Consider the following 72089-nt stretch of genomic DNA (forward strand, 5'->3'; position numbering starts at 1 on the left):
GAGTTCAACAAAACCATAGATCTCTTAGACCTAACAGACATCTACAGAACTTTCCATCCCAAATCCATAGACTACACATTCTTTTCAGCAGCTCATGGAACATTCTCCAAAATAGACCATATACAGGGTCACAAAGACTGCCTCCACATATTTAGGAAAATTGACATAATTCCCTGCATGATATCAGATCACAATGCTATATTGCTAGAAATCAACAAAAAAAGCACCACCAATAATCCCAATGGCACCTTGAAACTGAACAGCAAACTTTGAAACAATAAATGGATAGTTGATGAAATACAAAATGAAATTGCAAAATTCCTGGAATTGAATGACAATGAGAACACATCATACCAAAACTTATGGGACACAATGAAGGCAGTCCTCAGGGGAAAATTCATAGCACTCAATGCCTTCATAAAAAAGACAGAAAGATCCCAAATCAATAACCTTACCATCCACCTAAAGGCACTGGAAAAACAGGAAAAATCCAACCCAAAGAGCTCCAGAAGGAGAGAAATAATTAAAATCAGAGCAGAAACTAATGAATTGGAAACCAAGGAAACAATCAAGACAACTGAAAAAACAAAAAGCTGGTTCTTTGAAAAAATAAACAAGATTGACAAACCCCTGGCAAATTTGATCAAGCAAAAAAAGGAGAAGCTTCAAATTAACAAAATTCAAAATGAAAAAGGAGAGATCACAACAGACATAAGTGAAATTGGGAGAATCATCAGGTCTTATTTCAAAAACCTCTATTCCACAAAACTGGATAATGTGGAGGAGATAGATAAATTACTGGACACATACCATCTATCAAAGCTAAACTCAGAGCAGATTAATCACCTTAATGAACACATCACACTCATGGAGATTGAAAAAGTAATAATAATTAAAAAAAACACCTCCCCAAAAAGAAGAGACCAGGACCAGATGGTTTCTCAGCCAAATTCTATCAAACCTTCATGGAGGAATTCAAACCAATCTTCCTAAAACTGTACCACACAATTGAAGAACAGGGAAAGCTTCCCAACTCCTTTTATGAACCTAGTATCACCCTTATCCCAAAACCAAGCAGAGATGCCACAAGAAAAGAAAACTATCGGCCTGTTTCCCTAATGAACTTAGATGCAAAGATCCTGAAAAAAAATACTTGAAAATCGAATCAAACAACACATCAAAAGCATTATCCACTTTGACCAAGTGGGATTCATCTCAGGAACATAAGAGTGGTTCAACATAAGGAAATCTGTCAATGTAATACACCACATAAACAAGCTTAAACATAAAAACCACATGATCATTTCAGTAGATGCAGTAAAGGCCTTTGACAAGATACAACATCACTTCATGATCAAAATATTGGAGATAATTGGCATAATTGGTACAGATCTTAACATAATAAAGGCAATATACAAAGCTCCAAAGGCCCAAATAGTACTTAATGGAGAGAGATTGGAGGAATTCCCATTAAGATCAGGAACAAGACAGGGATGTCCTCTCTCACCTCTGCTTTTCAATATAGTTCTGGAAGTCCTAGCTCAAGCAATAAGACAGGAGAAGGAAATAAAAAGGATACAATTTGGAAAGGAAGAAGTTAAGTTAGCTCTATTCACTGATGACATGATTGTATATGTAAGAGACCCGAGAAACTCCATCCCAAAACTCCTGAAGGTGATTAACTCCTATAGCAAAGTAGCAGGATACAAAATCAATACACAAAAATCGGTAGCATTTCTATATGCAAATGACAAAGGTACAGAGAAAAAAATAAGAGACATAGTCCCATTTTCAATTGTAACAACAAAAAAAAACCTTGGAATAATATTAACCAAGGAAGTGAAAGATCTATACAATGAAAACATAAAAGCACTCAAAAAAGAAATTGAGAAGGACTTGGGAAAATGGAATGACCTCCCATGCTCCTGGATAGGCAGAATTAACATTGTGAAGATGACAATCCTACAAAAGGCAATGTGTAGATTCAACGCAATTCCAATTAAAATCCCTACAGCGTTCATCACAGGGATAGAAAAAAATGATCTCACATTTCATATGGAAGGGCAGAAGGCCTCGCATATCCAAACATATCCTCAGCAAAAGAAATTCCTCTGGTGGCATCACCATACCTGATCTAAAGCTATATTACAAAGCCATAGTAATAAAAACAGCATGGTACTGGCATAAAAACAGGAATATAGACCAATGGAATAGACTGGAGGACCCAGACTTTGGGTCAAGCAACTATAGCTACTTGATATTCGACAAAGGCCCTAACAATATAGGCTGGAATAAAGACAGCATCTTCAACAAATGGTGCTGGACAAACTGGATAACCACATGCAGGAAACGAAACCTTGATCCACACATTTCCCTATACACTACACTCAAATCCAAATGGACAAAAGACCTCAATGTAAGACCAGAAACTCAAATACGACTGGAAGAAAATTTAGGAAGTACTTTCCATGATATAGGAATGGAAAAAGACTTCCTGAACAAAACCCCAGTAGCTCAAGATCTAAACAGTCACTCAACCAATGGGATCACATGAAGCTGAAGAGTTTCTTTACAGACAAGCACACAATAAGCAAAGCCAAAGGATTACCCACAGAATGGGAAAAAAGTATTTGCGGGTTATCCAACTGACAGAGGCCTAATCTCTAGAATCTACAAAGAACTCAAAAATCTAAACAGTAAGAAGTCAAACACCCCACTCACAAAATGGGGCAAAGAGCTAAACAGGCAATTCACAGAGGAAGAAACACAAATGGCAAACACACACTTAAGAAAATGTTCATCATCCCTAGTCATCAGAGAAATGCAAATTAAAACAACTATGAGATTCCACCTTACCCCAATAAAGATAGCAAACATCCAAAAATCAAACAAAAATAAATGCTGGTGAGGATGTGGAGAAGTAGTAACACTCATCCAATGTTGGTGGGCATGTAGGATGGTACAACCACTTTGGAAAGCAATATGGAGACTCCTGAAAAACCTGACTATAGAGATACCAACAGACCCAGTTATTCCCTTACTGGGCATCTACCTTAAAACCTTCAAACCACAGGCCAGAGAGATTTGCTCAACCATGTTTGTAGCGGGCCAATTCATAATAGCTAAGACCTGGAATCAACCCAGATGTCCATCACTAGAAGAATGGATAACTAAGATGTGGTATATATACACAATGGAATTCTTTAGAGCAGTAAGCAAAAATGACACAAAGAAATTTGAGGAACAATGGTTGAACCTGGAACAGATCATTCTCAGTTAACTTACCCAATCACAGAAAAAAAAAAAATCGCCACATAGTCTCACTCACCTACAGCGCCTAACCTGAATCTACCCAAGATACCTTACATACCCAGCAAGCATCTCATGAACTAGACACTAGGATGGAGGGGGAGAGAGGGAAGGGCTTCAAAGGGGTGGGGAACACTAATCTAGACACAAAAGGCAATGTTACCATAAAATTCTACTTCCTAAAAGGCAGAACAAATGGCTGAACCTTCACCAGGCCCTACAGGAAACACCTGAACCACAAGACACTGGAGAGGGTAGGATCAAGTCTAACCTAAAACTTCTACATATTCCCTCCCTCCCCCCTCTCTCCTCTCTAACTCTTGTATATTAGTTACCTTTTTCCTCATTTTCTTAGTGGGCACTAACCTGTATCTCCCAGTACCAGCATGGGGCTGTCATCCACAATGAGCTTTTGATCAGAGAAACCTACAAGGTTTCCTAAAAGAATGACAGATTTCTGTCAGAGTACTTGATGACCCACCAAAGGTTAGTGGTAAGACCCTATTGCTGAAGACTCCATATGCAGCTGACATGTAAAATGGAACAGCATGGCTGGAGGCCAGGAGAGAATCAGTCCCCAGACAGTCAGCACGTCTAGTGCCAGAAGCTGCTACATGGGCAACTGGGGGGAAATGACCAATATCTGTCCAAGCAACTCATAGTCTAACCTACTTAGCAACAAATAACCTGTTGTGATGCCCACACAAGTGCAATCGTGGCACACAGCCATGGTGGGGAACCAACTGCTCTTGATTTGGCTAACTGATCCCCTCAGTGGTGCAGAACCCATAGCTGGAGCTGGGAAACAAGTCAGAACCATATCCAAACATAAACCCAATATCAAGCTACCATCAATCATGGGGTCCAAGAGGGCCTACACCTATTAAACTCTCTACTAAAAAAGTAAGGTTTATCTCATTTGTCCTGGTGCTAACTCACTCCCCATTGGAGATTCTGCTTCTCTTTTTCAGATAGATGCACATCCTATGGAGAGAGCCACCCCATCATACCTCAAAAAGGCCCGACTGAAACTAAGGAAAATTGGCAAAACAAACAGGGTGCTGTTTTCCTGATGATCTGGATACCAGCACAAGGGGGAAGGAGACCAACAAAGAGAAAAATCAACTCCTACCAAATCAGAGAGCCAGAGCCTCAGAGGCCCCCAAAACCTCATCACTGAAGCAGACCAAAAATGAACCCAACATAGCTCAGGGAAATTTTGCGGAAGGGGGTGGAAAGAATGTCAGAGTCACATGTTGGGTCATGATATGCAGAGACATTTATAGTACCAATAACTGTGGGCTAACTCCACAATGCACGACCCATTTACATCAACAAAGAGGGTCCAATGGGGAGGTGTAGGTCATGGATGAGACTAATAACGGCACCAAATTGCCTGTATTTGCTGAATAGAAAACTAATAAAAAATTTAAAAAATATAATGATGCCCTTAAGAAAAATTTAAATTAATCCCACTACTTATGCATGACGAGGGTCTATGTTTTGATTTGCCATAGTTGAGTATAGTTTGTTCTTTTCAAAATGTACATTGGAATTTCATTTCCAGTGTAAGTGTTGAGAGGTAATAGGTACTTTAAGAGATTGATAGGTGATGGAGAGATTAATTCAGTTCTCCCAGAGCTGGATCAGTTACTAGGACAGCAGATCCTTATAAAAGGAGGCTGTTTTTCATGTTGTACTCTTTTGTTGCATGTGTTTACTTGCCCTTAAAGTTTTCTATGACATTATCATGCAGCACAAAACCCTCAGCAGCTATGACCTTGGATTTGATGAGGTTTTGCCTTGGACTTACAACCTTCTTAACTTTGAGCAAAAATAAATTTCTTTCCTTTATAAAGTACTTAGTCTCATGCATTTCATTTTAGCAACAGAAAACAGATAAACTATTAATTAGCCAGTAAAAAGATTTTATCTATTTCAATAATATAATTATGATTGTTATTAAAACCCATATTTTTTTGTCTAGTTAAGTAATAAAGAGTCTTGTCTTTTAGTAATTACTCATGCATAGCCTCATAACTTGACCAAATGATGGAAATAACTATAATATATTTTCTCCTCAAGCACACTGTATATACTCAGAAGTTCTAGCACTGAGAGCTTTAGAATGAAAATACCTTCAACTGTGGTTTGAAGCATGAAGTAGTCACTGTAATAGAGAATAGAGTACAGCATCAACTTGGGATAAGAGTAAAGAGAAGCATAGGGGACCACTGTTGTCTAGGTCTTGAACGTGGAAACGGCTCTCTAGAAAGCAAACATAGCTTATACTTATCCCTGATTTGGGTAAAGAAATAAAATGATGGTCCCAAATTTAAAAAAAAAAAAAAACATAGGTTCAGAAATCCCTTTCCACATCCTTATTATACATCATATTAAGAAACACCTGGTTAAAGAAGAATACATTGGTCTGACACTTGTTCACTTGGCCTTCCCATTCAGATATTTGTAGGGATACATGAAGCACCAAGGGAATAAATCACACTTGTGGGGTTATAATTGAACGATCCCCACAGCCTCATGTTTTAAATGCTTAGCCCCCACCTGGTGTCAATTTTGGAAGTAGAGTCTTGCTGGAGAGGTGTGTTGCTGGAGGTAGGCTTACGGGTATTAGAAGTCCTTTGTCTGAGTTAGCTCAGTTCATTCTATTTCTTCCCACTTCTGTGGCAAGAAGTGATATCCAGATTCTTCTCTACCCTGCTTTCCTGCCATGATGAAGCTTCCCCTCAAAGGTATAAAATAAGCTCATTCCTTTCATAAGCTGCTTTTGGAATAATGTTTGATCCTGGCAACAAGAAGGTAACTACAATCCTAATTATTTAGAATTTATTCTGAAATATTATCTGCTTTAACAAGCATATTCCACAGTTAATTTAATGTTTTGAATTAAACATTGCTTTGCATTGCTTTCTTAGTATGTTAACTGTATTGCTTGAATACTTAGTATATTTACATGTATTAGTATGTTTTCTCCAAATTGTTTTCAAGAATTATTCTGAAGCATTATAACTTTAAATATGAAACCCATAACAAATGCACTTTGCCAATTTAAACTAGTTGCCTTGGAAATGTGCCTTTATATTTTGCTCTTGTGTCCTATCAAAGTTTAAGATAGCAGAAAAATATGTTATGGGAGCAGGCAGAGCTATCCAGTGACCAACGTGTTATAAGACTTGCTCATTAAAAATTTTATTTCATATGAGAACTATTATATGATGTCTTTCCTTATTTATTAAAGCATAAAAATGAACAGTATTTCCTCTAGGAAATCTATCTAAGCCTTAGGAAGAGCTGTATGTTGGTGCTATGCAGACATAATGATCTTGGCTCATGCTGACTCCAGTATGGTATGATGTAAACATTCTCCACTGCCCCCTCAGCTAAATATGGAAGGAAGACATGAGCTGGCTAAATATCTCTGTGTCAAGCTGAATCAAGCCATCAGAAGTGATAATGTTCCATAGTGTACACCTGACAGTGATGGAGTGCTCCTATTTCTTAGACACAGTCCTTGACATGGGAAGTAATTGGATGATCATAGCACTGAATAGTGTGACCTTGGAACCTTGCCCTTAATCTTTCCAATTATAATGAAATTGGTGTGAATCAATATCAATATGAAAATAGAAAAAGTATTTTAGGTATCAAAAAACAGAATATTTCATAGACAACATGGTGTTGATACCAAAGCAATATACTCCCCCTGGTATATTAGCTGTATAAACTCCAGCTTTGATATAGGGACAAAAATAATGAAATCTTCCCAAAAGAGTAAGCCAGAATTATTCATATACTCTAAAGAGCGAAATATAACCTTGCTGTTGTACTGTGGCTCATAATGATAGCAATAAAAATTTATGGTCATTTAATTTTTAATAAATTAAGCAATAAAGCAAGAACTCTGGGCCTTAGCAAAGACTTCAGTGTAGTGACATTATTTCAGTGGTTAAATAGCCCATGGTTTCTGTAACATATTCTGCCAAATGGTTCCCAGAGTCCATTTTCTTACTGCACAAATGAAAATGACTTTATAAGAACTGTGAGTACCTTGCAAACCATGTAGACAGAGTCATACGACTGCTGACTTTTAAGTGAGTTATGGGGCTAGCTAGTCATGTGGTACAAAACACCATGCTCTTATCACTGTGACTGGGCTTCAAGGGAATGAGTGTTTCCAGCACACATCTGATGCTCCTGGTATCTATAGATCTGGACTCAATTATGGAGCTGACATATCTAGTTTGTCTAAAGTGTGTTGAGAACAAGACTAGTAACGTCTGGCTTACCTCTAAACTTGCCCTATGGGAGTCTTGCATTCTTGGTATTCATGGAGAAGTTATCAGTGAGATGCAAAAGATGTTGGACAATTATCAAGTACTATTGTCTCTCAGAGGGTAGCAACAATCCCTTCTGGATGACTCGTTGGCTCATCAGTCCTATTCATGTGTCAGTATCTTGTTCAGTAAATAGAATTCTTCCATTCTATTGCTTAGGTTTGTTTCAAGTGACTAACAAAACTATGGTTCCTTTCATGTTGAAGATCTTAATCTTATACTTTCTAAAATGTCCTTTGCTTATAGCATTGTAATTTCAAACATCTTTGATGTTTCACTTATTGTTTCTTCTGGAAGAATTTAATATTATAGATTCTTTGCCATAAGGTATTACCTGTGAAGTGGGAGATTATTATTTGAAAGTGGACTTAGGTTATAAATGTAAACTACAAACTCTAGGAAAAATATTGAAAGTCACATGAAAATGAAGTAAAACCAATATGCCATAAGAATGGACAAAATAAAACCTTAATAGAATGCAGAAAGGGCAGAAAGACAAGGGAGGGGGAGAAAGAGAAATAGGAGCCTAAAAAGGTTTCTTTGTTCTTCATGGATTTTTTGGGTAATAGTCTGACCCCTTGCTGTACAAAATGACCTTTTGGAGTGCTTTAAATTGTAAAAACCATTAGTTCATTAGTTAAATTATTTTGGTTGAAAGAAGGAATTTGGATGCATGCCATAAAATAGACTTTTTAAACCTTTGAAACTTACTCAGATTATACTTGTATTTTAGAGTCGCTGAATTTATGAAAATCATGTTGAAGTACTGAATTGACTCCCCAGTGAATTGCATAAGTATATAGCTTTGTAAAATGCTTTATGTGATTTCTAGGGGACATTTATCTTCTACCACAGATCCTCCAAGGATCTGTGAACTTTATTTTAAGAAAACTTGCATTATATTTTGTGCTTTTAAAGTAAAAATGTGCACATGAAATCTTTCCTCAAGCCAGAAATAAGGGAGATCACCTAGCCTGTACCATTGAGAAGTTACCATATTCTCAGGGCCACATAATTTCTACTGTTTTGCTCTGATTCAAGGTTCTTTATTTCCCACAGGCAAGCACTGCCATAGGTGATCTATGCTCTATACAGCTGGAAACAGGTCTGTTGCTAGACATCAGAGCCTCAGAGAAGAAGTGCTGTGGGCTAATATGTAAATACAGAATGTATGGCACATTTGCAATTCAAGACAGAGAGGAATCTTTTCTTGTTATCAAATTTAACATCATATACCCATCAGTAGGAAAATTTTGGTCAAATAACCCTAATAAGTGCTTGTTTACATAAAATTTATATCCATATACATGTTATTTTATAATAAAATATTAGAAAATGTACTGCTATCATATTTCTAGAAGAAAATCAGTGCCAGCAGGTCTCTCACCAGTTTTGTCACTGAGCTCAGTGGATTGCTCTGGATGTTCCCAAGGTGCACAGATTCCGTTTTGTGCTCCTGCTTTCACTATAATGGATGCACCGAGAATTAGGTCAGAAAGAGAGCCAGGCAGATGAAAACAGAAGCTTCATAATATGAAGGTATTTATCAGGTACCTATGAATAAATTAAATTGAATGAAAGTATCAGATATTTTCATTTAATTTAAAAAAAGTAGATATTGCTACTAATTCCTTTTATTACTTACATCACATTATGTACCCTTATATAACTTAATACCATGTACCTAGCCCTATTCCACTCACTTTGTAAACATTGGATCATGGAAAAAACTGCCTTCACTAACCCAGTATGAATAATTTGAAATCGTTCTCTCAACTTTGTTAGCCCAAACCTTGCATCTTGAGCTTGAATATTCTACTGTTTGGATCTTTCTTCAGTGTCCCACCTCAATGTCCATGTTAGAAGGGAGGTCCTTCCTTTGGTAATATTCGGAAATAAGAGAAACCTTAAGAGATGTGGCCTGGATGTCATCTAGCGTGATCCCTTGGAGGGGATAGTGAAACCATGGCCTATTTTCCTCTTTTGTTATTTCCGGCCATGAGGTAAGCAAGTTTGCTGCTCCATCACCAGTCATGGTGTGCTGATTCATCTATGAGCGGTGGGGCCAAATGCCAAGGACTGGAACCTGTGCATCTATGCGTCAAACGATCCTCGGTGCTTTATAAGTTGCTTTCTCAGATACCTGAGAGGAAAATAGTCAACAACACAAAATAAACAAATACAAAAAACTGTAGCAAGAAGGAGGACTGTTGGCTGCCCCTAGGATCACAGCTCCTAGAAGCAGAGCTGCTTGGAGCCAGGCTCCCACACCCTCCGCAGCTCTCTGGTTCTGGCTTCAAGCACCACAGCCTCGAGTCCTGAATCCTCCCTGTTCATGAACTTTTTGAAATTGCATTTTCATGATCATTAAGATTCCTTTTGAAGGAATCTGTGTCATCTCGCTCTTGACTTCCAAGTGCTCACACTCTATTGTAAAAGAAGAGCCTGCACGGCAGGCTTCATTTCATCTAACCTTTTTGCTTTATTATAAGAGTCATGGAGAAATCTTTCTTTTTCCTTCCTGTGTGTGTGTTGTTATTCAGAAGGCATGTTTTTAATATAAGAAGATGTCAAAGGCAATGGAGATAAGAGTAATGAAACTCAGCTGAACCGTTCCCATTTTTACCACAGGATGCTGAATGAGAGATGCATCCTTGCTCCTCTTTCCCAGATGCCTGGGGATGTTCACTTCTAAATGGGGCTGATGGAGCAGAAGCAATGTATCCTGGCTCTCCTCTAATCTCCAGAATTCCTGGAAACATTTGCTCTGATTGTTGCTTATGGAATCAGCTAATGAAAAACTAAATGCCACTAGACAGGGTTTTGTATATTTTGTGTCCCAGATGATGTTTGGCTCTCTGGCATATATCCATTTAGCAAAGTTTCCTCTATTTGTATATCTGAATGATGCAGGATTTGGGAGTTCAGGAGGGGTCCTCTGGAATTAATGAACCCAAATTTTGTGCTTTGTCCTACCTTTAATAATGAATTAATAAACACAGACTCAAGAAGGATAAATTATGAATTATTGTTTATTTATGGGGAAATCACAAATTGTGGGGTGTATTTGTGAGAGTTAAGAGAAACTGAGGCCTTTGAGAGAGATTAGAGTAAAGCTGCAAGCACATGGAGAATAAAATTTATGAGGGTGTCTAAGAGATTTAGAAAGAACACACATAGCACCTGCCATGTGCTCTCCTATGGGGCGAAGTTGAGGACAAATGGTGAGGGTAGAATAAAAGGGCAAATATCAAAGCAGAGACCAAAATATTCAGAACATAAATGAGTGAAGAAGAGAGTTACAATCATGGTTACTCCAAATTTAAGAAAATTAAACAGGTAGGAGGTCTGGAGTTGGTGAGTGCACCCATGGTGGTAGACGTAGAGTGCGAAGGAAATACACACGTGGTAGATTCACAGACTGGAGGGCAATTATGCCATCCCCAAACTATAAAGCTACGAAACAGAAGCAAACAGAAAAGTTACTGCATTATGCTCCCCTCCCTGCCAGCCAGGTGATTTACAGGTGTGCTTGTGTCCTGAGCAAAGAAGAGAGAGAACCCAGAGAGACCACCCCCACATATACATTGAGGGTCCTGCCAAGAGAGGGAGGTACCAGAAGGCCACAGCTTTTTAAAAAAAAATTTTTTTGTTCATTTTTATTTATTTATTTGAGAGTGCCAGAGAGATAAAGAGGCAGATATATATAGAGAGAGAGTGAGAATGGGCATGCCAGGGCTTCCAGCCACTTCAAATGAACTCCAGACAGTACGCCCCCTTGTGCATCTGGCTAACGTGGGTCCTGGAGAATACAGCCTCAAACCGGGGTCCTTAGGCTTCACAGGCGAGCGCTTAACCGCTAAGCCATCTCTCCAGCCCAGGCCACAGCTTTTAAAGCATCAGGTTCAGGTATGCAAGGGGAAGACCTGATTGGTTTGTAGATTTGGAAGGAATACCCCAGGGCCAGCCCACCTGGATTGCTTTATTGATAAGATGCTTGACATGGCAGGGGAGAGTTTCATTTCTGCCAAGAGTTCTGCTCCTGTGCCAGGGTGAGGTGGCATGTGGGGTTGCATCTTCTGGTTCTCTCTTTGAGCCTCAATCTCCAATTAAACTATCTAAAAAATGCTAGCTTTCTCCTATCCTCCTTGGTTTTAGCACCATGTTTGGAATGACATGCCAAGAGAATTAGTAACTCTATCATTGAGGTATTTATAGGGGATAAATTATTATCTCCCCTATTTGGCTTTTTTTTTCTCCTTATATCATTTATTCCTTCCTGATATAACAACATATAATGTATAATATGTATATGCATATATATAATTTCCTTATAGTATTTATTCCTTCCTGATATAATGTACATATGATATATATATATATCACATACAAACACATGCTTATTCACATGCATATATTGCATACACAAATATGTACAAAATCTTGCAAAGAACTTTATTTTAATCACTCCTATAACTTAAATCTATAGCACCACTAGTTCAAAATTGCCTTTAATAAATTTCACATAAATTGATGGTTTAGTAAGCTTAAAACCATTAAGAATTTTATTGTGAACACCATTATCTTCCCAGGGGCACCCTATGGAAAAGTCAACCCTTGTCCTGCAGGCATCTGACTGAGCTTGTAGCAGGAAAGTGTTCTTGCTTTCACTATAATGGATGCACCAAGAAATGTAAATGTAAATACGAGGCATAGGTACAAAAATTTACTTTCAATGAGAAATACAGGAGCCTGTTAAAAATCTATTACTAGGTTTTAAGAAATAGCATAAATAACCAGTTTTTTTGGCCTCTGGCAAGTAGCCAAAACTGCAGGTTGAAAACCAGGAACTGCAAACTTTATAGAGACAAATAGAAGTGAAGAATAAAGCAGCCTAGTTTGATTTAACTCCTCAGAAATGCAAATGAAATGAAATATGACTGGTTCATAATCTTATTATATATTAACAGTAAACATATTGTTAGTCTTATCGAAAGTTGTTGCTTTGTTTTATGTCAAGAGCTTCAACATACAGTGAAATATTTCTCTTTGGCTATTTCAAATAGGATTCCTTTTATTTCTTTAAATGCTGCTTTTGAGCACTGAGTTACATTGATAGGAAACGGGATGCCTCAATATTTATACTATGTTTCTTGTCCTGAATGAAGAAAATTGATTTTTTAAAGAAATTTGTGATGAGCTATTGATGAAAAATCACTGTAAGATGATCTTTTTATGTATTCAGGGGATAGACAGAAAGCAATACTAGTCATATAGCTCAGGAAAAATCGATGTTTTCATTTTTCATTATAAAAAATAATATAATCCTCTTCCATCACCAATATGAAAATTTACCCATTCCAAGTGTTTCATATTCAAATGAATAATAGAACAATTTTATTCAAAATCAAACTTTTGCATGTTCAAAAGTTAATGATATAAACTTTGTCTAAGTTTTAAGCATAGTTACATTTTTAAAATAAAAATCTAGAATTTAAGATTTTTGTATTCTAAAAGCCAACAGTACTAGATTTCATATCCTGGAATTATAGTTGCACAATTAAAGATTCTGTTTTTATAATATGCCAAGCCTTTTCATTACCTGAAGTGGAATAAACATGATATTAAATGATTGAATTGTTTTGTTTCCCTACAGATGCTGGGATCAAAGATGAGATCAAATAAAATGTAGTTTTTAATTTTATCGAATTGTTCTGTTAACCTGCCCTACTGATGAAATAAGTTTTGTGCCTACAGATCATGTATTAAGTATCAGTGTATAGCAAACCACTCCAGACTCAATGCTTAAGGAATCACTTAGTTTTTGAACTCAAACATTTATGGCTTACTTATCCTACAGAGATTGGATCTTTCAGATAGGCATGGTTTGTCATGACTTGTCTTGACATGTCATGACATGTCCTGTTCCTAGAGCATAAGAGCTAACTCAGCAGCTCCTAGGTGCCAATGGGGTAACTCAGTCTGCTCTTAGAGACCTGAGATCTGGTTTAGACTCTATGCAAAATTATGCAGGGCCTATGGAGATCTTCTCTTTGTTACTTTTGTTCGTGTTGTAATGAATCCACGACAGACACAATTTAAAGGCAGGATTTACTTTGCTTTGGTTTCAGGTGGATTTTAGTTCCTTATGTTTGGGGAAGGTAGGCAAAGCAGAACCACTCCCCACATGGTCCCAGATCAGGAAGAAGAACCTGGGACCAGAGGTAGGGTGGACAACAAAGCTCAATGGCTCATCTCCATTGATCTGTATCTGCCAAGCAGGGTCTACCTCCTAAAAATGCAAAGCAGCTCCACCAGTTGCCAACCGGGTACTCAAACACATGAGTCCATGGGAGACATTTTAGACCCACAAAATACACACCAACTCTGGAACTGGTGCACTGGCACTTCCGCCTCTTCTATTGGCAAACATAAGCTACCAGCTCATTTTCATGTCAGGAAGTGAGCAGATTGTATTCTGCCTCTTTTCAAGGAGGAATTGTAGGATATGTAGATATAGGAGGGGTTGAGGAATTTGGAAGTAATGATACAATTTACCACAAGTGGAAAGGGAAGGTGTATAAGTAAATCAGTAGGAGATAAATTAAAAATATTTTTGTAAAGCACAGATGTCATTACATGATGTGCCATTGGTTACCTACAAAGAGAGTTTTTCCAAGGCTTTTACACAGGGGCTTGATAAAGATACTGTATAAAAGGTATATGTAGAGCTGAAGGAGGAGCTCAGTGTAGAGGACATGACTATCATTAATGCATTCTGCACTGATTCTCTAGTCAGTTCTTGAAATGTGGTCAGAAGGCCAGCAGAATCATCTGAGAAACTGAGACCATTATAACTTCTTAGCACTCTAATCTCTATTTACTGAATCAGAAAGTCTGGGAGACAGAGTCCAGCAATCTGTGTTTTCACGAGACAGTAATCAGTTTTTTCCCTGCTAATAGAAAACCACCTCATTTGGTCATCACTCTGTGATTTGCCTTGGGATATAATAACGTGTAATAGTATTTCTTGTAACTTCTACAATTTCTCCATGATGAGCTGGTTATTTTGATTTTTGTTTTTTGCCAGATGATAATAAAATATCTATATGGGATCATTATATAGCACAGAAGAAAAGTGAGTTGATGCATTCCCTACATACAGATCCTTCTTGTTTCCCATTGCTTAGTGATTTCCCAAATTTTTATCTCTTGTATATAATGAAGCTTGCCTTTCTTATATCAGGTATTGGTTGATATTAAGATATTATATCAGGTTACTTTATCAATTCTTGGACAAATTATCCTACCAAACACAGCTTAAGGAAGCAAAAGGTTTACTTTTGGCTTACATTTTGAAGGGAATTCTGTCATGTCAGGGAATGCATGGCAGAAACAGAAAGATAGCATCATGCCATCACAGCAACCAGGAGGAAGCAGTGCACATAATGACTTCTGAATACACAGGAAGCTTTCTTGTTTTTATACAACCCAGGAAGTCAACCCATGGGGTAGTAGTGACTATAGTTAAGGTAGATCCCAATCTAGAAAACCCCTAACAGACATGTTGAGAGATTGGTTTGCATGGTGATTCTAAATCCTGTCAAGTTGAATACTAGAAAATTAACCACAGATATATGGTATATAATAACCATATACTGTGTTCTTTCCAAAAGTTGTACTGAAATTTAATGCCTAATGTAATGGCATTAAGAAATATAGCCTGTAAGATGCTCTGAGGACTCTATTCTCATGGGTAGGATGTACATTTTAAAAGGGATGGAGGAAACTCCATATTCCTTTTGTCTTTTGTGCATATGGGACTCAAGGTGCCATCTTGGAAACATAATGTGGCTGTACCCAGAACAGAAAGAGACCGTGATATTGGATTTTTTAGCATCCATGTCTATGAGAAACAAATTGTTACTTGTTAACTACACAGAGTATTTCTAAAATTTTGTTTATTTATTTGAGAGACAGAGAGAGTAAGAAAGAAAATGAGAGAGAGAGAGAGACACACAGAGAGAGACAGAGAGAGAGAGACAGAGAAAGAGAGAAAGACAGGGCATGCCATGGCTTCTAGTCACTGCAAATGAACTCCAGACCCATGCACCACCTTGTGCATCCAGCTTACATGGGTCCTGAGGAATCATACCTGAGTCTGTATGGGTCCGAAGATCACTGAAGAAAGACCCTGTACTCAAATAGTATGAAAAAACAAAGAGCATTTATTCTGCAGAATCAGCCAGCATGCAGGGGTCAACCATTCATACAAAATGGTGACCCCAAGAGGAGCATGCAGGCCCCTTTCAAGCACAGCTAGGGGAATTCCAGGTGGGTTAGGTAATCTTCTAACTTGCTTGGCTAGGCAAGCAGCAGTTACAGTTGTATGTCTCTGATTGGCTGGGGCAAAAGCTTGTGAAAGGGACAAGTTTGGGCATGCTTGGACATGTCTCCAGAAACTGACTCAGCCCCCAGAGCGCAGAATGGTGGCGATCTTCCCTGGTCACATGTCAGGGTCATTGTTGATTAACTGCCTGCCCTTTGTTCCTGTTTTTTTTTGTTTTTTTTTTTTCCCCAGAAGTTCTGCCCACCTCTCAGGGAAACTGAAACTTAGGCCTAGTTATGGTGGCACCTCACTGAAGCCTGTCATGGCATCAGTTTGGTCACTTCAGGTCCTTTGGCTTTACAGGCATCTCTCCAGCCCAGTAGGGTATTTTGTTGTGGATCATTCATTTTCTTCAGCTCATAAAGATTTTTTGTCATTTGACTCTTTTTCTTTTTGGAGGTAGGGTCTCACTCTAGTCTACGCTGAACTGGAATTCACTCTATAGTCTCAGGGTGGCCTTGAACTCATGGGGATCCTCCCAGGACTGCCTCCTGAGTGCTGGGGTTAAAGGTGTGCGCCACCACACCCTGCTGGCATGTAACTCTTCTTACATTAAATAAATAAATAAATAAATAGACTAGTGATATTTTTGGCAAAAAAAAGGATGAACAAAATATTTAAGGGGTCTAGTCTTTTATCCTTATTATTTTTTTGTATTGAAAATATTTTGGCTACTTTCCTGATGTTTGTCCTCCACTTTTCTCCCAATGACTAGTTATGATTATTTTGTTATCCAAATAAAAATTCCCTCAACATGAATTTACAACAATGGCTGCTCTTCAGGATTTTTTTTTAAGTTAAATTAGAGCAATGAAAAGCTATGTGAAGTGTGTTTTATTTAATTATTTTCCTTCAAAAACAAAAGAAAGAATACCCAATCATCATTTATATTCCTATTTTGATCAGATGAACTTTTGAGACTGGAGACTAATTGTGATTTTGCTAACTCCATCCTTAATGGAAAGGTGTATGGTCTATGCCCTAGCTGTAGGTGGCACAATCCCATGGGCTGGATCCCTGACTATGTAAGAGAAGAAAGCTAGCTGAAGTCATGGTTTAATGTATTTGTGGGCTTAATATCATGGAATAGTAATATAATAATATAAGTAATTATTTTCCCTTGCTTCACTAAAATATTTCTTTTTTTATAAAAGCTATCTGTGAGCCAGTGGATCTGTGCTGGAATAATGGATAAAATTAGCAACCATTTGGCAAATTATTTAACAGTTATTTAGTTAGACGATAAACAGAGTTTTTGCCTTCTATGTAGAAAATTATTTCTAAGGTCACAACACAAATGAGAAGATGAAAACATTTAAAATTTTTTGTGCATTATTGTAATTATAAAAGATGACATGCTTAGTAATTTAGTTGGGAATAATTTAATGAGTATAATTTCCAAACCAATTAGCAAAAAAGAAGAGAAACTGAATTAATTGATTTTGAAGATACTTCTTTTAAACTCAGACATAAGGTTTAGGTACTCTCTTAAGAAGAATGTTTATTCTCACAAATTGTTCATGCCCAAAACCAGTTAATTCTAAGATACATCAGTAGTTATTTTCTGAATGTACATCACCTCTCCATTTATTTTTTTCACATTTAGCGTTGTTGTAATTATTACTTATTGATAATTTTCACTTTTAATATTCATAGGATTTTGTTTTAATGAACCATAAGTCAGTATTGCTTTTTTTAGGTCTAGTTGGAATAACCAGCCTCAGAAATGCCTGCAAAGACTGACTCTTTGTTTTTATTGGTTTTGTTTTCACTGTGGCTCCCTGAGATAGGGTCTCCCAATGTAGCCCAGGCTTACCTTGAATGTTGGACTTCTTTACCTCCATTTCCCAAGTACTGGAATTATAGATCTGCATCACAACAAACATCTACTCTTCAGTTTAATTCAAAAGTTGTACCTATTTTTTTTTCCTCTGAGATGTAGTACTTGATATTTTTTAGATGAATACTTGTCTATTTTTATATCATAATGATTTAAGTCTTAACAATATTAGATAATAATTAATTCCTTTGGCAAGAATCCTGTATTGGTCACCTTTAATATGCTTTATCAAATAGATAAGTAGCTTTGAATGCTAATTACTTTCAGATAATATTTCTTCCTGGAAGTGGAAGAAATAGGGGCAGAACAAAGTGTTTAAAAGAATATCTCAGTAAATTAGGTAATTTAGGAAAAAATTTGAAAAGCCATAATGAACTAATCCCTGATGGGCAATGAGAAACTGCACCACAAATCATTGAGGATGGCCCAAGGAGGTTTGCTGAACCCAACGACTGCCTGTGATGACATCTTTCTGCTCCAGCATTTTGTTAGTAAAGCCAATCCTAAAACTAAACACTGAGTTAATAATAACTCTGTCTTTATTCCTGAAGTTATAGTTGATGGATTATGTTGTTCTCAATATTCAGCTAAGTTATGGAACAAATGATTGGGTTTTGATTTAGGAAGAGAATCTATTTCCTGGCCTTTTCAAGGTGCTAGAAGAGAGTATTCCTTGGTTCCTGGCCCCTTCCTCCAATTTCAAAGCCAATTTGTTGGCTCCCTGACTCTATTCCTTGGCCCCTATTGCATTGACAGGACCTTGGTGACTGTATTAGACACACCTGAGTAATTTCTCTAACCTTATGTCATCCAACTAGTAGTCTTAATTCTCTGTTGCCACGTTTAAGGTATTTACAGTTTCCAGGAATTTGGACAAGGACCACTTTGGGAAGCTATTATTCTACCTATTTCATTGTCCACATGACAGTATGTTTTTATTTATTTATTTATTTAGATAGATAGAATTTTCAACCTTGACTGGATAGTTGATATTTTTAAATTTGACTATAAACTATGTAAAAGGGCCCACATGGCATATAATATTTTGAGGATGAGTGCCTAAATATATAAATGAATTTCATACAGCTTTCTTTCAGGCAAATTGTTTCCATCTGCTTCATGTCTGTATGAATCATAAGGACTGCTGGAAGGGTGCACAAACCTGTTTCAAATGAGAGAACTCCATTTGAAGCAAGTGTGAGTATTGAAAATAAACCACCATTGTGCTTGGATAATAGTCCATTAGCAAAGGGTGAGCTTACTTAAATCTCAGCACATTTTGACTTTCTAGAATGAACTCAAAGCAATTATGGTCTACTGGGTAAACTTTTGGAACCAAATCTGAATATATTGTTCTGAGCAGTAGTATAAAAATAGTTTTCACATCATCAATTTTTAAAATTAAAAAAATAAGAAATCTGCTTAGGCAAATAAGAAGCAAATTAATAAACTTAAGAAGTTACCACAGGAACAAACAACATTTGTTTTTAGTTTAAAAACTAATGACTACTAAATTGAGACTATTTCTGAACAAAAAGAACTTTGTTTTTCCATTATGGGAAATGGGAAGTGTACTAATTAGAAATATGAAACATTATAGCATAATTAAGCTACTGAATTGCTCCAAATTTGTCCTGAATTTTCTTAGCTTCAGGCTGTGATGGTAATTTTATTCTTTTATCTTGTGTCCAAGAATCAGCTACCATCTGCCTCAGAGTAAGTTTGCCTAAGCTGGTACTTTTACTACCACTCTAATTGTTTATATTTTTTGTTTTGTTTTTTCAAGGTAGGGTCTCTCTGTAGACCAGGCTGACCTGGAATTTACTAAGTAGTCTTATGCTGGCCTGAAACTCACAGTTTGCCTGCTGTGTGTTGAGATTAAAGGCATGTGCCACCACACCTTGCTAATTGCTTTTCTTTTTTAAACTAATGAATTCTGTCCTTAATGTGTTTTGGGGTTCAGAAAGGCATATACTATATTGCAAATATGTGAAGATTCTGCTGAATCTTTTCAGACTGATGCTTTTTCTATATTCATGTAGGTAAAATTACCTGCAGTAACAGATAAAGAAATAAAATCCCAATGGAAATCTATTATATTCGAATAAAAAATTTGAAAATAAGCCACGCTGTCCTGGCCAAGTCTGATTTCCACAAATGTACTCACAGAGTCATTTTGCTCAGTTAACATTTTCCCTGACCAACTATGAAAATGTAAGAAGTATGTTTCTTATAACTGTGCCCTAGAATCAGAGGCAAAATATTGGCCATATCTCCTGACTGGGGATGCAGAGTTGTTTTATTTCTAAATGGATTCTGTTTTGTGCTTTCAGAGAAAGCACTACCTTATGTTTCTTACTTTCATTCTGATGCCCAGACTCTTATCACAATTTTTTTCTGCAAGAGGGTTCATTCTTCCTAGTGGTGAAGGAAGTGATGGGCCACCTAAGTGTGAGAGAACATTCCTGGGAGTAATATGGGTCCAAATCTTTTCCTTGACCAAGAGATGTGATGCTAGCATTTGGAATTCACTGACTAGATGTTTCTTTAGGCTCAGAAGGGAGAGGGGCAGGGAGGAGCTACTCTGAGTTACAGCTTGGCCCCTGTTGCCTACAGGTCTCCTGTTTTTGTTTTATAAATTCAGGTAATCTGATTTTTCATATTCCTGTTATTTTACATTATTTCATTAATGATTTGATTTTTATAGGTAATATAATTTAAAATACATAATAAAAACATATATCAAATCCACCCTTTCACAATATAACTGATGGATAAAAGGCAGGAAATACAATATAATGAATGTTGACATAGGTATAAACCCCTAAAACCATATGTAAATTAAGCTAATCATAATTTTTTAAATTTATTTTATTTGAGAGCAACAGACACAGAGAGAAAGACAGATAGAGGGGGAGAGAGAGAATGGGCGCGCCAGGGCTTCCAGCCTCTGCAAACCAACTCCAGATGCGTGCGCCCCCTTGTGCATCTGGGTAACGTGGGACCTGGGGAACCGAGCCTGGAACCGGGGTCCTTAGGCTTCACAGGCAAGCGCTTAACCGCTAAGCCATCTCTCCAGCCCCTAATCATAACTTTTATTGACAACTTCTATAATTATACACAATAAACAATAATTCCCTCCCCTACTTTCCCTATCACAAATCCACTGTCCATTATATTCTCTTCTGCTCTCAATCAGTCCCTTCCTTATTTTGATGTCATCATCTTTCCCTTTATTATGAAGGCCTTGTGTAAGTAGAACCAGGCAATGTGAGGTCATTGATATCCAGGCCATTTTGTGTCTGGAAGATTGCATTGTAAGAAGTCCCACCCTTCCTTTGGCTCTTACATTCTTTTGCCAGCTCTTCTACAGTGGACGTTGAGCCTTGGCTTTATGGGCCTGAGTATCTCACTTAGTGTAATCCTTTTCAGATCCGCAATTTCCTTGCAAATTTCATAATTTTGCTTTTTTTTTTTTTACTGCTGAATAGAACTTCATTGTATAAGTAAGGAGGCTGGTTTTTTCTCCAGTAAATATTTTTGGCATTTTGTTGAAAATCAAATGGTTGTAGCTGCCCAGACTAACATCTGAGTCTTCTGTCTTTCATTGATCTATGTGTCTGTTTTTGGGCCAGTACTATGTTGGTTTTGTTGCTATGTCTCTGTAATATAGTTTAAAAATCAGGTATGGTGATACCACTAGCCTTATTTTTGTTACTCAAAATTGTTTTGGCTATTAGAATCTCTTTTTGTGCTTCCAAATGAATCCTAGGATTGTTTTGTCTATTTCCATGAAGAATGCCATTGAAATTTTAGGGAGATTGGATTAAATGTGTAGATTGCTTTTGGTAAAATTGACATTTTCCCAATATTAAATATTTTAATCCAAGATCATGGAGTGTCTTTCAATTTCCTAGTGTCTTCTGCAATTTCTCTCTTGAGTGTTCAAAAGTTTTTATTGTAGAGATCCATCACTTCAATACTTAGGTGGATTCCAGAGTACTTTATGTATTTATTTATTGAAGCAATTGTGAATTAGAGTGATTCCTTGATTTTGTCCTCAGCATGTTTGCTGTCAGTATATAGGAAGGCTACTGATTTATGTGTTTATTTTGTATTTTGCTATATTGCTTTGCATGTTTACCAGCTCTAACAGTTTGCTGGTAGTCTTTAGAATCCTTTATATATAGAATCATGTCATCTGCAAATGATAGTTTCATTTCTTCTTTTCCAATTTGTCTCCCTGTTATGAGTCTCTTGCCTTATAGCTATAGTTAAGACTTCAAGTACTATATTAAATAAAAGTGGAGACAGTTGACAGCCTTGTCATGTTCCTGATTTTTGTGGAAAACCTTCAAGATTTTCCCCATTTAGTATTGTGTCGGTTGTAGGTTTGTGATAAATAACCTTTATTATGTTGAGATGTTTCTTTCATTGCTGTTTCTGTAGGACATTTACTATGAAGGAAGGTTGGATTTTGTCAAATGCCTTTTCTGCATCTATTGAGATGCATGATCATGTGACTTTTGTCTTTATGTCTATTTATATGGTATATTACATTTATTGATTTGTATATATTGACCCGTCCCTGCATCTCTGGGATAAAGCATACTTGGTGGGGGTGAATGATCTTTTTGATATATTCTTATGTTTGGTAGTATTTTGTTGAGAATTTTTGCATCTGTGTTCATGAGGGAGATTGGCCTATAATTTCCTTTTTTTTTTTTTTTTCTGTCTATGACTGGTTTTGGTGTCAGGGTGATACTGGCTTCATAGACGCATTGTAGTAATATTCCTTCATTTTCTTATTTATGGAAAAGTTTGAAAAGCATTGTTGTTAGTTCTTTCATGAAGGTCTGGTAAAGCTCACTAGTGAATCCATCTGGGCCTGGACTTTTTTACTTGGGAGAACTTTTATGAGGGTTTTGATCTATTTGCTTGTTATAGGTCTGATTAAATGGTTTATTTCATCTTGATTTAATGTTGGTAGGTCATATAAGTCAAGGAAATAATCCAATTCTTTTAGATTTTCAAACTTAGTGGAGTATATGTCTTTAAAGTATGTCCTTATGATTTTCTGATTTTCATTGTGTGTGTTGTAATGGTGCCTTTTTCATCTCTAATTTATTTGTTTGTATCTATTCTCTCTTTCTTTTGGTCAGAATTTCTAAGGGTTTATTAATCTTGTTTATCCTTTCAAAGAACCAACTCTGTTTCATTGATTCTTTGCAGGGTTTTTTTTTTTTTTTTGTTTCTATTTCATTAATTTCTGCCCTAATCTTTATTATTTCTGCAGATCTACTGGTTTTTAGTTTGCCTTATTCTTCTTTGTCCAAGGCATTAGGTTGTTTACTTGTGTCTCTTTTAGTTTCTTTCTTTTTTTGTTTTTTTGAGGTATAGTCTCTAGTCCAGGCTGACCTGGAACTCACTGTGTAGTATGAGGGTGGCCTTGAACTCAAAATCTTTCTGCCTCTGCCTCCCAAGTGCTGGGATTAAAGGCATGAGCCACCATGCCTGGCTTCTAGTTTCTTAATGTAGGCTACAAACTTCCCTCTTAGGACTGCCTTCATTGCGTCCCAGTGGTTTTAGTATGTTGTGTTCTCATTATTATTTGATTCAGTGAATGTTTTTCATTTCCTTCTCACTTTCTTCATTCTCCCATTTAATATTTAGTAGTGTACTGTTTATTTTCCATGATTTGGAGTTTAATCCCATTGATACCAGATCCAGAGGCAGTACCATAATGACAGCAGAAGCTGGCCAGTTTTTACAGGTCCAAACAGAGAAAAAAGAAAAAAGAAAAAAAAAAAAAAAAAAAAAAGAGGCACAGGCCAAAAGCAAAAACAACACCACACCACACACTTAGGAAATCTAAGCAAAGTTCAGGCAATTTGCATATTTTTAGACTGGAATTCCAAATCTACCACCACACCTTAGGGCTGGAGCCTAGTATCCACAGACAGCGACACCACCTCCAGCAACTTGGCTGCAGATGTAATTTACCAACTTTAATAAAATCCGGAATTTATTGAGGGTGATCCACTCAAACTACTACAGTAGTTTTATTATATTATAGCCATGAGACTTTGTTTGTTTTTTTCCCCTGATTTTGCCTGTTTGGTGTTCTGAAGTCTTCCTATATTTGTATTGGCATCTCTTTCTCTATTCAGAGGAAATTTTCTTCCATGGTTTTGTTGAAAATACCTTCAGAGTGAAATTCTTCTCCTTCTTCTATACCCTGAATTCTTATGTTTGATCTCTTCATACTGTCCCAAATGTCTTGAACTTTGCACTCATGTCTTTTTTTTTTTTTTTTTTTTTTGCTGACCTGCAATTCACCATGTAGTCTCAGGGGAGCCTTGAACTCATAGCAGTTCCCCCTACCTGTGCCTCTTGAGTGTTGGGGTTAAAGGCGTGCACCACCATACCCAGTGGCTTATTCCTTTATTTTATTTTATTTTATTTTATTTTTTTAATTTTTATTAACATTTTCCATGATTATAAAATATATCCCATGGTAATTCCCTCCCTCCCCACCCCCACACTTTCCCACTTGAAATCCCATTCTCCATCATGTTACCTCCCCATTACAATCATTGTAATTACATATATACAATATCAACCTATTAAGTATCCTCCCCTCTTCCTTTCTCTACCCTTTATGTCTCCTTTTTAACTTGCTGGCCTCTGCTACTAAGTATTTTCATTCTCACACAGAAGCCCAGTCATCTGTAGCTAGGATCCACATATGAGAGAGAACATGTGGTGCTTGGCTTTCTGGATCTGGGTTACCTCACTTAGTATAATACTTTCCAGGTCCATCCATTTTTCTGCAAATTGCATAACTTCATTTTTCTTTACCGCTGAGTAGAACTCCATTGTATAAATGTGCCACATCTTCATTATCCACTCATCTGTTGAGGGACATCTAGGCTGGTTCCATTTCCCAGCTATTATAAATTGAGCAGCAATAAACATGGTTGAGCATGTACTTCTAAGGAAATGTGATGAGTCTTTTGGATATATGCCTAGGAGTGCTATAGCTGGGTCATATGGTAGATCAATCTCTAGCTGTTTTAGGAACCTCCACACTGTTTTCCACAATGGTTGGACCAGATTGCATTCCCACCAGCAGTGCAGAAGGATTCCTTTTTTTCCACATCCCCGCCAACATTTATGATCATTTGTTTTCATGATGGTGGCCAATCTGACAGGAGTGAGATGGAATCTCAATGTAGTTTTAATCTGCATTTCCCTGATGACTAGTGACGTACAACATATTTTTAGATGCTTATATGCCATTCATATTTCTTCCTTTGAGAACTCTCTATTTAGCTCCATAGCCCATTTTTTGATTGTCTTGTTTGATTCCTTATTATTTAACTTTTTGAGTTCTTTGTATATCCTAGATATTAATCCTTTATCAGATATATAGCTGGCGAAGATTTTTTCCCATTCTGTAGGTTGCCTCTTTGCTTTTTTCACCGTGTCCTTTGCAGTGCAAAATCTTTGTAATTTCATTAGGTCCCAGTGGTTAATCTGTGGTTTTATTGCCTGAGCAATTGGGGTTGTATTCAGAAAGTCTTTGCCAAGACCAATATGTTGAAGGGTTTCCCCTACTTTTTCCTCTAGCAGTTTCAGAGTTTCCGGTCTGATGTTAAGGTCTTTAATCCATTTGGACTTCATTCTTGTGCATGGCGAGAGAGAAGAATCTATTTTCATCCTTCTGCAGATATTTATCCAGTTTTCAAAACACCATTTGCTGAAGAGGCTGTCTCTTCTCCAATGAGTATTTTTGGCATTTTTATCGAATATCAGGTGGCTATAGCTACTTGGGCTTACATCTGGGTCCTCTATTTTGTTCCACTGATCTACATGTCTGTTTTTGTGCCAGTGCCATGCTGTTTTTGTTACTATGGCTCTGTAGTATAGGTTAAAATCAGGTATGGTGATACCACCAGCCTCTTTTTTGTTGCTCAGTATTATTTTAGATATTCCAGGTTTTTTGTGATTCCAAATGAATTTTTGGATTGTTTTTTCTATTTCCATGAAGAAGGCCTTTGGAATTTTGATAGGGATTGCATTAAATGTGTAGATTGCTTTAGGTAAGATTGCAATTTTCACGATATTGATTCTTCCAATCCAGGAACAAGGGATGTTTCTCCACTTTCTAGTGTCTTCTGCAATTTCTCGCTTGAGTGTTTTAAAGTTCTCATTGTAGAGATTCTTTACTTCCTTGGTTAAGTTTATTCCAAGGTACTTTATTTTTTTTTTTGATGCAATTGTGAATGGGAGTGATTTTCTGATTTCATCCTCTGTGTGTTTGTTGTTAGCATATATGAAGGCTACTGATTTCTGTGTATTTATTTTGTATCCTGCTACATTGCTGTAGGTTTTGATCAGCGCTAATAGCTTGCTAGTAGAGTCTTTAGGGTCCTTTATGTATAGAATCATGTCATGTGCAAATAATGATAACTTGATTTCTTCCTTTCCAATTTGTATCCCTTTTATGTGTGTCTCTTGCCTTATTGCTATGGCTGCACTCATGTCTTTCTATTAGTCTTTCTCTTTGTTGGGCTGTATTAGACCTGCCACTGTGTCCTCTAGGTTAGATATCCTGTCCTCTCCATTCATTCTACTCGTGAGACTTTTCTACAGAGTTTTCTGTTTGACTTACTTGGTTTTGCATTTCTAGTATTTCTGATTGGTATGTTTTCATTATTTGTATTTTCTTACTCATGTCAATATTAACTTCCTTATTTCATTAAATTTTGTTCCTGTGTTCTTTTGGGATTCCTTCAGGGGTTTGTTTCCTTCTTTGATTCCTTTGATGACTTTAAACATAAATATAATATTTTTTTAATTCTTTGTCAGGCATTTTAGCTAAATCAGTCTCACTGGAGGTCATTTCTGATGGATTTATAATTTTTGGTATAATTGTATTGTCTTGATTTTTCATGTTTCTTGTATTATAATATAAATATTTTTGTATCATGAGTTAATTTGATGCTAGGGATTTATAATTGCCTGCAGTATTCTTAGATTGTAAGGGTCTGATAATCACTGAAGAAAAACCCTGGACTCAAATAGTATGTAAAAACAAAGAGCGTTTATTCTGGAGAATCAGCCAGCATGTGGGAGTCAACCATCCATACAAAATGGTGAGCCAGAGAGGAGCATACAGGCCCCTTTTCAGCACAGCTAAGGGAATTCTAGGAGGGTTATGTCATCTTCTAATGTGATTGGCTAAGTAAGTGGCAGTTACATTTGTACACCTTTGATTGGCTGTGGCCCAGATTTTACCATCCTTGGACATGTTTAGACATGTTTCAGAGACTTGGCAGGAACTGACTCACCTCTGGAGCCTACTATCTTGGCAAGTACTTTTTTGGTCATACTTTAGAGGTGTTGCAGGAACTGACTCAGGCCACTGGGCAGCTATCTTCCCCAGCCACATACCAGGGTTGCTGTTGATTAATAGCCCTTTGTTCATAGTTTTCCCAGAAATCTTGCCTGCCTCTCTGGGAAACTGAAACTTAGGCCTAGCTGTCAAATTTGATCCTCTCAAGATATATAAATCTGACTCTAAATATTTTTTTTGTTAATTTTTATTTATTTATTTGAGAGCAACAGACAGAGAGAGAAAGAGGCAAGGAGAGGGGGCGGGGGTGGGAGAGAATGGGCATGCCAGGGCTTCCAGCCACTTTAAACGAACTCCAGATGCGTGCGCCCCCTTGTGCATCTGGCTAACGTGGGTCCTGGGGAACCGAGCCTTGAACCAGGGTCCTTAGGCTTCACAGGCTAGTGCTTAACCACAAAGCCATCTCTCCAGCCCTAAATCTGACTTTATGTATCTTCAGGGTAGGAGTTTAAGGTGCCAGGTGTGGCTCTTCTGTTACTCCCAGAGTAACAGCAGAGTGATCCTAGTTGTTAAGTTTGTCTGCTATGCAAGTATTCTACTATGCTGCATAGAGCAAATTGCTGGAAAATTCTAAAATTCAACTGAGCAGTACACACATTCAATCAAAACCAGCACAGAGTATTTATGTAAGAGTAGAGATTAAAACAAACATGTAATCTAATAAAGTCAAAGTCCTTAGAGGTGTGTGTTGCCCCACACCCTTAATACTGTCAACTGGGAGGCTGAGATTTATGGTTTAAAATGGGTTCCAGGTCAGCCTGGGGCCAAGTGAGATTCTTTCCCCAATAATGACAGAAGAAATAGAAAAAGGACCTATACATCAGGAAATGTCAAAGGTAACAGTAGTCAACACCAAAATACAGATTAAATTAAATAAAATAAAATAAAGCCAACCAATCAAATCTATTGCATAACCTGCCCTGACATGGAAGGTGAACGTAGCACTTCCAGTCCAGGCCTATGCAGGTGGCCCTGTTACCTCTTGGGATAACTTCCAATCTCATGTATGCTGATTGCCCACCTCATTCCTTCTCTGTTGCACTGTGGATTAGGCTGCTTGAGTCTTTGGATCTTGCGTCCTGATTGGATGTGCTGGATGCTGTGTGGCTGGGGGATACATGAGTTCCCTGGTGGCTTGTGGTACTAGCAGTTGAGGGAAGGGAGGCTCTGTAATATGCCTGTAGTTGTGCTGGAGCTGCTTAGCTAGTCCCATTTGTGTTCCCGTTCAGTAGCTGCTCAGCTAGTCCCTGCTGTCTTGCCCTTCTGGTTTCTTGACTTGAGGAGGCTGATGTGAGTGGAAAATCCCTTCGCCTGGCTTCTGGTTCTGTAGATCTGTACTAGGCCTGGGCAGTGTGTGGATCAGGCTTGCCGGTGCCATGGTGGGAGCCAGTTCTCACGTGTTTCCTGCTTACTAGAAGCTCTGGGTCTCTCCTGCTTCTTTACTATGCTTGACAATTTTTTTATATACCTTCATGGTTGATTCACCTTGCCAGAGAATTTATCTGAGTTGGGATGTAGCTGCCAATAGGACTTTAAAATGTTCTTTGCTGTAGCAGCTGACTTGTCTGGATATCTTTGGGTTCCAGGCTCTGCTCAGAATGCCCAGAAAACATTGGTGAGGAAGGCTTCCCAGTCTGAAATACAGTCAGGGCCATGGTAGTGCCGATGTGACCTAATGCAGTTGCTCTGATGAAATTTGCAATGTCCTTGGAATTTCCCCTCTTTATAAAGATGAACCAAAACAGGAATTCACGTGTCTATCTTCCAAGTTATCACTGTTTACTGGGAACTTCAGCAAACTAACATTAAAGATAATAAGATGAAGTACCTACTTATTCCATAAACATATGCTGATGGTCTGCATGGGCACAGAATTGGTTTGGAACTGGAAACATAAGTTATGATGAAGCCTGCCAGCGCTAGAAGCTTCCAGTTGAGTTTTGACTTTTCTCACTGGCTTCAGGGTAAGCATGAAGTGCAGAGAAATCTGAGCTGCCACATCCCAGGCTCACCTCGCACCACTGGTCTCTCATGACAGTTCACAGGCACCTGGTGTGCACCATGCTTCTCCTGAGCACATCCTGTGCTTCCTGCCTCCATCCCTGCCTGACTTCTCACTCCCACTCAGCATTTAGGAATCCCTAGCTTTTCCTCCTCCTGCTGCTAAGTGTAGCCTCACTGCTGTCCCTCCTCTTCTCTGCTTGGCATTCTGGACTAGACTCAGTGGCTTTCCACTACATGTTCATGTAGTTCTTTAGCTTTTAGCCATCATCACTCTTCCTACCCATCCTCACCTACTGTGATGGTTAAGTTTTGTTGTCAACTTGATTAGATTAGAATCCATGGACATTCCTCTTGCTTGGGTCTCCCAGATTCCTCCCATGAAGGATTAGCTAAAGGAGGAAGTTATTCCTCCAGAGTGAGCCCTTCCCCCAGGGTGAGTGGCTCCTTTAGGGAAGGGGACTTTATCTATGGAAGCTTGGGAGAAAAGAATCCCTTCCTCCTACCTGGCTGTTGGGGCTGCTGGATGCCTTCTAATATGGACTGAAGACCAGCATGGACTGAAGAGCTGCAGCTCTCCAGGAAGCCTCCAGGCCTTCAGGGCTGGATTGGGACGGCTGAGGCATCCAACCTCATGGACTGAGCAGCTACCAGGTTCCTTGACTTTCAGGCCTGCAGACTGCTATTGTTGGACTGCTGTAAGCTAATGTGATAAACCCGCTTTTTAATATGATTCACTCTATTGGTTCTGTTCTTCTAGAGAACCCTGACTAATGCACCTATGGACCTTCAAAATGAGCTTGATAAGGACTGGACCAGTTTTGTTCCTCGTATTGCCAATCGTTCTCCTAAAGTGTCTCACTTGTAGTGGGTACTCACCAGTGTTTGTCTGTTACTTCTCTTTCCTACATATCCAATATCTCATCCTTAATTCTCCATCGACCCACAGCAGAACAGTTACACCACAATGCAGGTGATCTGCCACTTGCACTCTCAAAAGCCTATGATGACTTCTGGCTGCTCAAGGGGGAACTCTGAACTGTAGAGCAGCACTCTGTTCAAAACGCCTACACCTAATAAAATCAAATCTCTTGTTGCACATGGTAGCATAGCTCTGTAATCCCAACACTCAGGAGGCAGATATAAGATTTCAAATTCAAGACCATCCTGTATTGTACAGTGAGAAATTATGTCAAAATACATATGTATGTAAGGGAGGTAGCTCAGCAGTTAAAGTCACGTGCTTACAAAGCTTCCTGGCCTTGGTTCAGATACAATTTCCCAGGACCCACGAAAAGTCAGATGCACAAAGTGGTGAATGAGCCTGGAGTTTGTTTACAGCAGCAGAAGGCCCTGGTGCATCCATAGTCGATCTCTCTTTCTTCTCAAAAAAATAGAAAATATTAAAAAATATACATGTATATGTGTGTGAGTATATAATTTTATATGTATCTATATCTATGTGTGTATATACATGTGTGTGCTACACTCATAAAAATAAAATGTTGAGTTGGCTGAATGAATGTAATAAAAATAATGGTTGGCCAGGCATGGTGGTGCACACCTTTAATCCCAGCCCTTGAGAGGCAGAGGTAGGAGGATTGTGGTGAGTTTGAAGCCACCCTGAGACTACATAGTTAATTCCAGGTCAGCCTGGACCAGAGTGAGACCCCACCTCAAAAAACAGAAAATCCAAAAATAATAATGGTTGGGATACAGTGTACTTCAAAGAGAAGAGGAATGCTTTTCCATTGAGAAAGTTTCCCTTTAAGATGTATCTACCTCTCTAGATATTGCGCAGTCTTCACCCTGAACATTCCTTGATAAAATGTGTCAGTCTTCACCACATTTGTCTCTGCAGAGTTTTACTGTTGCCTGAGATGCTTTTCACTTCCTGGTCCTTCAGCCTTATCTTAAATGTCAACTCCACCATAAAACCCATTTTGAGTAAGCCTGGATTCCCTGGTTCTGAGCTCTTGCCTCCTTAGGGCTGTTGTATTCTGAATTCTTATGCCTTGTGGATTAGCAGATTCACTGCCTTCACATTGAATCCTATCTGAATTCCTTTCACTGTACTAGAAATAAACCTCAAATTATCCTGCACCAAACTCCTAGTACTTTTCTGGGGACATAGTAAATGCTAAAAGATGTTTGTTGAATGAATGAGAAGAAACTTGAATATTGGTTTTCCACAACTAGATGCAGTTTTAAATTAATATTTATTTGGTTTTTTTTTTACATTTTCATGTGTACATATTACATTTTTTTCTTTTTAAAATATTTATTTGAGAGAGAAAAGGAGAGAGACAGATATAGGGAAGGAAGGAGAAAATGAGTATAAGCACATCAGGACGTCCTGCAGCATGTGCCCCTTTGTGCATCTGGCTTATGTGGGTACCGGGGAATGAAATGTAGGGTTTCTCGCTCTGCAGGTAAGCACGTTTAATCACAGAGTCATCAATCTAGCCCCACATATATGATATTTTGATCATATGTGCCCCACTTTACCATACCTTATCCCCTTTAGTCTCACTGTACTCCTTCTTATCCTTACTTACCAGTGGCTGTACCACAGAAGAGACTGACTCCCTAGGCCATCATGGAACCTGTTATGAGCTCATTAGGGATGGGAGTAGATTCCTTATTCCCTCCTCTGTACATATCAAAATGTTAACTGGCCCCATGAATTACAGGTCTTGCGCTGGTAACCACAACTGCCATGAGTTCATGAGTGAAGTGTCCTCAATCTGCTGTATACCAGAGTTCCATAGTGCTGTTTTCTATCCCCTGTTCTTATATTCTTTCTGTTCCATTTTCTGCAAGCTTCCCTCAGTAACTTATTTGTAGTTCTCATCAGTTATGAATTTTTTTTGCATTAACCACCTCCAACTGCTTAAGAAAAGCCTTTTCTGATTAGGACTGAGAACAGAACTAATTTGGATCTATAAATATACATATTTAGGATGAATATCTAGCATTACAGTAATAGTAGGTTCTTCCCTCGGGCCGATATTCTTCCCAGTCATGGACATTCAATCTGGTTTTCAGTACCAGGCATGAATTCCCTTCTGTGGAGTGGGCCTCAAATTCAATCCTGCAGTGGTTGTTTACTTCCATAACATTCATGCCACTTTTGTACCCAAAGGTACATCTTTCCTGGTGGACCAGTATTGTGGAATGCAAGGTTCACTACAGATTGATAACTTTTGTTTCCTTTGCCAGTAGTCTGTGCAGCACATTCTAGCACTGTGAAAACTAGCCAGCATGAAAGAAGCTTCCACTTCAGGTCCAGTTTGATTTCTCTTTTTATGGTTTTAGAGAGGAAAATAGGGAGAGAGTTGGCACACTAGAGCCTCAGCCATTGTAATCAAACTGCAGAAGCTTGTGTCACCTAGTGGGCATGTGCAACCTTGAACTTGCCTTATCTTTGTGTGTCTGGCTTATGCAGGATTTGGAGAGTCAAACATGGAGCCTAGGGATCCAATAAGCCATTTACCCAGCCCTTGATTTATTTTTGTCTTGCAACCAGTGAGTGTGGCATCTTTACCAATAGGTTCTAACCTTTCAGTTCTGGTGGCATCCAAGAGCCATGACAACAGCCTGTATGGTTTTGGGGACGTTAGAGGCTTTCGTGATCAATAACCCAGGGAGGTATTCTATGCCTCTTACTGATAGTATTGTTTATAGCCTACAGCTACTAGGATTACTATTATCTTTGTATATAACATGCCTCCATTCAGTCTGTTATTTTTATCGCATATATTTTTATTAAGTTTATTAATCAGGAGGTTTTCTTATGGCTCATTCAGATCTCTTACACTTTGGTTATCCTCACTATTCTCTCTCTTCTCACCTACATCCTCACCCTCATTCCTGACTGAAAGAGTGATTGTACTGAAAAAAAGTTATTATTTTGACAACAGCAAACCATTTTTTAAAGTCTTATAATTTAGTAGATATTCCAAGGAAGTAGTATTGCATAAAGATAATGACAAGCTCTTTGGTTCAATTATGTAGATTGTGGACTTGAGAGATATTTATTTTCTTGGAATGAAACCTAAAAAAAGGATAGAATGTCCCTTCCTTCTATCTTACTTCCATGTGGAAGAGATTTTCTTAATGAACAGTTTTTAAATGAAAAGCTCCTACATTGTTCCTGCCCTGGCCAGTGACCATCTGCCCTTGAGAGATGCACCTGGTCACAGTTTGTCAGCCCTGCCACTCTCCTTTAGTTTGCAAGGTGCTTTGTGTTATATCAGGGCTGCAGATGGCCTTGCAGGGCCTTCTCATTGATGAGTCTGTCTGATGCAACCTGACTCTTACTAATTCAAAAACTCACATTTTAATCTCCAAGAAACTTTGACCATTGGGTCATTCCCTCAGTTGGAGCTTAGCTTCATGGGGAAAGGAAAGGAGCAGGATCCTGTCACTAGGAGCTGTGATGCACCAGAGCATGGCCATGCTATTGCCTGCACATGGTCTCAGCTGATAGGATCACAAAGACTGAGGAGAGTATATGACTATTTCATCTCATTGCCCGCCCTCACCACCTCAAATATGCACATAGTTACTTGTCTTAGTCATTATTAACCAGAAGTTCTTACACCGACTGGGTTTTGAAAATTCTGCCTTCCAGTTCATCAGACAATGTCATAAACCTACGGTTCTGGAACCATTAGCTTTGCCATGTTTATTTATTGCAAATTTATTAACTATACATGGGGCATGTCTTACAACTCTGTATGAAGCATACTAATGTGAAAGACAAGATGAATTCCCCACAGTCCTCACTCAATCTTGCCCAGCTAGTTCCTCTATTTGTCTGAAAACCACACAGAGAAACATTGTTCCAAGGAGCTTGGGAGTAAATGGCTAAGTCAAAGTATAGCTTGCAGTAGCCATGGCAGCAGGGGCAGTGGCAAATGAGTGTAGAAAAATGAAATTTCAAAATGATCATTTGTGGACATATACAAAATACAGTCAAACCCTGAAGTACTTGGAGAAGAAATTTAGGTAGTGAGTTATTTTTTATTTTATTTTAGAGAGAGAGAGACAGATAGAGAGAGCATTAGCATGTCAAAGCCTCAGCCACTGCAATCAAACTCCAGATGCTTATACACCCTAGTGGGCATGGGCAACCTTGCACTTGCCTCACCTTGTGTGTCTGGCTTAGGTGAGATCTGGAGAGTCGAACATGTGTCCTTAGGCTTTGCAGTAAAGTGCCTAAACTTTAAGCCATCTCTCCAGCTCAGTAGTGAGTTTTTGTCTTATACAATTTAAAAGCTAGAATCCACACAACTGAGGTTATTATTAATGTGACCTGAATTGATTCATGGTTTGACAGGGATAAAACATGGGTACATTGTGATAAAATTTGTCATTCTGATACATTGGTGTTGTCATGCTGGCTATGAATTCAACTTTGGAACACTATTATGAATTTTGTGCTTAGGTTTGAATGTAACTTTTATTTATTTTCAATTTGTAGAATTTACCATAAATTATATTACTAGAACATAAATGAGGGTGAATCTTGATGACTACCAAGTTTATAGAGAGACTTGTTTGGATTGTGGGCCTTCAGAATTGTCCTGACTCACCTGCTTCCTCAGACCTATTCAGCCTTGCTTTTTGGAGAAGATGCCTGGCTTCCCAGCTTGCCTAAACACAAGATTTATTGTGTCTGCTGCTGTGGCCTTCTTCACGGCCCTCAGTATGTGCCTCACACCTGAACTGCACCTGCCGTCACATACCAGCAGCAGCAGCAACGGGAGGGAAGGTACTGGGCTGTGCTCTATATGTCCCTAAGCATATGCATGCCTAGGTGCCATTGCTTTCCGTAGCAGCAAGGAGAGGAGTGCTGAGCTCAGGACTTATTCCTCATGGGGTGTGGAGAAGCTCATGCTTCTGTGTGTGGTCTTTAGTATATATGTCTAATGTACATCTCAGATTTTAATGACCTATTTTTATCTAAATTATCAACAAATGCTTAAAACATATGGAGCTTTCTCACCAACCTCCACAGTAGTGTCTTTGTCCAAGTCACTGTCATCTCTTACAGAGACTGCTTCAATAATCTCCCAAAGCTTCCACTTATTTCCCTCTTCTGAAATTATTTTTCCCTTTCACCAAAGTGATAGTTGGAATTACTCATGACAAATGTAAGTAAGCCATGTCACTTCTCTGGTGATGACATCTTATTTTAGGAAAGCACCCACTCAAGGGTAAATCCACATACACTGGGAAATCTACTGCAGATAAATAACTGAACAATGAAGTGTAACAATATGACAAAAGCCAGACCCTTTAGTCATCCTAACCCAAAAGGTACAGCCTGACTTCAGATCACTCCCTCTGGGGTTGGTTAACTGCTTTTCAATGTCTGAGTTGCCATTAAACTTTTTTCCTCTTTCCAGTCCCACTTCCCTTATGCTGTCCTAAGTGTCAATCCTTCACCCAGTCCCTAGTGAACCACCTGCAAGCAATTCCACTTCAGAGTCTGTTTCCTGGGGAACGCTGCCAACAGTAGTCCTACTTCTCCTCCCCAGCCGTGCTTGTCATCCCACCAAGGAGATGTGCTGCTGGCGCGAGACCTCCTCTCCATTCACACAGTGGCTCATCCATCACTGCAGTGTTGCAGCAAGCTGATAAGAAGCAAAAACAGGGTCCATTAGAGTTTCTAGAAGAGCTACACAGAGTTTCAGGTTATATCGGATATAGCCTAGCCAGTGCTTTCACAAACAAGGCAAGTTGATAGCTGTCCCCATAATAAATGGAAACCCTTAAACAAATCAATTTTGAGAATAAATTTGAATATGTTAAAACATCTAAGGATAAAATTAAAATACGTCTGCCTTTGACCACAAATGTTGATGAAGGTATTTTATTGTACTGACTTAAAAGAAGTTCTGCTCTATGCCAGCAATCTTCATAGCAGATGAAGTTAACTAGGCTAGAATTCTTAATTCTTAGCTGGTAAAAGGCTTTTTGACTCAGACATCACAGTGAGGGACTCCCTTCCAATGTTTCCCTAATTTTACCTGTCTTTCTCTCTCCTTCCTCAAGAACCACAAATGTAGGAATCAGGGAAAGGGAGTGTTGAACCTAAACCAGCACATTATGTTTTGATCAATCTGTATGGGGTCTGAGGAGGGGCAGACTGGGTGAGAATATGTCTCTGTAAAGGAAATGAATCTATAGTCTAGGCACAATTAACAGTACCTTTGCTCATTTTTGAAACAGTGCATTTGTTTTCTCAATTTATAGCCACCCCACCCTAAGCAAAAATGATCATTCTACTTGAAACTTCAAAAGTTTCAGTAGTATCTTGGGAGTAAATCTTATATTATTAGGGTGCAAATGAAGTCTGGGGTGTGACTTGTGAAGTACTTATCTTCAGTTCTCTCTGTGAAAATTGAGTGGATATACATTTTGAATGAAATGCCATCATTTAAGGTGAATAAATACTATCAACTCATAAGCTAAAACTATGAAAAATAAGTTATTCTCTTTCATTATTTACTTTATTTATTTGAGAGAGAGATACAAATATATACACACATACATGGAGAGAGAGAGAGAGAGAGAGAGAGAGAATGGCCACATCAGCACCTTCAACCTCTGCAAAGAAACTGCAGATGTATGTGGACCCTGTGCATCTGGATTATATGGGTACTGGGGAGTTGAACCTGGGTCCTTTGGCTTTGTAGGCAAGCACCTTAACTGCTAAGCCATCTCTCCAGCCCACAAGTTATTCTTTAAGGAACACCTTTTGGAAATGTTAGTTGTCTTCTTGGAAGGTTTCAGGCTAATGACCATACAGGGTAGTTGATCTCCACAAACATCCCTTTATTCACTGTATTCACCTAGTATCCGTTAACAACGTGAGAAATCATCAATGAAAAGCCTCATGATGTTTCTGGAAAAGGTTCTATAGAGGTGGATTCATTGGCTTTGGTTGTAGTGTACAGAGAGGAGACCTGAGAAAGAAATCACAAGCCTTACGAGAATTGTAGATGGCTAGGAAGATAGGACTGGCAAGAGAAAGGTGGAAGTTTTGCTTTTAGCTTCCTATGAATTATAACTCACGAATGATCAAGACACTTTAGTTTTGTTATTATGATAATCCATCATCTCAGAAATTTTTGTTTGTTTTTGAGACAGGGTCTCACTCTAGCTCAGGCTGACCTGGAATTCACTATATAGTCTCAAAGTAGCCTCAAACTCACAGTTATCCTCCTACCTCTGCCTCCCAAGTGCTAGGATTAAGCATGCGCCACCAAGGCCAGCTCAGAAAATTTTCTTTTAAGGCCATCTTCCTAGAGGAAGGAGATGGAGGATATGGATGATGTCACCTTTCCTAAAGCATGAAATCATTCTAGAGACTTCATGCATTAGATTTGCCTTAGGCAAACATACCCAAGCTGAAGTGTGTGTGTGTGTGTGTGTGTGTGTGTGTGTGTGTGTGTGTGTATGTGTGTGTATTTACTGGGGATCAAACCCAGGGACTCATGCTTACTAGGTAAGGGCTCTCTCATAGGACTGTAGAATAACTTAAAGGTGTTTTACATCTTCCTTGGTAGGTTCTTATAATTCTTCAGCAGAGATAATTTTGCTCTGTCAAGCAATATAGGGAAATAAGCTTGGAGACAAGCTGACTTCTTAATATGACACATCCAATTCTTGTAAGTGAATAGGTTTTGATTGGTTTTAGGCATTGACATGAATAGAAAACAAAAATCAAGATCACTGAGGAAGACACATGGGATTTCTCACTCTGTAATTTCCCTTAGAACCAGCTTTGCTTGCTGCCATCCAGCAAGTCAGCAAAATATACTGTGGGAAGTGAAGACAACTGTCCATTTGTTTCCTGAACAAAAATATGACTAAATAATGTGTTCTTGGAAAGTTTAAACAATACATTTTGGACTGTAATGAGCTGGCAGATATAAGGTATCTTTCTTTGTGCACATCTGTGTGGTGCAGATTCATGTTCATATGCATGTGGATGCGCTTTTGTGTATGGGTGCACATGTACATGTGTGTACATGCCTATGAATGCTGGAGGCTGACATTAGGGGTCTTCTTCCATTCCTCTTATTTTTGAGACATGGTCTGTAACTAAACCTAGAGCTAGAATAACGAGGCAGTGAGTTTCAGGAATTCTCTCCACTCTACTTCCCTAGCTCTAGGATTTCACAGGTATTTCACCATGCTTGAATTTTATGTGGTCTTGTGTGAACTTTTTCTTGGGAGAAGCTGTTGAGAGAGTTGTGTGAACTTTTTCTGGGGAGAACCTGTTGAGAGAGCTTTCTCCCCAAGGCAGGGCAGTTGCAACAAATGAAATACTAGTTTCACCAAAACTTACCTCAGCAAACCAGTAAGTTTATTGGGCTACTGTGAGGATGAGCTAAAAGAACAAAATGTGGGAATGAACTATAAAAATGAAACGTGAGTATGAACTGTTGGAATATTTCTTATAAAACTTATAGATAACTTCTGAGATTATTGCTTTAAAATGTTAATGCCTCATTTAGAACTTGCCTAACATTAATCTTATGAATATATAATTCACCCATTTAAAACAATGTGACTAGGTTTCCTCTGTCTTTGTGTACTTTGGACTGAAAAGCACAGATGACAAATATGAACAAGTAGTATTTAGAGATATTTACTCTAATTTCACTTGCTTTGTATTGCTCCCAAACCACAAGAAATATACTTGTTCTCTATTTTTTTCAAGTACAAAACATACTTGACAAAATATAATTCCCTCTAATCATATATCATAAATTATACATTCTTTATAATCAATCAGCATAGATTTGGACAAATGGGAAAATTTAAAATTCACATTTTGCATAGTCTCTGCTGTGGGTTGAATTAGATGTTACCATAAACTCATGTGCTTTGAAGATTTGGTCTCCAGCTGGTGACAGTTTGGGAAATGGAGCCTTGCTGGAGGAGCTGTGTCCTTGTGGGCAGGCTTAGGAATGTTGTAGCCAGTTGCCTTTTGCCAGAGCTCAGCTCTCTCTCCTGCTGGTGTTTTCCACCTGCTGTAGCAAGAGGTGATGCCCAAGCTCTGCTCATGCCATGCTTTTCCCTGACATCAGGAAGCTTCCACTCAAGACTACAAGCTAAAACACTTTCCTCCCATCAGCAGGCTTTGGTCAGGTATTTTGTCCCAGCAACATAAAGTTAACTACAACAGGCTCTCTCTTCCCACTGCAATATCTCTGCCTTGCCTTTCATTTGTTCTCTTTCAAATACTTTCCTTACTTCAGAAAATAACCACATTTTATTGAGAAGACTTATAGCTTTTTTAGTAATATATTTATTTTATTTTAAAGAAATAAAATATAACTAATAAAATAAAAATGTTTTTTCTATAAAGAAGCACCTATGATTTTCTAAAACTTTATTTCTGTAGTTAATTCTCTACTTCAAATTATTCTTACATGCTTGCATATACAGGCTTTGCATTTTGATGAAAAAGGATTTAGTTTTTTTTGGAGACTAGCTAGCACACATCACTGCCCCAGCAACCTTCCCATGACACTTTCCTATGCAAAGTATTGCTGATGTGAAAGCTGCAAGATGGAAGCCTATCTGTAGCTTATTTAGATTGTAAATGGGAAGATTGGCATGCCTTTTAATTCATGAAACTATAGAAAAGGCAATCTCAGAAACTTTTATGATCAGCTTAATGTTCCTTTAATTATTTCCAATTGGTGTTTCTATTTATAGAATACGAAGACCTTATCTTCCATATGGCTTTGAAAACACTCTACTGTAAATGTAACTTGTGAGGTTTTTTTCAACTTGTACTCACATTCTTATAGAGGGAGGGTAGAGGTGACTTTTCTGTTTTGGACATGATCAATGATTAGAACGTAGCATTGGGATTCTACTAAAGATGCACTCACTCTAACATTATCTGTTGACACTGACATAAACATCCTTATCTTAAGCAAACAGTAGCTTGCTGCTCACCAAACCTATTTCTTCTTTTAGGAAAGTAAGAATATGTATTATGATGGTTAGTTTGGGTTGCCAACTTGAACAGATCAGGAGCAAGTAAAAGACATACTTACTGGCCAGGTCTGTAAGGGCATTTCCAGGAAGATTAACTGAGGAAGGAAAATCTTACTACATAGTGGGAGGCCTTTCCAGTGACAGCTGAATATATAAAGAGATTCCAGAGAAAGGAAGTGTTTATTTATTTATTTATTTTTTTTTTGCTTGCTGCCCTGTTACTTGCTGGTGAATGCATCTACCTGTATCAGATATTAGAACCCAGTCTTTTCAGCCTTCCAAAGTATACTGAAAACCAGCGACTCTTCAGGAATCTTCTAGGCGTTTTCCTCCTCATGGGCACCACTAAGGCATCCAACCTCATGGATCGCATATCTACTATGTTCTCAGATTCTCCAGCCATGTTTGGACTGACTATCCTATGCCATTTATCATTCATTCTATCAGTTCTGTTCTTCTTGAGACCCCTGACTAATATACAACCACTATCCAACATAGAGTCATCACCTACATGTGACTATTTAAAATTGAATTATTGCTAATGAAATAGAATTTGAAAACTCAATCATTTTTCAATGACACTTTAGCTATATGCTGAGTGTCCACCATTTCTACTTTGTAGATGAAGACCATTTGCATTACTGTAGAGACTACTACATGATATGGTATGGTGGTTTGAGTATGAATGACTCCATAGACTCAGGTGCTTCATCAAGCTCCTAACTTGGGTTTCCAGCCACCTTGCTGGAGGAGGTGTCACTGGGGGGCAGATCCTGGGATCCAGATCAAATTTGTACTTTGAAGTGGAGCTGGTTCCAGCCTCTCTGGATCTGTGAATGGGAGCCTGCTTCTTTTGCCATGGAAAGAACTTCCCCTGGATCTGAAAGCTTGAAATAAAACCATTCCTCCCATAAGCTGTGTCTGGTTTGAATGTTCATCCCAGTTTTTTGGAGTTGTCTACTACATATGGAATAAATTCTGTTAAAGGTTTTTCTTACATTTCTTGGATTATAACTAATAAAATGTGAGAAGCAGTGTGTGCCAGACCATCAGACCTCTCAAACACAATCAGTTGTTCTCTGCTCCCTCCTTTGGCAAATGAGGAAGTTTTGGGCTGAAAAGAGCCTGTGAATTGCAGAGACTAACAAGAGGTCTCAAGTGAACTTGACTCAGCTTTTGGCAAACATTATATGGAAAGGACAGTCTGTAGTTTCAGAATTCTGTGGAAGAGGCAGAGAAGATTGCCACAATTTGAAGCTAGGCTGGTCTACACAAAGAGTCCTAGGCCAACTAGAGATACATAGTGAAGTCCTGCCTCAAAACAAACTGAAGCAAAAAATGATAAATAAGTAAATGGATGGATTGTTTGTGCATCTTTTATTTCTGATGGTCTCAAAACTAACTATCATTAATTTGGTAGAGAAAACCATGTATGCCAGGCCATAAAATAGCAGTTTTGAGTACTTGGAAGAAATTTGGGAAATCAAAAATGAATTTTAAAAATGAATTCTATTTTAGTCAGTTGTATTGCCAGCAAAGAAGAAACCCAACCTAAATGGAAGTTGATGCCCCATGGGAATACCACATGTGCACTGCAGGGAGCCATGGTTCTCCACTGGAAATCTGTCTTCCCAGATCACAAGGTCAGTGGCAGCCATAATGGACAAGAATCCAAGCTGTTGTTCTCAGAGGGCAGAGGAACAGAGAATAATGGATGAGGAGTGATTTTCATAAAGGAGGAATCTGAATTAGGCAGTTTAGGGGTAACAGGGGCCCCCAAAGTAAAGCAAAAGTGGCCAAAGATGAGAAGTGTCCCTAAGTCTGTACAGAGAGAACTGTCCTTGAGACTGTAAAAGGAAATTTCTTTTCCACTAAAGTAGTTCCCTTCCTAAATCTCTTGTTCCCTAAAACCGAGTCCCTCCCTGGATCTTTTCCTTCCTAAGTGAGTTCCCCTTCCAAAAAAAAAGATTGGAGTCACCCAGAGGATTCTTCACTTGGGTGTCCTCCTGATTTATGCATCTCTGCCTTCTATCCTCTAAAAGGAAATAAATTTGTGCTCCCCTTGACTCTCAAATATTTCCTGCCTTGATCAGTAAAGAAAATGAACTTAAATCCTAAGCAGAAGAGTCTAGTCATGGAACTTCTTCACCTCTTCCCAACGTTGGGCTGGCTTCCCTCCTTGGCCAGGACTGCTAAGTGGTCCTGCTCTTCTTTCTCCAAATGGGAGAAAGTGTCTTTGCCATTCTACCCCCAAAGTACCACTGCACTGTGAGCATGTTGGGTGAAGGGGTGAGCTGGGACAGATAACTTGCCATTTAGGTAATAAGTCACCAGGCAATAGTCACTTCAGAGACAATAGTCAAGTTTCGACATTACTTAAATATCTCGGATTTTTAAGTGGTTCAGAAACTGGATGGAATTTTGACTTTGCTCCTTTCCAAATCTTTTTTTCCCTAAAACCATGGGCTTTTGCTAATAAATCCCAGGGCCAGAATTGGGTTGGCCCCCACAGTGACTGTTGGCTGGGGAGACACAAGAGGCTCCCAAAATAACACATGCCATTGCCAAGGCACTTGGTTACCCAATAGAACTAAAAGGTAAGACCCTATTGCTAAAGACACCATAGCCTGAGGTCATAGCACATCAAGAGGCCATGCTGAAGCTGAAAGAGAAACCAGTACCCTCCCATTTAGCCCTTGTAGTGTTAGAAAGTGCTATGTAAGCTGCTGGGAGATGACAGTTCCCAACAGTGCAAATCAATGACAGATCCTGTAAGCAATGAAATCAAATAGCCAGGCCAGAAGTACATACATGTACAATAGTGGCACTCAGCTATGGGGGTAACCAACAGTTCTCAGCTTGGACATGAGACCGTCTGCATGGAAGAGAACTCATACCTGGTACTGGGAACTAAATCAGATCTCCACAGTCAAAAAATCAATAGACTCCATAGATAACCTCCACTGCTTTTTGACTAAGGAAAGTAGGCATACCCATCAACGAATCTCTCAAATAGCTATGCTTAGCCCTTTAATTCAAACAGCTCTCACTTTTGGTTGGAGAATCTGTTTATCTTACAGATGTCAGTGAATACTGGGGAGATACAAGATACATCAGTATAACAGGTAAAGACAGCTGGCTGCTTATCACATGTGGATAGCCATTTCCACTCCTTCCAGGGCCCAGGAGTCATTACAAAATCAGTTCCTAGGAGATGATAACAGACACTGTGGTTATTCAAATATCATCAAAACAGAAATCCATGGGCTTCAGGGATGGCTTACTGATTAAGGTGCTTGCCTGCAAAGCCAAAGGATCCAGTTTCAATTCTCCAGGACCAACGTTAGCCAGTTGCACAAGGGGGCACATGTGTCTGAAGTTCATGTGCAGTGGCTGGAGGCCCTCGTGTGCACATTCTTTCTCTTACTCTCTCTCTCTCTCTCTCTCTCTCTGACTCTAATAAGAAAATAAAAATTTAAAAACAGAAATCTAGAGGCTACAGATAATTCAACACTAAGTCAGATTTCCAACATGCCCTGCCAAGTTTCAGGAGACATTGCAGAAGGGAGAGAAAGGTTGTAGGAGCCTTAGGGTGGGTGGGATTATCTTAAGGCACCGTCTAGCCTCATCCCCTGCCAACAGAAACTAACTGAGGCCTTTGCAACCCTACATACCAATAATTCCACTGATTAGAACCCACAGCGGAATGGGGGTGGGGATCGAAGAGTATAACCTTTTTGTCTTTTTTTATTTTTTTAAATTTATTTTGTTTTTCCAAGGTAGGGTCTCATTCTTGCCCAGGCTGAGCTGGAATTAACTATGTAGTCTCAGGGTGGCCTTGAATTCATAGTGATCTACATACCTCTGCTCCCAAGTGCTGGAATTCAAGGTGTGTACCACTGTGCCAGGCAACGTTTTTGTTTTTAATTGAATAAAAAGAAAAAGGGAAAAAACAAAACAAAACTTGTCTCCATATCTCAAAAAGAAACTCAGAAGGAACCTGGAGGTCAATTATGTTACTGTTTAGGAGTAAGGTTAATTTTATCTGCTGACTAAAGAAATAAAACACAGGATAAAGTTTGAAAATCAAGCAGAACACAAATTTATTCAAAGCTTAAGAGAAGCAAAGAAGACAAAGCTCCTGCGAAACAAAAGTGGCCCTGAGTGGATAATCCAGCTGGTGACATGGATCTGGGCTTCTGATAGGAAAGGAGCGAGAAAAGGAGGAAGCGATCTAGGGAGGGAGTTAGGTTTAGGGAAAAGGGATATAAGGAGGGAAGTCTTTTAAGTAATAAGAGATAAGAAAAAGTTAGGTTCTCTCTTATAAGCTCAAGAATATGTCTTGCCTTCAGCTACTTTTAGTTTACTTTGAGGGGGACTTTTAACCCTAAACTGCCTCAATTTCATTAGCGCTTGGGAGAAAAATCATAAGGAAAGCAAGCTGTAAATCTTGGCAGCTGCTGGGAGGAGAGGAATGGATAACAGAAAGTCAAGCCTTTGAGTTAGGGTCCAGAAAGCAGGCAAGTTCAGCAATGGTGGTCAGCACGCACCTACATGGCTGGAGAGGTGTCTAGACAGTGAGGACTCTCAGAGTGTCTGGACAGGCATACTTAGGATTTTGTCTAGGATCCAAAGAAGAGATAGAGAGGAGAGAGAATGTAAGAGCCAAAGGAAGGGTACCACTCCTTACATACAACTGTCTAGACAGAAATTGGCCTCAATATCCATGACCACACAATGCCTATCAATACTTACACAAGACCCTCATAATAGGAGAAAAAGATGACATCAAATTAAAAGAGAGACTAATGGATAGAGGAAGGGGATATGAAGATATGATGCACAGCATAGTTATGAAGGGGAGAGTGGGGGAGGGGAGAGAAATACCTTGGTTTGTGGTCTGTAAGTATAGAAGTTGTCAATAATACATATACATATACATATATATACATATATGTATATATACATGTGTGTGTATTAAAAAGTAATAATTATCCTTCTCAGTCTTGCTTTATATCACACCATCTTCTTAACATCTTTTTATTTTTGGGTAGTTTAGAATGCCATATCTACACCCAGAGTGAGAAGGGAACCATGAACTCTATTGTTTTAAAAATATTTAGTTATTTGTTTATTTCTTTATTGAGAGAAAGAAGGAGAGGGTACAAGCATGCCAAGGGCTCTTGCCACTGGAAATGAACTCTGTTTTGTGTGTCTGGCTTTACATAGGTACTAGGCAATTGAACCTTAGGCAAACACCTTTAACTGTTGAGCCATTCCTCCAGCCCTGAACTCTGTTCTTTGTCCAAGAGGAAGGGATTTTCTCTCTACAAAGCTCTGATATCTCCACTTTTCTCCCATAATCAGGAAAAGGGATGATGGAATACCAAGATGATTATAAGGGAGATGTTCTTCCTCAATGTCCTTCAAACCTGCCCATGCCAGTCTACCTACTTGAAAACTCACAGGTACTGTCAGAAAGGGAGCTCAGGTCTCTTTTCATATCAGTTTTCACATCTCCCAATTAGCTTTTCTGATAATGGTGTCTAGACCTCCCAGATGTGTGTAAGCATGCCACTGAGGACATAGCTTTACAAAGAGATGCAATATTTTCTAAAGGTATCCACTTGGAATAAAAAACATTTTCACATTCAAATAAATTGAATACAGGCTGATATTCTAAGCATCATTTGAATATTTGGCATCATTATCAATTACAATTATAATCAGTTACAACTGTATTGAGAGCGGGACAGGTGGCTCAGCAGATAAACTATTTGCCACTGAAGCCTGAGTGGCGGAATTTGAATCCCCAGAAAGCTGAATATTGTGACACTGGCAAGTTCAATCCCAGAGCACCTAGGGCAAGAAGGGTGGCAGATACAGGAGAATCACCATAGGAAATTAAAATATGGTGGTCCATTTTCAAGGCAAAAATGCCCTAAATATATTTAGACCCAATTAAAGATAAGCATAAGGCAATAGGCCCTGCTGGCACCTGCTTTTTAGGAGTTCCTCAACCCCCAACACCTCAGCTAAAGGTTTAGAGTGGCTTCCCTGCAGACATGCTGAAACCCATGCACTTTGTTGTGGGAGGGATAAACTGATGAGAAGGCCATTGTTAAGAAATGTAGATGCAAGTGGAAAAAAAAAAAAAAAAAAAAAAAACAGAAGAAGAGTTCTATGAGGAATTAACAGATGTTTGGGGAAGAGCATGCCTCCTCAAGTGCTCAGCCAATGAGGAAAAGGTGGAGGGAGCTCCATTCAGGGTTATAAAAACTGGTCTCTATGCTCAGATGGTGTGTATGCTATTTTGTCTTGGCCAGCACCAGCCTTGTGAGATAATGGAATAAAAGCTGCTCTTCATGCTCAGAGTCTCTCAGTGTCTTGATGACTAGAGATAATATTTTCTCATAGGTGCCCAGAAGTTTGTGTGCCAATTAGATTGACGAATGCCATGGTGGACAATGAGGAGAGACAGGTGAAAGGTAAGGACTGGTCCCTGAAGTTGTCAGCTGACCTCTACACATGCTCTGTGTTATACGTATACCTGCACTCACACGTAGACCCACGTCATACACACCCCCAACTTCATCAAAGTAGTTTAAGGCAATGGTTTAATGACTACCTTGTGTATTCTTGTGATAAAATCCTCAAATGGTTCTGATTTAAGCAATACTTTCTATGACTTAACTAAATCATCTTAATGTTATATATATGATTTATTTATTTGAGAAAGAGATAGAGAATGGGCACGTCAGGGCCTCCAGCCACTCAAACAAACTCCAGATGCATGTGCCTCTTGCATCTGGCTTGTGTGGCTCCTGGAGAGTCAAACCAGGATCCTTTGGCTTTGCAGGCAAATGCCTTAACCACTAAGCTATCTCTCCAGCCCTTGATATTATTTTTATTTTTATTTTTTTGTCTCTATCAACTTTCTATGTTCATAATGCAGAGGCAGTGGGAGACACTGGATATGATTATATATTTTAAAGATATTTCTGAAAAGTTCATAATTACCTGGGCCTGAGATTGTTAAACAACCCATTGGAGATACTATTGGTGAATTTATAACTCTATGTCTATTCTTTGAAAGATAAGAAAAATATGATATTGATTGAGACATTTGACAAAGCTTATTAGGGTTGGGAGGCATTCTGGAACAATCTAGTTTACTCCATCCACTTTGCAAGTAAAGGAATGAGATAGTTTCCAGTGGTACCTCATATGGAATAAGGGGGTAAATAACTATTTGCTGAAAATAATGAATAATATATCCTTTCAGCTCACATCATTTAACTAGTTAGTGACAATGTCTCAGGCATCTGACTCCCAAACTGATGTTCCTTCCTTTGTCATGAATCTCTACTTGACATATTTGATCCATTAGCTATAATGTTACATAATATAAAAGCGTTTACATTAACTATATTTTTTTGTTTTGAGTTTTTTAATATTTATTTTATTTATTTATTTTTTTATTAGTTTTCTATTCTGCAAGTACAGGCAGTTTGGTACCATTATTAGGCTCATCTGTGACCTATCCCCTCCCCATTGGCCCCTCCTTGTTGAGGTATATGGGTTGTGCATTGTGGAGTTAGCCCACAGTTTTGGGTACTATAAATGTCTCTGCATATCATGACCCAACATGTGGCTCTGACATTCTTTCTACCCCCTCTTCCGCAAAATTTCCCTGAGCCATGTTGGGTTCATTCTTGGTCCGCTTCAGTGATGAGGTGTTGGGGGCCTCTGAGGTTCTGGCTCTCTGATTTGGTATCACTTGGGAAGGCCAGCCTATTAATGTTGTTGGTAATGTCTCACTTTGAAAATCTTCTCACATCTTATTCTGACCTTAAAACATAGAATTGAAGTTTTGAGTTCTGTCTTCACCGAATCTCTTCTATCATTTTGTTGTATTTTAGAACACATATAGGTGGGATCTTATAGAAAAGAAAAACCAGAATTTGTTACTTAGCTAATTGGATTTTGTGTATTTCATTCTATTCTTTTGTCTAAATCATTTCAATCTTTATCCTACACTAGCATCAATGGTATCTTTTAATGCAGGCCAGAAAATATTGAGAACTCATTCTGAGAACTAGGCCTTTATTTACTAAAGGAAGTGTTCCTTTTAGCTCATGATTCATATTAGTCATTTTGTCATGGTAGTGCTTTATGTCAGTGGTAATAAATTATGTCTTAAAACCTGTTGTCCTAATTCATTATCACGATTTTTCCAGTTTCCTCCTCTGAGAGAAAATCAATCCTCTTTCTGATATGCCATTCGTTATGTGTACTTGAACTAGTCTTTATTTATTTTTTAAAGAATAATTAGTGCCTTTATTTTATTTTTAAAATATTTAATATTTATTTACCTATTTGAGGGAGAAAGAGGCAGGGGGGATAGGTATTCCAGGGCCTCCAGTCATGGTAAAGTAACTCCAGGTGCATGTACCACCTTGTGTGTATGGCTTATGTGGGTCCTGGGGAATCAACCCTTGTTCCTTTGGCTTTGCAGGCAAGTGACTTAATAACTAAACCATCTCTGTAGACCTAGTCTTTATTTTTTTTTTGTCTTGCTTTATTACAGTTCATATTGTTCTCTGTCATCTAAATTAAACCCCTTATATTTTCTTCTCTGGGTCCTATTTGGCCCATTAGAACCAGGTAAAGCAGTATTTTAGAGTTGGAGAGTCCTTATAAAGCCCAGAATCCTTTAAAACCCCTCTGCTGCTTAGGATCTACTTATTATTCTGGGTTCTGTATTTGGACAGTTTTTGCATTTGCTTAGTAATTGGTAGATTGTTTCCTCCATCCTTTTCCACCAAAGACATGCAATTGCTATTTGCAATTTCTCATCAGCACAAGACTGGCTGTCACTGATTATGTTACTATCCCACGGTAATAAAAATATCCCACCTTCCAGTAGGAGAAAACAAAGAAAACCAATGAAATGATACAACTTAATGTTTCTAGGAGCCTTTGCATTATCTTAGGTGGATGCAAGTTTTCCAGTAGGCTATTTGCAGTTCTGAAAATAGCTCTCAGAGTAATCCTTGAAAAAGCTTTCAACGTCAAGAAGCCTTAGGTTGTGATGAGACATGCAATTGCCTCTGTTGTTTAGCAGGTAAGCAAACAGAGACCCCAGCCACACTTGTAGTAGGTATGTATCATTTCCCCATTTCTTTTGACCCTAATTCCTGTCCTACCCATGATTTCACACTTAAAACCTTCAGGAAGGGTAACATCCTCACATACCTGCCAACAAATCCCTAAGGCTCAAATCCATGTAGAAAGAACCTGGAGAAGGCAGGATGCAAGCTGTCTGAGGAGCTGTGGTGAGAGGTCACCAAGTCAGAAAGCAGAAGTTTTGACTATATCTCAAAGCTCTAGAAATACAATATTAAAAAATGCTCCTACCCTGGCTTGACTAGCTTAGAAAGTTTCCCAGTTTGATGCAGTTACAGTTGTTATGGGTAATTTGGAAGCTGGGATGGCCCTCATGAGGACTTGTGCTGGATTTCTGTTTACTTGCTTTAATAACTGCTTTTTAAGCCAACTGGTATTATTTAAGTATCTCATAAATATTAACTCATTTAATCTTCCTAACAACCTCCTGAGATAGACATTCTTACTTATAGGTTCCTGATGGGGAAACTACGGCTCAGAGCCTTTGAGCATGTGGAGATTATGCAGCTAGTAAACAGCAGAGGACAATGGTGACCCTGGGCTCCATGTTCTACACCAGTGCATCACGGTGTGTGGTTACCATGGTGTCTTGTGAACAGCACAGGAGAGCTGTGACACTGTATAGCACGTTTGTCACCAGTGCATTATGGAGTGTGGTTTCCATGGTGTCTAGTGAAGGAAAGGAGAGTTGTGACCCTGGGCTTTATGTTCTCAACCAGTGCATCATGGTGGGTGGTATCCATGGTATCTATTGAACAGCAGAGGAGAGCTGTGACCCTGGGCTCCATGTTCTCCACCAGTGCATCATGGTGTGTGGTTGCCATGGTGTCTAGTGAACAGCAGAGGAGAGCTGTGACACTGTATAGCACGTTTGTCACCAGTGCATTATGGAGTGTGGTTTCCATGGTGTCTAGTGAAGCAGAGGAGAGTTGTGACCCTGGGATCCATGTTCTCCACCAGTGCATCATGGTGGGTGGTATCCATGGTGTCTAGTGAACAGTAGAGGAGAGCTGTGACTCCGGGCTCCATGATCTTCACCAGTATATCATGTTGAGTGGTTTCCATGGTGTCTAGTGAATGGTAGAGGACAGCTGTGACCCTTGGCTCCATGTTCTTCACCAGTGCATCATTGTGTGTGGTTTCTATAGTATCTAGTGAGCAGAAAAGGAGAGCTGTGACCCTGGGCTCCATGTCTTCCTCCAATGCACCAGGGTGAGTAGTTTCCATGGTGTCACAGAGGAGAGCTGCTTCCCTCAGCTCCATGTCCTCCATCAGTGCATCATGGTATGTGGCTTTCATGGTGTCTAGAGAAAAGCAGAGGAGAGCTGTGACCCTGGGCTCCATGTCTTCCTCCAATGCACCAGGGTGAGTAGTTTCCATGGTGTCACAGAGGAGAGCTGCTTCCCTCAGCTCCATGTCCTCCATCAGTGCATCATGGTATGTGGCTTTCATGGTGTCTAGAGAAAAGCAGAGGAGAGCTGTGAACCTGGGCTCCATATTTATCACTAGTACATCATGGTATCTGACTTTTTTACAGACTAAGTATGCTGTGATATCAGGGTGCTATCATCTGAATGTTAAATGTTTGAAAACTTATCTCCAGCTAGTGGTGATGTTTTGGAAGGCTGTAGAACCTTTAGAATGTATAGCCTTATTGGAGGAAGAGGTTCACCTTGAGATTGTACAGCCTAACCCCACTTTCTGTCTGACCTCTGTTTCCTGACTGGGTCTCCATTGCATGAGGAAGGTCTTTTACTCTTCCTGCAATGCTGACTCCTCACTGTTGGAATGTATCTCCTCAAAACCACAAAGCATGATAAATCCCTTCTTCTTTATGTTACAATTACCAGGTATTTCAACATAACAATGAGAAAGTAACACAAGTGGCAATAACCTCTATGTGATTTCTTCTAGATCATAGAGTTTGTGGCCTGAGCAGCTGTGCTATGCTTCATACTAGTGGTTTCTTGGGAACAATACAATAAAATTGCTATTGAGAAGACAATTTTGGGACATCTCTACAAGGATCTGAAACAGCGATGGACACTACAACATAGCATGCCTCTGGTGATTACTGTGTTAACTTTCTATTTTAAACAACCAAAAGTCTATTTATACATTAGCCAGGAACAAGGTATAAGTATTCTCACTTCATCTTAATTTTGGCTAGTTGAGCTCTACTCACGATAAAAAGAAAAAAAAAATTCTTAGTATTGACTCATATTTCTGGTTTATCATCACAGATTGTTTAGAAAATAAGGCAATATTTTCCTTCTTTCAACAATAAGTAACAGAGCAGTAACATTAGTATTCAAATCACATAGCCCCATAGTAGGCGATCATCAAAGTTCAAGCACACAGAATCCATCTTCCATAAACTAGTAGGACTGCTGTGCTGTTGGTAAAATTATCTATGATTAAAAAGAGGAGAGTTCAGGCTGCAGTTATTACCTGCTGAGGATGGGAATGCTGGCCTCACTTTGGGTTTCATTGTTTACAGGGCCTTTCTCCTGCTTTGACTTCCCCCGGCAGCCTACATGCTAGAAGAAAGCAAAACACATTAGCAATACTTTGGTCAAGAAAAGAAATATATTCCTGAGAATCCCTTAAGTTATCATTGTAGCATCTACCTTCAGATTCCTCCAGGCTGTAGTTCATTTGCTCAAGACTATTCCAGCTGCCCAATCTTTAATAAAACAATAGTGGAGAATTGTTTCGTTTACCTCCCACTGTGCAATGACATTGATTTCTGTGGCTTGCAGGCACAGATCCACCAGGATTGGAGGAGACTGTAGCATAGCATAATGTGGTCACAAGAAAGAATGTTCTGTAAAGTGCATGGGGAACACTAGGGTATCTGTTTAGCTGTAGAATTGGTTAGGGTAAAGGAAGGTCTAATTCCTTGGGGCCTGTGTTTCGTGGAGAAAGAAAAGAAATAAAAGGAAAAACAGTATGTGGAAAAGTAGTTTTCATTTTTTCTCTTTGATGAATCTATTAGGATTGATTTAAAAATATTATTCATCTTCCAAAAGAGATGCAAGTAATTTCCAAGAGCTATTAGTTAAGTTTATTTATAACCAAAGCAATAAATTTTAAATCTAGTGAGGGATCCAACAGGAACATTTTCCCCCCATTTTTATCTGCTTAAGGTCATCACTATTTCATACCAAGTTCAGTTACTTTAGGGGAAAATGTATGTCCTTAAATTCTGAAAGCACCCAAGTGACCCCAGTTGGTTATTACCAACATGGAGCCTTCAGTGGGGAAACTGACTTCTCAGTACAAAATGAGAAACTATTAACTGTCAATGAATGGCTTTTTGCATTGGCAATTGGAAGGTTTCTGCATGATATTTGGATAATAATTTCTATACCCATGTTTTGTTTGTTTGAATAATATTACCAGCTTCATCAGTACCATGTACTCTAGGCTGCAATCTGGAAAACTACAAATTATGCAAGTTCATACAGTTTAATTTTTCCATCCATTTATCATATATACAATTACTTTAAATGGTTTTAATCTTAGTTTTTTATTATTTTGGAAGATTTTTACTTACAGAGCTGTTTTCTTGGACACAAAATGAAAGTTCTTATTAAAATGCAAAATAATCATATTTTCCTTTGACACAATAATAGTATTTTGACAAATACATACTTCATTAAGTAATTATCTGGCTCTAGGTTTGTGCAGGAAAGCTTGTCACAAAAATGTTCTTCTGGACCCTTGCCTACTGTCTAGCTCTCCCTCTAATATCCCTCTCTTTAGTTTTTAATAGAAGATATGAAATGAAGACAGGAGAGGTTTCCAGATTCTGTAATAATGATGAAAATAGTACCACATGATTCTATTGTTGATTATTGTTGCCTAACAAAAGCAATGCATTTGTAATCCACTTTGCCAAATTGTAGGCTGAAAATAAAACATATATATGGTTGTAGATGTAACTAAGGGAATGAAGAAATAGTGAGATGATAACGAAGATAACGAATTTGAACTCTATATGGCACAAAATCATCTGGGGTGATGTTTAAGTTGAGATATTTTGTTTGATAGTAACAAAACAGATCCTAATCAATTATTCATACAGTAAGTGTTATAGTTAGGTTCTCATTGCTTACAGAAATCACCCAAACAAGAGCCGCTAGTGGGAGATAAAGGGGGCTTATTTTGGCTTACAGACTCAAGGGGAAGCTCCATCATGGCAGGGGGCAAATGATGGCATGAGCAGAGAGTGGACATCATCTCCTGGCCAAAAAAACAACAGATGGACCACAACAGCAGGAGAGTGTGCCAAACACTGGCAAGGGGTACTGGCTATATATAATATCCATAAACCCACCCCCAACAATACACTGTTTCCAGGAGGCCTTGATTCCCAAATCTCCATCAGCTGGGAACCTAGCATTCAGAACACCTAAGTTTATGGGGACACCTGAATCAAACCACCACAGTAGGGAACAATACGGAGTGTTATGGACTCAAAGACATGATGGACCTTAGAAAGAAGAATGTTCTGACCTGTACGGGTGGTTTTCTATCACCTTTGCATAGCTATTGCCTGTCTTTCTTCACATGGATTTCTCTACCTCTCAGAAGAATGAGCAAAAATTTAATCATAAAGGAGAGAGGAAAGAGAGCATGGATTGGGAGAGGAGAGAGAGAGAAAGTGAGAGTGAGTGAGTACAATTGAGTTCTTTCTCTTAATTCTTGAGAAATAACACAACTGGCCATATTAAGTCAAGTGCTTATCCCTTGGTGCAGTCTACCTGGTGGTGGGAGAAATGACTACAAGTGGTATAGGTAGGTCAGCTTTCCATCTTTGTGACAAAATACCTGACATAAAAAAATGAGTAAAGATATATTTGAATCATGGTTGCTTAGTCACATGGCTCTGTTGCTGTGGATGGAATATCCTAGTCGAAGACATGTGTTATACAGAGCTGTTTACCTCGTGGCAGCTGGGAAGGAAAGAGAGACAGACTAACATTCAAAGCATGCTCCCAGTATTCTACTTAGTGAACTGGACACTGCCTATTAAAGTTTTCTCCACTTCCCAATAGCTCTGTCAGCTGGGAAACAAGCTTTTATGGGGCACTTAAGATGCAAACCATAATAGGTGAGAAAAATGTATCATAACTCTGTGAGTGGCTGGGTGGGGTGTGAGTACAGGTCTCAGTAGTGGCCAGGAGCTGGGCTCTGTAGTACCTAGTGAAATGTCCTGGAGAAGACATCTCCTTGTGCATCTATAGTCCCTTTTCTTTATCTGCCAATCTGTTGATGCATTTTCATGTGAATTCCACATCTTGGCCTCTGTGATACCAATCACACAATACTCCATCAGATATGTAGCTGGTAAAGACTCTGTCCCATCCTGTCAGCTAACTTTTTGCTGTTTTCAGTGTCCTTTGCTGTCCAAAAGCTTTGTGATTTCATGAGGTCCCAGGGGTTGATTAGTGGTCTTACTGCCTGAGCCATAGGGCTCTCTTTAGAAAATCCTTGCTTATGCCAATATTTTGGAGTGTTTCCCCCACTTTTTCCTCTAGCAGTTTCAGGCTTTCAAGTCTGATGTTAAGATTTCTGATACATTTAGAGTCAATTAATAAGCATATAGAGAAAAGAGGATCTATTTTCATCCTTCTACATACAGAAAACCAGTTTTCCCAACACCATTTGTTACATGGGCTATCTTTATTCCAGTGAATATTTCTGGCATTTTTGTCTGCATGGATTTACACTCAGGGAGCAGACAATGATGAATACTGGTACACAGCCAGCTTCCTCCTTCTTATACAGTTTAGTACCCCAGTCTATGGAATGCTACAGCTCACAGTTAAGGTGGCTTTCGTGGTTTGAATCAGATGCCCTACATAAACTCATGTGTTTTGAATTCTTGGACCCAGCTTATGGCCATTTTGGAGGTGGAGTCTTGCTGGAGGAGGTGTGTCCTTGGGGGAGGACTTCCTAGTGTTATACCAGCTCTCCCTTGCCAGAGTTCAGCTCACTCTCCTATGGCTATTTTCTACCTGCTGTAGCAGAGATGACATTTAGTCTCTGCTCATGCCATGCTTTCACCTGCCATCTTTAAGATTCTCCTTAAGATTGTAAAATAAAATAAATTCTTTCTTCCAATCCTCTGCTTTTATTTTATGGAGGGGGGTGTTTTGTTGCAGCAAGGAGGAAGAAACTATAACAAAGAAAACTGGTGCCAGTAGAGTGAAGTCATTACTGCTAATAATATGTGGCTTTTGGCCTTTGGGGACTTATTTGAGAGAGGAAGTTGAAAGCATTTTGAAACTTCAGGACAAAGAGATGCCTCACTGTGCTATAAGTTCAGCTTGATGGTTTCTTGTGAGAGTAGAAAGACCTAAATGCAGAAATAACTGTGGACTATGAAACTTGGTTTAGTAGGGGAATAAACAACTGTCTGGACTGGGCTAGAGGCAGTTTGTGTGAGAGGCTAACTGGATTCTACCTACATTCTGAGAACTTGTGTAGATTGAGTTTAGAAGCACTGAACTGGTGTGGGCATAGGGTTATGACACAGGAAAAAAAACAAAACAAAACATTAGTTTCAGGCTAGAGGCTACAGCCTGATTTAGCTTAAATTGTTTGAGAAATTAGCACCATTGAGTTTGGGCCATCTGTTCTGCATAGGGACATAAGGAAGAAGTCTGACTCTTTTGAAAGTAGGGGGCCTAATGTCTAATGGAGTGTCCTGCTCCTCAAAGTCAGCCTTATTTTCCCTGCATTAACCAATTTGGTAGCATACCCAGAACTATGAGTGTATCAGAGTATAACAAATAGAGGAAAGAGAGGGTCACTGGATTTTCAGTGCAGTTTGTTTTGTGGAAATGGCCACTGGGTGATGTGAGGAAGGGTTATTGAAGTCATCTGCTTTTGGTCAGGGGCTTTTTCCCAGTAATGAGGAGCAACTACAATACCATCTCAATGAACCTAATCAAGATCATCCCTCATACATGTGCACAGAGTCTAACCCAATCTATATAATCCTTCACAGGTATTCTATGTCCTCTCAAGTTTATAATCAAGGTAAGTCATCACATCATCATTTGACTTTGTATAATTTAGCTCAAATTGAGAACACGCAGTTAAATTTAAACTTTTGATAAACTATGAATATCAACATTTAATATAAGTATGTTCAAAGCAGTCTGTGAGTACTTATATGAAACTTTAATTTAGCTGGCCATTCTTGGTTTTTATTTGGCAACTCTATAATAAATGTGTCTCTAGCACAGTGCCTAGAACGTAGTAGGTGGTTAATAATCATTTGTTGAATAATTCAATTAAAAGATATCCTTCAACACTATAGATATTAATACAATTAGCTTTGATTTTGAAATGAAAGAATCTAATTTTATGTAAATTTCCAATTGAATGACCTCAGAGTGTTTTGTACTCAGGGGCACATTCTTATCCACTTTTCATTATGCAACATCTGTGGAGGTCATTGGGAAGCCATATCCTGGCCTGCTGAACTAGTCTTCAATAAATCTGCTGATTTTTAATAACTATTGATCTCTAGAGGAATAGATGACAGATACTTGTAGGAATTATGGAAGTGAAAAGGAGCTATATGAAAGGCAACCTTCTTAGATATAAGCCCTGCTTTCAAGAGCTTCTATGTAGTCTGGTTTCTTTTATTCTAATAGTTATTTTCTTTTTTTAAAATTTTTTAAAAATTATTTATTTATTTATTTGAGAGCGACAGACACAGAGAGAAAGACAGATAGAGGGAGAGAGAGAGAATGGGCGTGCCAGGGCTTCCAGCCTCTGCAAACAAACTCCAGACGCGTGCGCCCCCTTGTGCATCTGGCTCACGTGGGACCTGGGGAACTGAGCCTCGAACCGGGTCCTTAGGCTTCACAGGCAAGCACTTAACTGCTAAGCCATCTCTCCAGCCCATTAATAGTTATTTTCTTTATTCTTCTTTGACCATTTTACCTCTCCTGAAACTGGTGTCCGGTGACCATTATTACCTACAGATAAAAAAAAGGGGGGGCAACTTGATGGCTATGTTTATTTATGTCCATTTCAAGGAACAAGCTTAATTTATTTGGTGTGTGACATCCCAAGATGTCTCTGGTAACCTTTGCAACCTCCTCATGCTATTTGACATAAGCATCTCATTGATCTTGGTACTGATGAAAAATTTTTGCCAAAAGGCTTACTCCCTTAAACATTAGTTCATGTGGTAAGTTACCAATTTCCCTTGAAGTAATGCAAAAGGTAAGTGTAAGGAAGAAACAAACCATGAAAACAAAAACATCTACAAAAGACCTCAGTGTGGCTCACATTGGTAAACAAGTGAACCTAGCTTTGGAAGATTTTGTTTGTTTGTTTGTTTGTTTTGGTTTTGGTTTTTCAAGGTAGGGTTTCACTCTAGCCCAGGCTGGCCTGGAATTCACTACAGAGTCTCAGGGTGGCCTCGAACTCACTGCAATCCTCTTACCTCTATCTCCCGAGTTCTGGGATTAAAAGTGTGTGCCACCACGCCTGGCTTGGAAATATTTTTTAATTCTAAGAAGAACTAGAGTAATGGCTATTTTTTATTTACAAATGGAAAATCGAATTTCCACTCAGTGTTTTGAGAAGATATGACTGGATGTTTTGGCTGAACAAAATATGTTGTTGCAGTTACATTCTTGTTGCAACAAAGCACCTGATAAAAGGCAGATAATAGGAGGAAAGGCTTTTATTTTGGCTTGCTGTCTCAAAGGGAAGCTTCATGATGGCAAGGGAAGCTTGGCTTTAGCAGAGGCTGAACTTCTGCCACAGCAGCTGGACAACTCATGGCTTCATTAGATCTATATGCAAGGACTCCCGCAACCCTGCCTCACATTGCCCAGTGGCCGTTTCCAACTATTCATGCTGCAAATCCAATGACCCTTTCTTTCCTGCATTTGTTATACTCCCACAGTACCAGTCAGGCTACCATGTTGTTATTCTAAGACGGAATAAAGCTGATTTCAAAGAGTAAGACACTCCTTTTGCATTCTTCATTTAGATGCTTTCATTTCAAGACAATTTTCCTTCTTACTAGCCTGAGACACCCTTGGGTTGGGTATAACCCTCCAGGGCATTTTTATTATTGTAGCAATGCAAAAACAGTTTATCACCTTTAATGGTGGCAAACACCTTAACAATTATAGCTTAAGTCTAAAACCATTCTCTGTGCTTATAATGTCAAACTTGCTTGAATTTCTTTCTATGATAAACTATATATCATTCACATCTTTCTCTACTTTCTACCAAGCCCACCAGTCTATTACTTTTAATTTCAATCGTGATCAAGTTCTCAGGACATGAATAGAATGCAGCTAACTTCTCACACAAAATGTCTCTAGCCCAGTCCAGACAAAGCTCTTTTCCCCCATAAGCCAAACATCACAGTCCAGAGATCTTACTATATTTAGTTCTTTCAACTCAGACAAGAATATAAGCTCTATGTACAGCACTGCAAAGCATCTTTGAATGCAAACTCTTAGGTAGATCTTTTCACATTCCTCCCCAAAGCCACAGAGTTAGGTTTCTAGCAGTAATGACCACACTACAATTGTACCAATTTTCTATTGTAGTTACCTTTGTGCTGCTGGGATAAAATCCCCAGCAGAAAGCAGCTAATGGGAGGACAGGATATATTTTGGCTTACAGTCTCAAAGAGAAGCTCCATGTTGGAATGGCATAAGCAGAGGCTGGATATCACCTTGTTGCCACAACAGGTGGAGAACAGAAGCAGGTAAGCGGGCTGACTTCTGAAAAGAGGGAGCTAGCTATAACACCCCTATATCTGCCCAGCAACACATCTCCTTCAGCAAGCCTCTTTCTCCCAAACTGGCATCAATTTAGGACCAAGAATTCAAATCACAGATTTTTATGTGGGATATTGGATCTAAACCAACCCATGTGGGCTTTACTCTGAATGCCCAAATTCTATTAGTTCCGTTAACATTTTATGTACCTTGTTAGTTTAAACCACCATGAGATTCACCGGAAAAATATCGACTCTTAATAGAACAGTTGCTCTGTCAACAATAGCCATTAAATCAGAAAAAAATGACCCGACAAAGCACATTATAGTTGGTGCTTTTGCTCTGACTAAGCACCTGCACAGGTTAGTGACTGCATATTCTTTGTAAGTTTCTCTCTTCACGCAGATTGCTAGAGCACCAGGAGTCATTGCATTTAGAGAAAGTGGATCTTGTAATTTAGGAATTCTTTGTCCTATCAGCAAGCAGGCATGTTGTGCTTGAATAAAATGCTCTTCACAGGCTCACGTATTCTGAATATTTGATTCCCCACTTGTTGCAGTTAACTTCTCATTGGTGGGTCAAATCACCCCACTCCAGACAGCTGGTGGGAAGAAAGTTTTTATCTTGACTTACAGTCTGGAGGAGAAGCTTTGTGATAATAGCAGAAAGCATGGTATGAACGGAGACTGGACATCACCTTTGCCACAGTAGGTATAAACCAGCAGCACAAGAGTGACTTGAGTTGACTAGCACTGGCAAACTAAAGGCTAATACACCCCAAGGGTGGTCCCCAGTGACACACTCCTTCAGCAAGGCTCCAACTCTCAAACTGCTACTAGCTAGGGACCAAGAATTCAGAACACATAAGCTTATGTGGGACATCTGATTCATGCCAGCACACCAACTGGGGGCAATTTAGGGAGGTTGTGGGGCCTTTGAGAGTTGGAGCCTTACTCAAGGAGCTATGCCATTGGGAGCCAACCTTAAGGTTTATTAATCCACCCAGTTATACCATGACCTCACTCCATTTGTTAGAGTGTGTTTCACATTTTCTAGGGCTTTGTGTTAATTTATTTGTCATAATAAAACATCGTAAACTGGGTGGCATAAACAAGGAAAACTTATTTTCAAAGTTCTAATGTCTGACATTGAAGATCAGGGTGTAAGTATGGTTAGGTTCTGATGAGGACTCTGTTTCTGGTTTGGATAGCATAGTGAAAGTGACCACAAGCTCTCTTCTTATAAAGGCACTTATCCCATTATAAGGGCACCACCCTCATGACCTGATCTAACCCTACTTATCTTCTAAGGCTGTGTCTTGGCACCATACAAGGAAGTAGGACTTCAACATATATTCTGGAGACATACTTCATTCCATTTCAGGCTCTGAGGGGAAAATAATTAGTTACAGGAATTCTATAATGTGTCAGAAGAAGTCAATAAACTGTATCAGTATGGCATGAGACCTGGATGGAATCATTGTATTTTATATTTGCAAATTCTCTTCTCTCTTTTTACCTCTAGTCTATTTCCAGTTCTATCCCCTAACAGCTTATTGACATTTCAGTTTCATGGCACTGTGGATTTGCTTGGATTTTCCCATGAGTTTCTGCTTGTGTTTCTTAATACTTCTCCTTTCTGTTGATAATATTTATTCTCTTTTGAGGGGAATTATTTTTATTTTCATTTAGGCTTTGTGTTCATATAGTCATAAAGGTGACTATTTTTCATGGAAAGTTTTTCTTCCACCATGTATTATGAGGGACACTTTTGCTGGGTAAAGTAGCTTGTGTTGGAAGCCATAGTTTTTCAGACTTTGAAATGTTCCATTCCAGGCCCTTCTGGCTTTCAGGGCTTCCATTAAGAAATCTGATGTTATCCTAATGGGATTGTCTTTGTATGTTGTGAATGGCTTTCCTCTTGCTGCTTTTAACACTCTCTCTTTGTTTTCATTGTTAAGAGCTTTAATTAGGGCTGGAGAGATGGCTTAGCGGTTAAGTGCTTGCCTGTGAAGCCTAAGGACCCCGGTTCGAGGCTCGGTTCCCCAGGTCCCACGTTAGCCAGATGCACAAGGGGGCGCACGCATCTGGAGTTCGTTTGCAGAGGCTGGAAGCCCTGGCGCGCCCATTCTCTCTCTCTCCCTCTATCTGTCTTTCTCTCTGTGTCTATCACTCTCAAATAAATAAATAGATAAATTTAAAAAATTTAAAAAAAAAAAAGAGCTTTAATTATGATGTGACTTGGAGAGTTTCTTCTTTGGTTCTGCCTGTTTGGTGTTCTGTGGCCTTCTTGAATATGGATGGGCTTCTCTTTTGCAAGATTTTTCAATAAGTTTGTTGAGCATGTTCTCTATGCCTCTGGTCTGAATTTCTTCTGCTTCTGCTATATCCATGATCCATGTGTTTGGTCATTTTAGGGTGTCCCACAGTTCCCTCCTATTCTGTTCACTTGGTTTTTTGAGCTTAGCAAAGGTTTTGGCATCCTGATCAATTTCTTTTGTCTTATCTTCCAAGTCAGAGGTTCTGTCTTCCACATGAGTAATTCTGTTGGTGAGTGGTTCTAGAGAGGTTTCTATAATTTCTATCTGATTTTTGTTTTCTGTTGTGTTATATTTATTGTGTCCATCTCTTTATTGAGGTACAATTTCAATTTGAGTTCTGATTTTCTTTTTTTTTTAATTTTTATTTATTTATTTGAGAGTGACAGACACAGAGAGAAGGGCAGATAGAGGGAGAGAGATAGAATGGGCGCGCCAGGGCTTCCAGCTTCTGCAAACGAACTCCAGACACGTGCGCCCCCTTGTGCATCTGGCTAACGTGGGACCTGGGGAACCGAGCCTTGAACCAGGGTCCTTAGGCTTCACAGGCAAGCGTTAACCGCTAAGCCATCTCTCCAGCCCAGAGTTCTGATTTTCTTGATGCTTCCTGTAGTTAATTCTTGCATTTGATCAAATCTTCACTAAATTCATCAACCAGTTGTTGAGGTCTCCCATTTCTTTTTTTTTTTTCCATTTCAATTTATTTATATCTCTTTTGGGGAGGGGTTCTAACTTTTTCTTCAATCAAGTTAAGCCTACTGTCAAAAAGCTGAATGTTCTAGGAGATGATTCTGTTTTGCTTCATTGATACAATTGTTGGTTCTTTGATAGTTTGCTTCTACTTCAGTGTTTTTTTTTGTTTGTTTGTTTGTTTTGTTTTTTTTGATCAGGGTCTCATTGGTTGTTGTGTTTTCATTTTGGGAATGAACTTCTGTTGATTTCCCTATGGTTTCATTGGAGGCTTCCATTGTAAGACTATGCATCCTTGATCTCTCAGTTTTCTGACTTTAGTAGGCTTTTCTGTGTTGTTGTCTACCCATTTTAGTTAGACTCTTTATTTTACTGAGGAGGCAGCAAGTCCTTTGGCCTGTTCACTCTCTGACTTAGGCGAATAGGGATCTTGGTACTTAGTGGCCAGTCAGATACCAGTGCAAAAGGCCTGATTTCACAGCTCACACAGGGACCAGGCCTCACAAGCAAGACACAATGGGACCTACCAGGACCAGGGAATAGCAAGGAAACAGGAATCTAGCCTACTTTGTGCCACAATCTCCAAGACACAGACCAAGGCACACAACCCAGATTGGGGATGTGGGAGAAGCTCAGATACAGGGTCTGGCCTACTCACTCCAGATGGCTGAGTCTGCCCACACACTGTCTCAGACCTGGGAGGTGGGAGGAGCCTGGAAATGGTTCTGGTCTACGCACTCCAGACTGCTCCTCAGCACTGGCCCACACAGTGTCCTGGCAAGGAACTCAGATTCTGGAGGAAGAAGGAGCACAGAAATGGGTCTGGCCTACTCACTACAGACCTCTGTGCCTGCCAACTCATTGCACAAGGAACTCAGACCCAGGAGCTAAAATATGCCTCCTAGATTCACACTTTAAATGTTTGATCTCTACTTTGTGGCACTCTTTTGAGGACTGTGGGATCTTTAGGAGTTAGGACTTGTCTGACAGAAATGTGTTACTGGAGAGAGTCCTGAGGGACCAAGAGATAGCAGTGAAAGGTGCACTCAAAAAATATTTGTCACTGGAGGTTGTACATCCTACAATAGCCAATGTAGATTGGTCTGTATACAGATCTCTCCTCTGGTTTCCAGAATAGAGCTCTGAGGTGGGGAGCAGATATGATGAAAAGTAGAGTTTCAAAGGGGAAAGTTGGCAGAGGGAGGGAATTACCATGGGATATTTTGTATAATTATGGAAGTTGCTAATAAAAAATAATTTAAAGAGAAAAATAATAAATTACTCCCCCCAAAGGAAATTGAAATGGTATTTGAAATAGAACAATGAAGAACTATATGTGGGTGAATTAAAGTGGAGATAGAGGTACATAAGAGCCTGTGGAGAAGCTCTTATTTTTTTATTAAGTAGAAACATTATAACATGCATTATGTGTTAGTACGATATTTTCCCTCTTCCCTGTCCCCATTCCACTGAGGGCCCTTCTAAGTGGGATTGCTTGTATTCACCATGGAGTTGTGGGTTATGACTTGTGAAAGCAGTAGTCAGTAATGGGTGGTAGTGGGCAATGCCTCTGGATATATTCCCTTCCACCCTGTGGCTTTTAGAATCTTTCTGCTACCTCTTAGGCAAAATTCCCTGAACCAGGGTGGGTGTATCTTTGTTAAATTTAACTTATTTATTTGCAAGCAGAGAGAAAGAGAGAGAGAGAGAGAGAGAGAGAGAGAGAGAGAGAGAGAGAGAAGAGAGGCATACAGAGAAAGAATGAGCAGGCCAGGACCTCTAGCCACTGCAAATGAACTCCAGAGGCATGTGGCCCTTGTGCATCTGTCTTATGTGGGTCCTGGAGAATTGAACCTCAATTCTTTGGCTTCACAGTGAAATGCCTTAACTTCTAAGCCATTTCTCCAGGCCCAGGTGGGTGTATTTTAAATCTACTTTTGTGTTGAGCTCTTAGCTGCTTCTGAATTTCTGCTTTGGCATGTTTTGAATACCCGTGGTGCCTGTCTCCATCAACCTGGCACAGGTTGTCAGGCTGGAAGAAGCACTCTTGCTCATCTCCCAATTCTTCTGTGGTTTCATCTGGGCCCTAACTGCTATGCGAAGGGTGGTTTGTCTCCTGCCAGGAAATCAGCTATCTTTTCTTGTCTTGCTGGTAGATTTTTGTTGTCCTTAATTCTTGCTGTCTTCTGAAAAAGAAAAACAGATTCTCCAACAGAGAGTGAGAATAGCATAGGTTTAAGGGGATGAGCATTGTTAATTTAGAGAGATTTTGATGGTGTAGCCTCTCCTTTGGCCCAAAGCTAGTGGGAACTTCTCATTCTCATTAGAGTCCACAAACTTGGTCTCCATAGGATTCTGACTTGGGACCCAATTCCAGCTATGGGTTCCTTCCCACTAAGCAAATAGAAAACCATTGATTACCTACCTAGGCTGAGCGCCACCATTGCACAGGTGTGTAAGTCTTGTCAGGGTGGTTGCTTTCATATAGTAGTGTTCTCTACTTGCTCACAAAGTTGTTGGCTATTTTCTCCCAGAAGATGACTGTGCTTTCTAGCACTATAAGGGCAGATGATCTGGGAACTGGCTTCCTTCCAGATTCCAGCCAGATCTCTCAATCAGGTTCCATGTCAGCAGCATGATGTCTCTTCAGCAATAGGGTCTTTTACCTCAGGGAGGTAATCAAGGGCTTTGACAGAATTCTGTCTTGTTTGGGGACCTCATAGGCTCTCTGATAAACAGCTCAATATGGGTTGTAACTTATTTCTTCTACTGGAAGTTATATAAGCCAGAGCCAAACGTTTTAAGGTTAGGCTTCATTCCTCCCTCTCCAGGACCCTTCTTACCAGAATATTCCCCCATACTCCTACTGGGGATTATATTTTTCAGTCTATTCGGGAGGAAAGTTTCTGTGGCACCAATTCATTTTGAATTTAGTGTTGTATGTATTTTTCCCCACACTCTCCCCAAACTCTTCCATTCTTATTATTTGTCTCCCTGTTGCTCTTATAATGGTTCTAATGAGTTACAGTTGTAGAAAATTGAAGCTAGAAAGATCCTTATGCATTACCTAGTCTAAAGTTTGTTTTACAGATGTGGAGCCTGGATTTATTAAGTGATACTGGGCTACTTGTATATCTAGAAAAGAAATGGAAAAACAGGAAGGTATTACAAGAAAGAAAAAAGAAAAGAAAAATTTGAGCCAGTCTTGGCCCCACCAGCAAAAGCATCTAATGTTTAAAATATGGTCATCTTTTAGGAAAATAATATATATGGGAAATCAATTTTTGGTGATTTGTAAGGACTGTTCTTATGGTTTATTTGTCAGAATTATCCAGAAAATTTGCTTTCTGATAAGCAATGGAAGCATCCCACGTGATTTTGTGAGGGTTCATTTTATGATTCAGAGCTATCAGGCATACAGTAAAACATATTGTGATGCATAGCAAAGACAGCATTTTTTTTTTTTTCAATTTGTGTTTGGCTAAGAGTCGCAATCTGCTGATAGTAGATACATTCAGCAAGTTCTAATTCATGAAGCAGGGCATCCAAAGCATGTTTCTTTTCTTTTCTTTTCTTTTTTTTTTTTTTTTAGCATGGTTTCTATTTACTATTCTGAGCATTCTGATAAGCATCCTAGTCAATCAATGCTTTCTTTGGCAATAAGTGTAAGGATAAACTTAACTTGATCATGAGCATTATTTCTGGCTTTATAGCAACACTTTTGCAAAGGAGTCATTTTAGGTGTCTATAAATCAAGCATTAGAAAGCTCATTTTTAAAAGCCTAATTATAAAGAAGTCATCTCATCATTTTTACTGTGTATGGAGTTTGGGTATTGATACAATGAAAGTTCAAGGTAGTTTCAGTTTATAGCTATTGTACTGTTGTAATTGTTGACTGTTCTTCAGTCTCTCACTCTCTTACACAGTGCAGTCTGAATGATAGTCACACAGTTCTGACAACTCCAGAAAATCCAGCTGTAACTAAAACTCACCAGCCAGCTTGTCTTCACTAATAATTACAGACCATTCATTGTTCCTAACCCATGCCCCTCACACATATAAATCTGACCCTTAATTATGCGAGTTATTTTCTAATAAAAGAAATTGTTTTTTTCTAGTTTAATATTGTTCCCAAGACTGACTTAAAGCAAAAAACTTATCATGTAGGGGTAGAGTACGGGAAAAACTATACTCAACCAGACATGGAAAGGCAATTGCTAAGTTGATTTCCAACCTCAGGATTTCATTAGTACATGGGCACCCAGAATAGTGTATTCTTCACTAGTAATTTAGGGCATGCAACTAGAAACTCTGTAGCTGGAAGAAATGATGATGTATTTTCTTTGGACAATGAGTAAAATATTTCCCTAAAGATTTTTAAGTACGGGGTGAGTAACTATTTATAGCAATCATTTGAACAGCCTGTCAGAAGGGGATAGTATAGGAAGAGTCTTTGAAGTTTTCTTGCAACCTTATGTACACATTCCCAGTGGATGAATGTGGGCATCTCTGGAGGGCATTGATCATTTTCCCCCTCAGAGACCTCCTGGACAGAACACACTGAACTCTCTTTACTTTCGTGGAATTCTGTGCTTTGTCCTCTTCCTGACGTTCTTCCGCTGCTTTATCAAGTCTCCACCCCCTCAGTTTTACTGTTTTTAATATGATAGTGATCATCAAAATCTTTACATTTTTCTCATTATGGAAGTCTTTTATATAGTGAAGCCAATTATTATTTATTCCTGAACCTTCCCTTTTTGAGGTAAGCTATCGAATTACATTATTTTCTCCGATCATTTTAAGATCTCCTGGTGCTCATTTTCTCTCAAGACATTGCATTTAATCTGGAAGCAATTGAGATTTAGTAATTGAATATGTGTTCAACCATTGTAAGTGCTCAGTGTTTGAAATTAATTCTTTTTTTGTGTTTTGTTTGTTGTTTTTCAAGGTAGTCTTACTCTAGTCCAGGTTGACCTGGAATTCACTATGTAGTCTCAGGGTGGCCTTGAACTCATGGCAATCTTTCTACCTCTGCCTCCTGAGTGCTGGGATTAAAGGTGTGTGCCACAACACCCAGTGAAACTAATTCTTGAATGAATGAATAAATGCAGAGAGTTTTCTAAATTTTAATTTACCTTATATTAAAATGTCATATGTGCATGTCCTGCACATTATTGATTAATAACTATAATCATGGATTATGATTAGTTTTTGGTTGAATTAAGTTCCATAAGACCTTTCCATTTTTTACTTTGGAGTCAGCAAGGCTTTGTCCTCTCTATATTTAATGTTTGCCAAAAGGATGAAGACATGACATGCTGAAGTGGCTACTCAGAGTCTCACAGTGTCTCAGCGCATTGACTGTGATAAGGCGTGTGTTACAGGGTTAAGAAACTTACCTTTCCTCAAAGCTTCCATAATTAATTCCACAAGTGGCTCAAAAGAGAAACAAATATTTGTTGAGTGAATAAAGGGTTGAAAGAACTATCCACAAATATTTGACAGAAATTATGAGTGGGATATGTGGGATATAGTCAAATAAAAACACTCTTCTCTAAATTCCATATTCTTTTAGAGGATGGGTGGTGATGTTTCATACATTATCATTTCAGGAGAGTAGAAACTGGGGTGGGAGAGGAAAGAAAAAACATAATAGCTAATATTTTCTCTTTTTTCCCTATGTATGTATGTATGCATGTATGTATATGTATATGGATGCTTGTATGTATGTATGTAAATTGTGTGAGTATATGTGGGTGGGCATATGTGTGTATGTGCATGCATATGTGTGCCACAGTTGCATGTAGAAGTCAGAAGACAACCTTGGGGTATCAATCCTTGCCTTGTACCTGTTTTTTTTGTTTATTTTATTAATTATTTTATCTATCTTATTTGAGGCAGGTTCTTTATTATTTTTTTTTCCTCTGAGAATGCCAGGCTAGGTCCTTTGACTATATCACCTATTACCTTAGGCACAGTAGGATTGTGTAGATGCATGTGCCATTGGTTCTGGTGATCCAAACCTAGGTCACAGCAAGTGCTTTTAACCACTAAGCAGTCTCCCAAGTCATGACTTTCTTTTGCAAGTTGTTATTATACAAGTCTTTGTATACAAGGCCTCCATTAGTAATTATTTTAACTTTACAGTACAAGTTGTCCACCAGAATCTGTAGAAACTAATTCATCTTTAACCAAAGGCACATCCCTAAACTGGCCAGCAGTGCTCTGTGGTGTTCTTGTACATTGCCCTGCTGTTGCTCATGAAATGCAAGAGCCCAGAGCTGCTACAAAAGCAGAAGAGCTTTGCTTTACAACATGGATATTTATTTGAACTATGGATAAAAGCTACTCGGGCCAATAATGGACTGACAGGAAGTTTCAATAAAGGATGCATTTACCATGGTTAAGGAAGGATGTCTAGATCACACTAGAAAAGTATTTTGTTTCAACATATGGACATTTCCTTACTTCCTCACACTAATAGAAACCATCTACGGTATGTGAAATTCAAAGCCATATGATCTTATGCATAAATCACTTAGTTTAAATTGTATTTAGTTTAGAATTTTTGATAATATAATTGGATTGTGCTTATAGAAAAGTATAACAAGAATTGTCAAACAAGAGGATGAAGGTAGTTTACAAATAAGTAATACACACAATGCTTCCTGAACAATTCCCCATACCAAAGCCCAAGTCCTGGGCCCAGTGTACACAAGAAAACATGTCATTCTGTTGTCATAAACCCTAAGTACAGATTCATGAGTTGCATGTGCATTTCTTCACTATGCCCTCACTAATTAGAGTAATAATGAAAAAATTTAGATAACTTCTAACATTATTCTAAGAATAATGATCAGTATGAAGAAGTAAAACATAAACAGAGACAAAATTTTATTAGCCAAACAGATGATGATCATGGCAACATAACATTGAAAAAGCTTTGATGTAATTTATTCATTTCTCAAACTGTGTGTTCTAAGTTTAGACAAAAGATCCTAAGACATTGTCATTGTCCTCCAGGAACTTACAAGAAAACATATATTTTACAGCCCTTCAAATAAAGTCATAAGCATACACTAAAGATAAGTGCTAAGGATAGGAAAGGATGAATGCACTGGGGGAAGGTGAGCCCAGATATGGGAGAGCTCACTCACTAGGAGCTGAGATCTGACCCACCACTCACTGCGCAAGTGCTAGACTTATGTACCTTGATTTACAGACACCAGAGCTGCTTCTTTGAGACTTGGGTTCAAGTTAGCCTGCTGGCATTTGTATGTATATGTGTGTATACTTCATCGAATTTTAAACATTTTAATTATTTATAAACATAATTTTATTTAATTAACTTTTATAATTAGCAATAAAATTGGTAAATTCATACCAACCTCTAGAGCAATAGTTTTGCTATAGTTTGATCTAGAATGGGCTCCCCTTGGTTCCATATGCTCCCATTGATTTTCAAATAGATACTATTAAAAGGTGGTGGACATCTTAAAGGTTTGGGGCCTAGTGGTGGGTTTTAAGTCACAGGGGACATATTTTTGCTGGGGATTGTGGGTTACTGTCTCTTTCTCTCTTCATTTTTGGACATTTTCTGCTATGCTTTCCCTCTAAGATACACTGTCAATTGAAATTCCAAGGCAACAGGAGGAGTAAGTCATGAACTGACCTCTTAAACTGTGAGCCAATACAAACCAATCCCACTTCTAAGAAAATTATCTCTAGAATTCTTTCCATAGCAAAGCTCCCTAGCATAAGCTTCTTTTGGGGAATTACAGGATCCCATCCCTCTGGACCTGCGCGGTCTTGGCCTGGGGCCGCGGCACTGGGGCCTGTCATCCCGCTGCGCTGTAACAGAGAAGCAGACGAGTAGAGAAGCAGAAAGGCAATGAGCCAGGGCTTGCAGACTAATCTGACCAGGACAGAGAGTTTCCAGTGTGCAAACGTTGAAAAGATCACTTAGAAACAAAGTGAGGGAATCTGATGGTCAGGACATGCCATCTGGACTTTATCTGACAGGTCTTCATTCCATGTTCCCTTAGGGTATTCATGTTTTGTGACTTGAACTATGAGATGGTCTCAGGTTAGAATTAAATAAGGCCCAACTTTTTCAACTTGTGAGAAATGAAATTAATGAAGAATTTTCTCCAATTGTTTTTCAATTTTCTCTTCAACATATTTTTCTTGAGTATTTGTCACCCAATTCCACTCCTTATCTGCTAGCAGACATTAGTTAGCCACATATGAAAATATAAAAAAGGATCATATATTTCAGCCTAATGAATGGATTTAGTTTAATAGTCTTTTCTTTATCGGGCAGTCGCCCTTATAATTGATATTTTGTGAGACATAGTCAACAAGTCTGCTGAAGGGCTGGGGAGATGGCAGAGCATGTGTTTGATGTACAAGCATTCAGGCTTGCGAAGACCTGATTTGCTCTGAGTTTGATTCACCAGCATCTACATAAACAGCTGGGCATAGCTGCTACACACATACCTTGAACCCTGGTTCTCTGTGGAGTATAGATATGAAAATGGGTGGGGCTCCCCAAAACAGAAGGTCTGGAATCAGTGACAGTCTCTACATCCAGGACACAAGTGGGAGAGCAAAAGAAGACATCCTATAATCTTCTCTGGCAATTTGCAGCATTCATACATCTACACACACATGTGTATATATCACACAACACTACCACACACATCTCATATATTCACACACAAAAGCATCTGCTAAAGGAAATGACTCATACATCATTCTTATCTAGTTTATTTATTTGAGACAGAGAGAATGAGCACTCCAGGGTCTCCTGTCACTGCTAATGAATTCAAGATATATGTGCCATGCTGTGCATCTGGCTCTACATGGCCATTGGGAGTCGAATCCAGGACATTAGGCTTTGAAAGCAAGTGCTTTTAACCACTGAGTCATCTCTCTATCACCTTTTGTGTGTGTGTGTGTGTGTGTGTGTGTAAAAAGCATTTCACTCCCCTAAAAGGAGGAAACTAAGATTTTGAGCATGTATCATGTGATTGATGTGAACACATTACAAACATTCGCTTCACTCTCAGTAAATGCTGCAGACGACGGGAGAAAGGCTCTTGAAGGGCCGAGCAATCTAGGTGCGCAGCTATGAGTGCAGCTCTATGTCCATCTCCGCTCCACCTGGAGCCAGTGCTGCTCTTGTCATTGGTATCATCCCTGGAGCATGGTGACTCCCAGTGAATTCTGCTGTTGTCACTTGGAAATTGTAACTGTAGATGACAGGCAATCACTTACTTCCTTTTTTGCTTGTGTATTTGTGTGTGGTGCATGTAGGTGCGTGCACATGTTTGTGTGCATGTGGAGGCCATAGTTTCAGGGTCTATTAGAATTGCTATCCACTTTATTTACTGGGCATGGTAGCACCAGTAGTCAGAACTACCTCAGTCATCAGTAAGTTTAGTGTAAATGCCATCAGTCAAATTACATTTTTTAACCCATTAGTGACTAAACAATTTTCCTTATTATTGGGACACAACACCTGACCAGAAGCAGCTTCTAGGAGGAAAGACCTACATTTTCAGGCCTGCAGTTTTGATGGTAAGTTTTATAATGAGTAAGCATGGCAACCAGCTCAGCAGCAGGGAGAAGCAGCCAGCTGGGCCCTCACCATATGCCACACATCTGCATCAGAGAGAGAAAAGCCAGCACAAGCTGACACTGAACACTTACTATGCTAGATTCATCAACTCCAAGTTCTTCCCCTAGAAACATACATCTTCCAG

This window comes from Jaculus jaculus, chromosome 15 (genome assembly GCF_020740685.1).
Source record: "Jaculus jaculus isolate mJacJac1 chromosome 15, mJacJac1.mat.Y.cur, whole genome shotgun sequence".
NCBI lineage: Eukaryota > Metazoa > Chordata > Mammalia > Rodentia > Dipodidae > Jaculus > Jaculus jaculus.